Raw genomic sequence first — 72089 nt, forward strand, 5'->3', positions numbered from 1 at the left:
CTGAGCTTACGCCTAGTTGTAGGCACTACTAGGAGCAGCTTGGCAGCTGACCTGAGAGAGCGAGAAGGTGTATAGACCTGCAACAGCTCAGAGAGGTAGGGTGGGGCAAGGTCATGAAGAGCTTTAAAAGCAAATAAAATCATTTAAAAATGAATCCTAAAGTGCACGGGGAGCCAGTGGAGTGAGGATAAAATCGGTGAGATGTGGTCATATTTACGAGTGCCAGTTAAAAGACGTGCAGCGGCGTTCTGCACCATTTGAAGGCGATGTCATCTCCTGCACCTACTGCGCGCGTGAAAAAATTGCACATGCACGTCACTTGCACGTGACCACGCCTACTCCTGTGCATGCCTACAAGACACAGGAAGTGGTCACGTCCACGCCCTTCCTTGTTTTTTTCCATCCGTGGATTTGTTCATATGCACTTCAACCAGGTGGAACGTTATTATGAAGCAAAGAGAGAAATTAAGCAATGTTGGACTTTCGCCAGAGGTTCGCCAGCCCCCGGACCCTCCTCGGCGCGTCCGGACGGAACGTCGGTCCTATTCTGGTCTGTCCTCGTCTCTTGGCAGTGGACCGATGGACTACGCGCAGCGTTTGGCAGTCGAGCCACGTCGCGCTCAGGTAAGACCGACAACGACAGGCGTTGGTACTAGTATGTTCAATACTACTCATTGTCTCGTGAGACGACCGGGCGATGTGTTGGCGCGGGGGGCTGGGTATTTGGATGAATGTGGTCAACATGACTCGTTGTTGAATGTTTTTCCAATTATCCTGGCGCGCGCAGCTACTGCTAATGCTCCGTTTCCATGTGTCCCGCCGGGACTGTCTCCAGTTTTCCCTCCGCTTAACCATTTCATTACTGACGGTCAATCTGTGTCTAATGTTGGGGGTTTGGCTGAGGCTTATTTACCCTTTACACGGGTGGATGGTCTGACGACAGGGCTCAGGACAGGTGTGCCGTGCTTAGAGAAGCAGGTGGCATTGGTCCTTTGCCCTGACATGGTAGAACGTATCCCGCCCAGAAGTCGACGCCATGGGGCGAGTCGGCCCGGCAGGTGGCTGAGTGGGCTGATGAAGCTTATACCGCCGCAGTACAGAATTTAGCAGCAACTAATAACATTGCTCAATTGGCTGCTTTTCTGTCAAAAATGGTGTCGGGTGGTGGGGCCTTAGGGCCAGCCGACGTCAAAACCATCGCGCAAGGTTTTGAGGTTATTCAGCTTTTGACCCAGCCGCAAGCTATAACTGCAGGGAGGGCTAGGATGCTATCGACGCTTGTTCACAGGCATCTTTGGTTGGAGCAATCTCCCCTGGAGGAGGAGAGGAGAGTTCTCCTCCTCAGGGCTCCCCTCTCCACGGATGGACTTTTTGGTCTGTCCACGGAGGCGCGGGCGGTATTTGACCAGGGCCCCACGCCGCCCCACACCGCGCAGCCAGAGGTGAGAGCACGGTCTCGCCAGCGGCTGCAGCGAGACCCCCGACCGGCGGCCATGTGTCCCCCGCCTGGGATAACCTGGACACAAAGAGAACAGGTTGTCACGGTGCCGACAGCCTCGGCGGCCGAGGGATCGGCTATATTAGATGGGCGCGCCCTAAAAAACCGTTGCCATCTAGCTGTGTCTAGCACGCTCTCCGGTCACTCCCCCCCCGCTACACTACGGGACTCAAGGCTCTGATTTGTCCCCTCTGGCTGCGGGCCGCGTTCTTCCAGTGACGCGCAAGCAGACCCACATGCCGCTTCTAATCCTAGCAGCGGTAGTGAGTCAGCCACGCGTAATTTGGGTGGTAGTAATATCACTACAGGGCTACGGTGTGTAGGGACTCACCCTATCGGGCAGCATGGGGACCACACACCATGCATGTCCAGCTGCAGAGCAGGCTGTCCCCAGCAAGCTAAGCCGAGAAGATGCTCAGCGGGGGAGCCTCTTTCACCGGGGGTGATGGTCGCTTTCCCCGTATCAGACCGCCCCTTTCTGTCGGGGTCCCCCCTTGGGTGTGATTGCCTCGTTGGTAGAGTCAGGGTGCGATATCCCGGCTCCGCGAGACACCCTGCTTGCACGGTTGGCGAGACCAGGGTTGGCAATGCACAGCGGGAGGGACCGGGCCACCTATCTACGATTCCTAGCGGACCAGCGCCAGTTGGCTGCGGGGGCGCTTTGGGATTATCACCAAGTATGGTTACAGAAGTGCCATATGTCGGCATGGATGAAGAGAACGCTGAGGGCGGGGCTTGTGTTGCAGTTTGCACACCCCCACCCTCCGTTTTTGGGTTTGGTACAGACTCTATTGTCAGGGTCCGCGGCAGTGACAGCCCGCGTGTATACTTTCCGCAACGGAATTCGGTTTCCGGGTTCCTCTGATTGGCCGCGACCCCCACGTGACCCGCCCCCCTATCCACCGCTGCTGCTGCCGCTGCCCGCTGCGTTGACGCTCGCCTGTGTGTTGACGCGCGCGCGGCTTATGCAGTTATCAGCTGTTCCAGAAACGCAGTCATCTTAATATGCTGCTTATGCACCACATCAAAACATGTAAAATATTTAAACAACCATTAAGCAGTGTTGGGCGCGTCACTCAGGAAGTATAGGAGTTGTGGAAAGCAGGATGAGAGAGCGTAGATTTCAGTGTGTATCATTTAATCATTTATCATTTAACATTTGTTGTCATACAGAAGTACAGAATACTGGAACAGCTGATAACTGCATAAGCAGCACATTAAGATGACTGCGTTTCTGGAACAGCTGATAACTGCATAAGCAGCACATTAAGATTTGACGCGACAATATTATTAAACAAGAGAGCTGTCATTGAAGTGGGAAAAGTGATTCTTGACTCAAGATGACTGCACAAGAGCACGCGATGTGAAAAGCGACAATATTCGCGATGTGAAAAGCGACAATATTATTAAACAGCAGCGAGCAAAGCGTGTCTCATCAGGAAGCGAGCATCAAATTGAAAGCGGCAGTCAAGTCCATGCGCGCATCAACACACAGGCAGCAGCGGTGGATAGGGCGGCGTGTCACGTGGGGGTCGCGGCCAATCAGAGGAACCCGGAAACCGAATTCCGTTGCGGAAAGTATACACGCTGACAGCCCTGGCCAAAGAGCTTTGTTCTCTGGTGGCGAAGCAGGGCATCGTCGTGGTCCCAAGGGAGGACGCGATGAGTGGCGTTTACTCCCGGTATTTTCTGGTGCCCAAGAAATCGGGAGGTGTCAGACCCATACTGGATCAGTGGCGGCCGGTGGGTTTTCGCCACTAGGGGCGCTATACCAAATATTTTGTACAGTACAGTACAGTACCACGCAACACTCGTGATTCGACTCACGCTCACGGCAATGAATCGGCTCTTATGAACGAGTCGCTCAGCTGTTACTACAACAACACACAACCAGTCAAATAAAGTATAGTCTAGACTCTAATTCACAACTTGAAACACAATATATAAATAGAAAAGTTAGAAACAAAACTCGCCCGTCTACAAACACAGGCAGATCTCTCCCTCTCTCCTTCTCTCTCTCACACACAGCGCGACGTGGAATCGATTCGTTACACAATCAGACCTATTATATACCAAGAATAACTTCAGTATGAGTACAGGGCTGTACACATATTTTGCATATTGTTAAACGAGCCAAGGCTAGCTATTAAACTATCGATATGAATCGAAAATCTGGGACCCTGATGTAAACAAGACAAACGTCTTTCTCTGGTCTGCATCCCCTTAACAATTGTGTGTATTGAGCCGTACTGTATTGTACCCATTCTGCAATCTGTTAATAAAGTTCTCATTCATTCATTCAAACATAGACGATCTCTCTGTCTCTCGGATCAATCAAATCAAATAATTAACACATGTATGTTGTCATTTTAAACAACTCACCATTCATTCATTATGCATCAGCAGCATCAGAGAGCATTTTAGTAGTTACATTTTCAACAAGATTGCTGCTATTTAAACACTTCATGGAAACGGGGTAACGTTAACCTTATGTCGACTGTAGTATTGTATGACCTCGACATAACGTTTAAACGTTAACGTTACTCCGTTCCAAGTGGCCAGCTAAGCTAACGGAGCTAACAGCTAGCAGTAGCTGTAACGTTATGCGGCATCAGTAGACAACGTATCATGTATTAAACTAGAGTTAAGATCGCTAATCTACCTTGTTGTTGGCTTGTTGATAAAGTATATCCACTCCATGGCATTGTCCATCCAGCCTGTGTTGATGTCCATCCATTGTCCATCCACACTGCCTCCATAATATAGCTTGTTGTTAGTTAGCCAAGAGCTGTGTCTTTGTCCATTTTCGCCTCGAACAGCCTGCAAACTACCTGGCGTTCTATCGCCATGCTCTAAGACAAACTCTAACCTTAACCAACTTTGAAAGAGTGCCTAAGCTCAGTGTAGTAACAGTTGCTGTTGTTGTTGACGAGTCGAGTACTGAGTTGCATTCTAACCAACCCGAGAAATGCGGCAATGGAAAAAAACTGGCATTGCGTCGGCCAATCAGAGAGCGTCTCCGCGAAATGCGGCTATGGAAAATTCTTCACGGAAGTTCACGCTTGCTGCCTAGACCGCTTCAAATCGCGCTCGGATTCCAACATAATAGTCATATTTCAACGCACAACGCCGTATGCACTGATTGGCTGTGACGGAGACAGCGATCAAACTGTGACGCGCAGTCAGAGCGTTATCGCTTCTTGCCCGGGCGAGAAATACGAAAAAATAAAAAAAAACGTCACTTCCTGCCCATGAAAACGGTGTTTTTTTTATTTAGATAATAACGTTATATTGTGCATTGGAAATACAAACATACTTAAAATGAGTAAATATTATTCATTTTAAACATGTTTATATTATTTATAGGGCTATAAAACAAAAAACAATTTTTTTTTTCTTCTTCTCTCATTTAACAGGTGGGTCGGCGCCCTAGCGCCACCAGTGGCGAGCCGCCACTGTACTGGATCTGTCTGCGTTCAATCGGTTGATTGTGGTAAGAAGGTTCAGAATGTTGACCGTCAAACACCTGTTAAGCGCAGTCAGAGTGGGAGACTGGTTCACCTCCATAGACATGAAGGATGCGTATTTTCACATCCCGATCTTCCCTCCTCACAGGAAATACCTAGGCTTCCTGTTTCAGGGCATAGCGTACGAGTACCAGAGGCTGCCGTTCGGCTACTCTCTGGCTCCTCGCACCTTCACCAAGTGCGTGGAGACCGCGCTGGGACCTCTGCGTCGTCAGGAGATACGAATTTTATTCTACCTCTACGACGTTATTTGTCTGATATTGAGTCTGACTGCCTGGGGGTAGAAAACTGTCCCGGAGTCTGCTGGTCCGGGCCTTGAAGAAGAAGTCTTTATTTGTCATGCAGTTTAACACACACATGCAAGATGGGCGACACACAGGAACACACATACACACACACATGCATTGGGTTGCAGATGAAATGTCTCTCTGCACATGACCCATCCTGTTGTCCTTCACCCCAAGGGCAGCCGGGAGCTGGAGCAGATAGGGGCTGCGGCGTGGGGCTGTGCCCCGGGGACAGATCCAAGTGCTCCTGTCCGTCTTCGTCAGGGAACGCGACAGCGTTAGCGATCTGTTGTGCATGTTTTTCCATTGGGTCTATCTTATCGGGAGGGGAAACCCTTGCGAGCACAGGGAGAACATGCAAACTCCACACAGAAAGGCCCGGGAGATACCCCACCTGGGTACCTGGCAACACGGAAACCTGGTCCCCAAGCGGGAATTGAACCCTGGACCTTCTAGCTGTGAGGCTGCGGTACTGTTTGCCCAGGGGTCAGCAACCTTTACTATCAAAAGAGCAATTTTTCCCCCTCCCACAAAATAAAATTCCTCTGGAGCCATAAAAAAAATGTACCCTTAAAATGAAGATAACACAGTGTATAACATTTTATATATAGTTATCCCCAAGCATACCCCACATTTAGCATAAAACGCCTGACAATTGCATACCCAAAGTAATTTGCGATTTATTATACTTTATACTTATAGCACACAGTTTGTTGCATTAACACATTCCCTGCCACGCACTTTCAGCATCTTATACCATTCTCTGCCAGTACTGTAAGTCTATGGAGATGTTCACCTTCTTTGCAGGGCTATAACTTTTTAAATTGTATTGCTAAATTGACATTACTATGGCCCATTCAACATCGATTATCTATCGTTCAGGATGTAGGAACGTTTTACTTTTTCATTCACACATTCATACGAAAATACCGTCTAGAATATAAATATGTTTTTATCGTTTTCTGCAGTAATTCCTAGAACGTGAGATATAGGCATAAATGCATATATAGATTATCAAATGCCGTTTGTTGCCGATCCACGCTATATTAAAAATGTCAACTGTACATGGTCCTAAACGTTATTACTGATCATGCGCGGATGAACGGAGGGGGGGGGGGGTCGTTTATAATTCCGTGATCGTCGTTAAATGCTTTATGTAGTATGGGTGATATATAGATCAGAGCAGTTTGTATGGATAATAATAAACAAATAGGCTGAAAGTAACGTCAGCCTCCTCTTACCGTTGGGCGATGAGACTGGAGCAAAAAGATCCCAATTATTTGATGGCGATCAAGTCGATCAATTTCCGGTTTGTATAATACTAATACACGCCCAAATCATGTCGATTATTGAGTTATGGCAGCGATCCATATCCACGGTGTGTGGCTAGAGTCCCACGACGATATGCGAGTGGCCGGACGCATTTAGGAGACGCACCGAGATCCAACCGGCCATTTCCGGTTTGGCAACTCGCCGATCATCCACCAGGGGGCAGTATTGAAGCGTTGCAGAGTTGTGCCGGCTCACACAGCATCAGACCAGGCTCCGTGAGGGAAATATGAATACCATGGCGAAAAAATGAAATATGATCTCAATAACGTTGTACGCCGTGGATTGGCAGAATTAGCATGAACTTGAAACACGTTGTACGGCGTTTTTGGCGCAGGATGTGTTAATGGAATTCTAAAGCAACAAAAAGAAAACTTTTGACTTTTTATTGCTGTTTTTACCTGTTATAACAAAGGAAAACGTAAGGTTATCCTATAACCCTAGTTATATGATACTGGCTGAGCGTCTCGCTCTGCCTACTGAGATAACCCCTTATCTCCACGCACCTAGTGTGCTCCGGGAAACAAAACAAATGCACCCACTTGCACGTGACCACGCCACTCCCATGTGTCCCCTATATTACGCCGGAAATGGTCACGCCTCACCCTTCCCAGTTCGATTTCCATAAGCGGAAAACATGCAAGGGACCTCAGGGCGCTAAGAGCGAGACGCTCAGCCAGTATCATCAACATCAACTGGCTATCGCGTCTCGCTCTGCCTACTGAGATAAGGGCAGAGCAGACGCGTGGCCCCGACAAATGCACCCCCTGAGGGCCCGTAAGCCCCAGCCAGGGAGGAGGGGAGTCCCGTCCACCCGCCCATCCTAACTAAGGGGGGGAGGCAGTCAACTCCACCAAAGTGCGAAAAAAGGGGGGGAACCAGGTACCCCTGAACGCACAGCGCAAGCGGGACCACGTGTGACACAGCACCCCGCGGTCCACACCCACACACACCTGCTAGCCCACCTGATGGCGGGATGCAGGAGAGGTCCCAGACCTCAGGACCGCCTGGGAGACAGAACCCCCAGTCATGTCCACAGGGGAGGAAATTAGGCCATTTGACTCGCCAAATGCGAGTATTTTTTATGTTTGTCGAGTGATTCATGAAGACCACTCGTCACCACACTGGCGAGTAAACAAAACTATAAAAACATTCTGCAATCACGGTCACTGGCAAATGGTACACGTCTTCTGAGTGCTCGCTTTAGTTGACAGTGCCACGAGAGTTTTTGGCGCAGGATGTGTTAATGGAATTATAAAGCAACAAAAAGAAAACTTTTGACTTTTTATTGCTGTTTTTACCTGTTATAACAAAGGAAAACGTAAGGTTATCCTATAACCCTAGTTATATGATACTGGCTGAGCGTCTCGCTCTGCCTACTGAGATAACCCCTTATCTCCACGCACCTAGTGTGCTCCGGGAAACAAAACAAATGCACCCACTTGCACGTGACCACGCCACTCCCATGTGTCCCCTATATTACGCCGGAAATGGTCACTGCCCAGTTCAGCCCAACCCAGTCCAGAATAGATCCCTCTTTCATGTTAATATGTTTTATGCTAATATTATGAAGAGTAGAGACACTTATTAATGTTTTATGCTAATAAATATTTTAAAGAGTAGAGACACGGTGTGATTGAAAATCAATTTAGACAAAGACATACAAAGAAGTAATTATCACAATTAGCGATTTATTTTTGGCTGGTAAAAAATCTGTTTGGCTGGTAAAAAAAAATCAGCTACTTGCCAGTTGGCTGGTAAGCCAAAAAGTTTGTTTCCTTCCCGGCATGTCCATGAGGTAAAACCTAACGAAAGGACTCAGGGAGGACCAGGAGGCAGCAGCACAAATGTCCTCCACCGAGGCCCCCCCCTAACAGGGCAGCAGAGGCCGCCACACCATGAGTGGAGTGCGCCGTGACGCCCCCGGGGGGAACCTGTCCAGCCAACTTGTAGCAAAGGGCAATCCCCTCGCACAACCAATGTGACAGGTGCCTGGATAGCGCCTCACCCGCGCGAGGGTGATCAACAAACAAAGAGTTGATCGGAAGCCCTGAGACCCCACGTGCGACTAAGGTAAACCTTCAGTGCACGGACAGGACACACGACAGGTGAAGGCTCACCTCCAACCCACTAGCGTGAGGAGGAGGGCGAAACGCCTGAAGCACCATATCCCAGGAGCGACAAGAGCTCCGGATATTCTTTGGCACGAAGGCCGGATCAGGCCACAGAGTCGCCTGCTATCGGCCCGAATAGACAGGTACTCCGACCGCACCGAGAGAGCACATGGCTCACCCACGCATTTAGCGGAGGTGATGGCCCAAAAAAGAAACGTGGTCATAAGACAGACGATCCAACGGCGCCTGCTCAAGAGGCTCAAACTAAACTAAAGTTTAGCCATGTGATCATACAAGTCAGCCATGATTTTTTTATCCGAATGAACACGTGAACAAAAATAATATTGTCATCTCCACTTTGGCTGGAAAAGCTGAATAGTGTTTTATAATATTATTATAATAATAATAATAATAATAATAATACATTTATTTTATATAATGCCTTACATTATATGCCTTGCAATGGGCCTGGTCTACAAGATACACTACACCACTAAGGTACCCATGTACATGTAAAAATACTTCCCAAAGGTCAGTGAATACCACAACCACAACACCAGAGGGAGCTCCACAAATCATGTTAAACCCAGATTTGGCTCAAACAAGGGACTAAACACGTTTCGCAATTATGCCACATCAATGTGGAATGCCCTACCCACAGCTGTAAAGGAATGTGAATCACTACCCACCTTCAAAACCGCTCTCAAAGAGCACCTACGGGAGGCTGCAATTCGAAACTGGCCCCTGTAAATGTCCAAACCCAACCCCCTCCAATGTACAGCCCCCCCCCCCCCCCCCCCCTACTCAACCCCCCCCCCCCCACCCCACCTACCCAACCTCCTCCAATGTACAGTTTCTTCCCCCTCAAATGTATATACTCTCATGTATATAATCATGTATATACTCTATTCTTCGAAACTCTGTCTATTAATCAGAGTTTCCAATGCCAGGGTCTATATGACAGGCGTTGTACTCTTAAACAGTACTGTATATTTGTAGATCTGGTATGTCATAAATGTCTGGATGTAACAGTACTGTCTATCTGTATGTCATGTATGTAATATATGTTATGATGAATTGAAAATGGGGGACCCTGCATGTACTCTCCCGCTCATGCTCCCCGGACATGGAACATCTCTCAATTCTATGCCGTCCTTTCCACTTTCCCCGTGAGTTTACTGCGGTCATCATGATCCCTCCACAAGCGAACACCGCCAGGGCTCTGGCAGAGCTACAAGATCATCTCAACAAACATCAGATTAAACATCCGGACGCAGCGATGATCGTAGCTGGTGATTTCAATCAGGCCAATTTGAAAAAGGTGATGCCGTCCTTTTTCCAACACATCGCCTGCTCCACAAGAGGGTGGAACACACTCGACCACTGCTACACCCCGTTCAGAGCCGGCTACAAGGCGGTAGCGGCTCCACCATTGACGGGGGCTACAAGCTCATCCGACCACGACTCCATCTTGTTATTCCCCGCTTACAAACAAAGATCACGTGACGCCATCGTGTCACGTGAGACAAAAAAATTTACCGACCAATCAGAGGCCACGCTTCAGGACGCGCTCGAGGATGTGGACTGGAATATGTTTCAAGGAAGCGCCAGTGACGTCAGCGAGTTCGCGGATAGCGTTGTGTGCTTCATAACAACACTCGCTGATAGTATTGTCCCCGCGAAAAAGGTGCGGGTCTTCCCAAACCAGAAACCGTGGGTGGACAGTACTATCAGAGCAGCTCTGAACTCTCGCACCACTGCTTACAACCTGGGCAGAGAGTCAGGAAACATGGAGGAGTACAAGGCTACAGTCTATACTCTGCGCAAGGCTGTAAAACTTGCAAAACGGACATATGCTGATAAACTGGAGACACAAATGGCACAAAACAACACAAGAGGCTTATGGCGGGGACTGAGGACAATAACTGACTACAAAGTCAGCGCCCCCTCAATGGGGAGCGACGACGCCTCTCTCGCGGACAAACTCAACTCTTTCTACGCTCGGTTTGGTGTAGACAGTGGCGCCGCTAGCTCAACGGCTAATGACGTCACTGGCGCGCCGGCTGTTGTGGCAACCGCGGGGGGGGCGGGGACGCTCTCTCGTTGTCGGGACACAGTGTGAGAAGAGCATTTATGCAGGTGAACACCAGAAAAGCTGCTGGCCCAGATGGTATAACAGGACGCATACTTAAGTCCTGTGCCAACCAGCTGGCCCCAGTGTTCACCGCCATATTTAATCAATCCCTGGCGGAGTCAGTGGTCCCTGCCTGCTTCAAGATGTCTACCATCATCCCTGTACCAAAGAAACCCTCCCCAGCATGTCTCAATGACTACAGACCGGTGGCACTCACCTCTGTGGCCATGAAATGTTTCGAGAGGCTGGTCAAGGATCACATTTGTGCCTCCCTCCCCAGTGATATGGACCCCATGCAATTTGCATACAGGCCAAACAGGTCCACTGACGATGCGGTCTCCCAAGTACTGCACAGCACCCTCTCTCACCTTGACCGCCAGAAGGGGGGCTATGTGAGACTGTTGTTCATTGACTATAGCTCAGCGTTCAACACCATAGTCCCCACCAGAATGGTGGACAAGCTGATCGAGCTGGGTCTGAGCTCCGCTCTGAGCGCCTGGATACTGGACTTTCTGAGCGAGAGGCCCCAGGCGGTCAAGGTGGGGGGTCAGACCTCCAACACCATCACCCTGAGCATTGGGTCCCCCCAGGGCTGTGTTCTGAGCCCCCTGCTGTACTCACTATACACACACGACTGTGTGGCCAAGTTCAGCTCCAACTCCATAGTGAAGTTTGCGGACGACACAGTGGTGGTGGGGCTGATCTCGGACAACGGCCTACAGCCACACATCACTACAGAGCGTAGTGGAGACGGCACAGCACAGAGCTGGCAACAGACTCCCAGACAGTCAGGATATCTTTCATCTGCGAAAGGCACACAACATCATCAAGGACCATAGCCACCCAGCATGCAGACTGTTTTCCCTGTTACCGTCTGGGGCTTTTGAGGTGATGCGTGAAATCACTGTGCCCAGGCAGCAGTGGTTCAGCATAAAGAATTCTGAGCATCTGCTTAGAAAACGAAAATGTCTAATTCTTTTTTTCCCTTTTGTTTTTTACGTGGTAAATACACAGGTCACAACATGTTTACAGGGACGTTTTGGAGTTGTATTTGGAGTGTATTTTGTGACTGTTGGGAACTAGGCTACACTGGCGGCAGTTCCCTAAGCCTAATGCATGCACAGAGAAGAAAAGGGTACGTATCTGCTTGTCTAACTCCAGGTAGATGGCAAATAAGCTAATTCCCCAAAAAGTTGGCATGTTCCTTTAACTATGAGTGAACACAACACTAACTTACAATCTTTAGATAATAAAGTACTCAGCCTCTACTGTCTCTAACTATGAGTGATCACAACACTCTAATATACCATCTTTAGATAATAAAGTAATCAGCCTCTACTGTCTTTAACTATGAGTGAACACAACACTCTAATATACCATCTTTAGATAATAAAGTAATCAGCCTCTACTGTCTTTAACTATGAGTGAACACAACACTCTAACTTACCATCTTTAGATAATAAAGTAATCAGCCTCTACTGTCTTTAACTATGAGTGAACACAACACTCTAATATACCATCTTTAGATAATAAAGTAATCAGCCTCTACTGTCTTTAACTATGAGTGAACACAACACTCTAAATTACCATCTTTAGATAATAAAGTAATCAGCCTCTACTGTCTTTAACTATGAGTGAACACAACACTCTAATATACCATCTTTAGATAATAAAGTAATCAGCCTCTACTGTCTTTAACTATGAGTGAACACAACACTCTAATATACCATCTTTAGATAATAAAGTAATCAGCCTCTACTGTCTTTAACTATGAGTGAACACAACACACTAATATACCATCTTTAGATAATAAAGTAATCAGCCTCTACTGTCTTTAACTATGAGTGAACACAACACTCTAATATACCATCTTTAGATAATAAAGTAATCAGCCTCTACTGTCTTTAACTATGAGTGAACACAACACTCTAATATACCATCTTTAGATAATAAAGTAATCAGCCTCTACTGTCTTTAACTATGAGTGAACACAACACTCTAATATACCATCTTTATGTAACGGATATGTGCCGCGATAGTGTGACTACGGCACATAGAAGTGTGTAAAACTCACTCCCCAGAGGCATACAAACTGAGCGCTTAGGGGGGAATTCCCTTCTTGGCGCAGCGGTTTGCTATGCTGGCCCCGGTGCAGACGCCCGGGGTTCGACTCCCACTCGAGGCACGGTCGAATTTCGTGGCAGGTGCTAGGTGGCACCTGCTACAGTGGTGCCGTGACCCGGATGCCTTGGGTGGTGTGAGTTTAGGGGGGGTGAATGTAACGGATATGTGCCGCGATAGTGTGACTACGGCACATAGAAGTGTGTAATAAAACTGTCTAATAAATATGCATGATCAAGTTCAACAACGTGTGCTTTTATTTTGATATTCCTTAATTCCACGTTGAAATTACGCAATATATTTAGTGTGGGGTCGCCAAAAGAAATCCTAAATAAAATGGGGTCATGGTATAAAAAGGTTTTAGAACCCCTGGTCTAAGGTACTCATATGACTCAGTAGGGACTGCTGCTTAACAGTAATGTGTAATACTGTTGCATACGCTTGTCCCTTTTAATTTTACACACAAATCCTCATTGTCATTTATGTACAGTATATAGTGTCACATTCTATTTATCTGATTCCATTTTCCCATATCTCATTCCACCTGTGAAATACACTCATCACTCTTACACTCAAATCCTAATTTTCATACATGTAGCGTTATACCTTTTACTTATGTTATTCCATGTCTCCTTTTTTCCCCCTTGTCAAGTTAGACCGCGCTCTCAAAATCCAACACTGGGTGCTGAAATCCCGTAAAGTGATATATAAAAAAGAAGCAGGGAAGCTGGACCAGCACTCTCAGGTTCAAGTATTTAATAGCAGCCTGAAGTGGAAACAAACATGTTTCGGAATTCTTATTCCTTCGAAGGAAGCGGGTGACTGAAACTATTGCTGTGGGTGGTTCAAAACCTCAGTTCGTCGAGAGCCCTACACTTTACCGGGTCTCCTCGAGAAAGGGCATGATGTCCAGAGGAGGCCTGTCGGAGGCAGAATAGTGTCTTCCCCTCTGGAACAGGTGCAGGAGAGCTGGAGGTGGTTGCTTTCGCCCTCAGAGGAAAACATGCTATACTCGCTTTGGTCCTCGCTGATACCCAGTGAAGACCCTCCACTGGAAGTAGATGCTGTAGCCCAGAGCCGATGGCAATGGATTCTGCTGTACGCCTTCTCTCCTCCCCTTCTGCGCCCCATTTATCAACAAGGTCAAAGAGGAGAAACTGTCAGCACTCTTGGTGGCCTTGGACGGCCATTATGCAGCTTGGTATGGGGTCCTGAGACAACTGCTGACTGGTCCCTGCTTGGCCGATTCCCCAGCTCAAGAGAGTGATATCATATAGGAAAGAGAAATCCTGTAGAAGCCCAGGCATTCTCAAGGAACCGCAGTCTTCCCCTGAGAAACAGAGACTAGGTTGCTATGGGCTATGCGTCATTTGTACCATCCAACATGGTGGGGCCGATTCCATTTCAAAAGATTTGTTGGAAAAGTGCTGCGACAGAGAAAAAGTGGCCCACCTGTCTGTCATTGCAGGTGAACCATATCCTCACGACGCCTGCTCACATTCGACCATCAAGGTGTATGCATGTGCCATATCCTCCTGCCATGAGGGGCTTGGTGAGACACCGGTCTTTAATCAACCGTTTGGTTAGGACATTTCTACAAGGACGATGAAGACGGTTGTTAGACATACCTCCACAAAATGGGATCTGTCCGTGGTGTTGAAAGCATGTTGACTATTGGGAGGTGCCATTGAGGATACTATCTATTAGGACAGTGCTTCTCCTGGCGATCACTTCAGCTAAGAGAGAGAGTGACTTAGGCGCCTGTCACATATGTTGTTACCTGAATGTGTGTGACATCTCAGGTTTTATCCACCCACCCCTTAATGAGTAATTGCCCTCACCTGTAGTCATCACTGGGCATTCAGGAGACTCTACAGGAAGGGGATGGCGGGGCCTAAGGGGAAACAGAAAGGATTACTAAAAAGAACACACAGCACCATACTATATATAAATACAAAATGACTTACCTATACTAACCTGACCTGATGTTTAACATGTTATTATAACTACAATAATAATGACCAACCTACAGTACCTACGTAACAGCGCCCTGTCGTTATCCGCATCCCTTACAGTAATGGATGACCTGAGTGGTGCAGTGTTGAAACCTCCCCCAGCCTTCCACCAAAGAACATCAATAGCTCTTACAGGTCGGGGATTATCACCTTGGATGTCTTCCTACCCCCTCCTCATAAGGACGAGGAGGATTAGGAGGATGTATTCACCTGGTCATGCTACATGCAGCACACTTGCGGCATACGCAAAATAACTGCTTGTCTGCTATAGAGGAGCCAACCAAAGGAAGGCTCTTTGCTTTGCAAACAAACTCATGTGATATCAGACACGATTAGCCTGGTCTTTTCCAATGTGGGTCACTCTGACACCACCTCGATCAGTCAGACCACATTCGACTCAAGATGCATCTGTGTTAGCTGCATCAAACACAGAGATTGGTGTGGAAGAATATTTAGGCATGACTACATCATGGTCTTCTCCCTGTCCCTTTTACCTGAGGGACATGTCATCTCCTTCCTTCTTGCAGTTGGGTCCTCATCGTTGTTCTTCTCTTCTTCTTTATGGTACAGAATGAGGAGGCTTGCCCAGCCAACCACCTAATCTGCTTGAACTGTTACTTGTGTGTTTACATGAGTGGGTTCAGCAAGTATAGCCTACTCTTTCCGGCTTTGCTTTATTGCACTATTTAGCCATAGCGCTAACTTTGAAGTGAAGCGCTAACAATATATAACAGGGAATTCATCTGATGAGTTAGCGCACAGCTTCAAAGTTTAAATAATATATCTGTGTTTTCTGAATGAAGTGAGATAGTGTGGGGATATGTGGCTAAATGTATACCCTTGGGTCTGTGTGGGGATAATCTTTTCTGTGCCACTCATTGGCTGGCAGATAGGTAGACTAGTGTTCAGGAGCCTATGGCTGTTCGGGATTAGTGCTAGCTTTGATGTTGTGCACTAACTCATATAACTAGTAATACAATTAATATCAATTGTTACAATTGTAGTTTCTGGTCAGTTGCTTATTATAAGACGTCTGTATAATCCACAGTTTCAAGGGCCCCATTCAGAATCTAGACGGTCCCAATCTGGACGCCTCTTTACTTCTTTATGGCTCCCCACTGTGTGATAAGGCATATGGCGAACTTTGCTCCCAAGACTGTGTACAATTGTACGGTGTGCTGGTGTTGTGCTCTCAAAACAAATGGACTGGATAAACAAATGCCCACACCTTCATGGCCATGATAACAGAACGGCGTGTACAACTGGCCAAGGTCAGTCATGCCACCACAGCAAGTTTCTATGGAGGAATGAAATTGCGTGTTTGTCTCACAAGACCTGTGACTCGAATGTGGGAAGTACAGAGGCATCCTTTTAAGTCGATCATTATAATCTTGATTGTAAACCCTCTTTGATTCACGGCCCGCCGCGCCCCCCCCTTGACACACTGCATTTTGGAGGGCGTCCTGTTGCATCCTGGATGCTTTACCCCACAGTCAAGAGAGGTCATCTCAGAGCTTTGAAGTAGACAGACTCTATGTCCTTGTGTTGTCCAGAGTCACAGGGGAGTCGGGCATGGGATATCCTCTCACCGTGACTCTGTTGTGTGTCCTGATCTGAGAAGAATGTTCTCCCTCAGCCAGAGGAGGGAGGCTGTGCTGTAGCTTGGACATGAACACACACTCACACACACGCACGCACGCACGCACACGCACACGCACCGCGGGCGACATCGCAGACCACTGTAGCAAGAGGTGAATTCACTTCTAAGTAATGCCGGGTCTGGATGAGTTTACTTGCAGTACCGCTACGTGCCACAGTCACTTCACAACACATGAAGTCCACCGTGACTGTGGATATACTCACGGACCTCCGTTACACTCACCCCCCTAAACTCACACCACTCAAGGCATCCGGGTCACGGCACCACTGAAACCGGTCTCATTTGACATGCCCTGAGTGGGAGTCGAACCCCGGTCTCCCGCACCGCGGGCGACATCGCAGACCACTGTACCAAGAGGTGAATCACACACAAACACACACACACACACACACACACACACACACACACACACACACACACACACACACACACACACACACACACACACACACACACACACACACACACACACACACACACACAATGTCCACCCTGAGCCGCAGGACAGTTCAGTAATTATTTGTGAACACACACCGCTCTCTCCTAAAGGCAGAAATCAGAGAGTGAACCCTTCAATTGGTGATGTTTGTCAAATCCGGGGCTGCTCCATAGACAATGAATCAAAAATATTATTCTGATTTAGACCTTCTAGAAATGCTAGAATATAAACCTAATTTGGGTGTAAGAGCTCACACAAACATTTGACAACTTCATAAAGTCACAGCCCTGTTCATTGTCTATGGAGCAGCCCCAGATTTGACATCCCAGTGGTGGGATGGTGTAGTCGCTTCACAGCAAGAACATCCCGGGTTCGATTCCTGCTTGGGGACCAGGTTGCCGGGTTACCAAGTACGCAGGTGGGGTATCTCCCAGACATTTTTGTGCTTGCAAGGGTTTCCCCCCCAGAGATGGAAAAAGCACTTGGATTGGTCCCCACGCCGCAACCCATGTCTGCTCCCAGCTGCCCTCGGGGGGAAGGACGACGGGATGGGTCAAGCGCAGAGAGGCATTTCATCGGCAACCGGCATGTGTGTGTGTGTGTTCCTGTGTGTCACCCATATTACATGTGTGTGTTGCTGCATGACAAATAAAGACTTCTTAGCAGATGGTTAATTCTCTGATTTCTAGCTTTAGGGGAAAGTGGTGGGTCTTCAGAAATACTGACTTAACTGTCCTGGGGCACAGGAAGAAAATATGTGAATTCCTAAAATGGACAACATTCCCCTTTAATTATCCCCTCCACTCAAAAATGTTTCTCTTTTTGAATGGTTAACTCCTCTTGGAGGCATGACTTTGACTATACAGATTGTTATTTGTGCAGAACTTGTCACCAGAGCAACTTTTTCCACATTCTTCCCCTGAAGAGGGAAAGCTTCTCTGTAGAACTTCCCTGAATCTGAGTTCCATGTGTGATGTCACTAATAGGTCAAGCCTATCATGATCTATGTGGTAACTTTACACCGTTGGCTTCAGCCTACATATAAAGCTAAATGGGTACTGACATGTCTTTAAATAATACAAGCTGCCGACTTGGTAGTAAATATCACTGGGTGCTTGTTTGCATGTTCATAGATCCTTGCATTATTAAAGGTGTAGAGATGCTGCTAAACCATTCTCAGTAATGTATTGAACAATCTGGTAAAGAAAATCATATTTATACAAATTGTTATTCAATATAGAACATTCTACGGGTTTAAAATACCTCTGTAAAGGATCTTTAAAGGGCAACTATGGCCAATAATAATAATAATAATAATAATAATAATAATAATAATAATAATAATAATAATAATAATAATAATAATAATAATAATAATAATAATAATAATAATAATATATTTTATATAGTGCCTTACATAAGGTATCTCAAAGCACTTTACAGACATTGCATTATAGTACATGAACAAACAGTCAAACACAGTACATGGACAGACACAGTACATGGACTTTAACGTGTAGACACAGACTTTAACGTGTAGACACAGACTTTAACGTGTAGACACAGACTTTAACGTGTAGACACAAACTAAACAAACTAAACAAAACAAAACAAACTCCGATGAGAAGCAGCAGCCAAACGTGCACAACGCTCTCTCAGTCGGAAGTGACGTGACGTGAACAAAGACACTATGGTAGTAAGTCATACTCGCAAGCAGCATGACTAGTAAGAGTCAATCTTCAGCAGAGCAGCAGAGTAGGGCAGGGCAGGTGGAAACAGACCTCAGCTACAGCAGCAGAGTAGGGCAGGGCAGGTGGAAACAGACCTCAGCTACAGCAGCAGAGTAGGGCAGGGCAGGTGGAAACAGACCTCAGCTACAGCAGCAGGACAGAGCAGGTGGAAGCAGACCTCAGCTACAGCAGCACAGCAGGGCAGGTGGAAACAGACCTCAGCTACAGCAGCACAGCAGAGCAGGTGGAAGCAGGCCTCAGCTACAGCAGCACAGCAGAGCAGGTGGAAACAGGCCTCAGCTACAGCAGTACAGTAGAGCAGGTGGAAGCAGACCTCAGCTACAGCAGCACAGCAGGACAGGGCAGGTGGAAACAGACCTCAGCTACAGCAGCACAGCAGAGCAGGTGGAAACAGACCTCAGCTACAGCAGCAGAGCAGGACAGGTGGAAACAGGCCTCAGCTACAGCAGTACAGTAGAGCAGGTGGAAACAGGCCTCAGCTACAGCAGCACAGCAGGACAGAGCAGGTGGAAGCAGGCCTCAGCTACTGCAGCACAGCAGGACAGGGCAGGTGGAAACAGACCTCAGCTACAGCAGCACAGCAGGGCAGAGCAGGTGGAAGCAGGCCTCAGCTACAGCAGCACAGCAGAGCAGGTGGAAACAGACCTCAGCTACAGCAGCACAGCAGGGCAGGTGGAAGCAGACCTCAGCTACAGCAGCACAGCAGGGCAGGTGGAAGCAGACCTCAGCTACAGCAGCACAGCAGGGCAGAGCAGGTGGAAGCAGGCCTCAGCTACTGCAGCACAGCAGAGCAGGTGGAAACAGACCTCAGCTACAGCAGCAGAGCAGGGCAGGTGGAAACAGACCTCAGCTACAGCAGCACAGCAGGGCAGGTGGAAACAGACCTCAGCTACAGCAGCACAGCAGGGCAGGTGGAAGCAGACCTCAGCTACAGCAGCACAGCAGGGCAGGTGGAAACAGACCTCAGCTACAGCAGCACAGCAGAGCAGGTGGAAACAGACCTCAGCTACAGCAGCACAGCAGAGCAGGTGGAAACAGACCTCAGCTACAGCAGCACAGCAGGGCAGGTGGAAACAGACCTCAGCTACAGCAGCACAGCAGAGCAGGTGGAAACAGACCTCAGCTACAGCAGCACAGCAGGACAGCTCCCCAACGAGCAGGGGAAGAAATCCAGGCCACAGTCCACAGAGCAAGTAGAAACTCCAAAAAGTCCACAAATCGGTGAATTAAAAGATTATAGGATCAAATGAAGACTACTACTTACTAAAAATGGATGTGTTTATCTGTGTTTAGATGTGTTTAATCTCATTTGAATGAAACTTTACACATTTAATTTCAATCTTTTGTATTATGACTTTTCTATATGTTGTTACAGTATTAACATATCCAAATGAGCCAATTGTGTCCTAAGAAATGTGCAAATCTTCCCAAATGTTGTTTCTATCATGTTATTATAATACTATGTAGTCAAATGTGGATCATCTTTACACATACACACACCATAAAATGTAAATGACAGATGATTATATATATATATATATATATATATATATATATATATATATATATATATTGTAGTGCCGAGAGATGAGAGTGGGAGACGGTGGTTCGAGGCAGAGCGAATAGCATTTATTAAGCACAGAAATACAAGATGCTACTGCTACGTTGCTTGCAGTCGACTGACTGACTCTTCTTCTTCTTCTTCTTATTTGAATTTCCGGCAGTGTAGACGCATCGTGGCGTATTACTGCCCTCCGCAATTCTTTTTATGGGCTCTTCTTCTTCTTCTTCTTCTTTTTCTTCTTCTTCTACTGGACCCCGTCATCCCCTACATTGTCCATTGGAGTGCAGCTAATGCTGCTACTTCCTGTCTGAGCCCCCCTCCGCGGGACCCTCCTTGCCCCCTGCAATCTTATTCTGGGCTGCTTTGTCCCTCTCAGCCCCCTCAGCCAATTCCCTAACCACCTCCTCCCAGTCCAGACCTTCCATTCCCAGATGTTGAACCGCTATCCTAACAATCATCTTCACCATCGCTGTTTTACCCTTAGCCTCTGCCATACCAGTAACTACCCCTGCCACGAAGGCCACAATACCTAATTTCTCCTCCCTTCCCCTCGCTCTATCCTCCTGCTCTACCCTCTCTGCCGAATGCCCTCCTTCAACCCCCTGCACCCTTTCTTGGCTGCCCTGTCCTACCCTGCTAACCGCCTCAGCATACGACAACTTACCCTCCCTTCTCTCTCTCCAAACCGCGACCTCCTTCTTCTTCACCTCGACCTCCTCCTTCATCACCTCACACCCCCTAAACCAGACCTGGGCATTGTCCGGCCCGCGGGATGATTCTGACCGGCCCGCGAAAGATTACATGATAATAAAAAAAAATAAAAAAAAAAATAAAAAAAAATATTTTTTTTAATATTTTTTTTTTTTTTACTTTATTTTTTTTATGTCAACGTTCACACGCACAGTATACGCTTAGGAGACATGCTCAGAAGATGTTGGTTCTCTTTGGATCCACCTACATATGTGAACAGACATTCTCAGTCATGACGTTTACCAAGTCCAGGTACAGACCCTCTCTCACTGATGAACATCTGGCAGCTGTGCTTCGCATCTCCACCTCAGACATGCAACCTGACTTTGATGGACTTGTTAAAGCTCAACAGAGACTGGATTTCTCACACTGAATGAAAAAAAAAGAACTGAAGAACACTAAAATGTGGAAATATAACAAGTGAAATGGGACACTTGATCTTTTTTTCTTCTTTTTTTTGCACAGTTCTGAAAACATTAAATGTTTAATATAGGCATGTAAAGTAAAAAAGGCTACAAAACTGGGACACTTTTCTTTACACAGTTCAGTGACATGTCTTGTTTATTTTTGCTATAAGATGATGTGATGTCTTTAGAAAGCTAAGAAAATCCTTGTTTCAATAGTATATGAAACTCAAAATGCCCTTTGTTATTAATGTTTCACATTTTGTTTATCATTTTGGAAATAAATTCTATTTGAATAAATGATATTTTTGAAAGCTAACCTCACCTTTTAATTGCCAAATAATAACTCTTACCAGGGGTCAAAACAATGCCATTTACTGCTTTTTAAATAGAAATAAAATGTATATTATGCATAATTGAGTTTGGAATTTTGGCCCGGCCCCCCAACATATTTTCAGTTGCTCATTCGGCCCCCCGGGAAAAATAATTGCCCACCCCTGCCCTAAACGCTACACTATGCTCCCCACCACAACTACAGCACATCGGCTTCACTCCCTCTCCACACTTCCCATAGTCATGTTCCCCGCCACACCTAGCACACCTCTGTCCCTTCCTACACGTAATAGCTATATGGCCAAACTCCTGGCACCTATAGCACCTAAGAGGATTCTGAACAAATTCCCTAACCCTATACATCCTACGCCCTACAAACACCTCACTAGGAACAACCCCACCCTCAAACTTAATCACTACCGTCTCCGTCACTGCCCTCTCTGCTCCCCTCTTCATCCTTTCTGCACTCTTAACTATGCCATTACGCCCGTTCTCCTTTAACTCTTCCACCAGCTGCTCTACGCTAACCTCGACCGGTACCCCAGCTATCACCCCCTTACATCCCCCCTCCCCTACTCTCGCCACCCTACTTATACCCACCCCACCAATGCTCCCCATCTTCCTAGCCCTCTCCACCTGCCCCTCACTACCAGTACCACACCCTACGGCCAGATTCCCATCCCACAAGAGAATTGCCGAATACATACACAAATGTTCTAGAACATTGGTCATGACATCATACGGTGACATCACCCATGTTCTAGAACGTTCGGCTATGACATCACCACAAATGTTCCAGAATGTTCGATGTTCTAGAATGTTCGGCTATGACATCATCACAAATGTTCCAGAATGTTCGATGTTCTAGAATGTTCGGCTATGACATCACCAAAAATGTTCCAGAATGTTCGATGTTCTAGAATGTTCGGCTATGACATCATCACAAATGTTCCAGAATGTTCGATGTTCTAGAATGTTCGGCTATGACATCACCACAAATGTTCCAGAATGTTCGATGTTCTAGAATGTTCGGCTATGACATCATCACAAATGTTCCAGAATGTTCGATGTTCTAGAATGTTCGGCTATGACATCACCAAAAATGTTCCAGAATGTTCGATGTTCTAGAATGTTCGGCTATGACATCATCACAAATGTTCCAGAATGTTCGGGCGGAACCCGTGGGTGAATTATGTACCATTACAATCACTACTATATATATATATATGTACATATTATATACTGTCTCTGTAAACTTCCAGCTATTTGTGCACCATATCAAATTTGGCAACAGTACCACATGTTAATGATTTTTGCATAAAGCATTTAGAGAAAATTACCCTTAAAATGTGTTCAGTAGCTTGGTTTACATTGTGCAGCATGTACAAAAATGCAAAACGTTATATTTATAGTTGCTGTTGTTGATTGTTTTATGAAAATATAGTAGTTGTAGAGGAATAATATATCTAAAGAAATGTCCAATCCAGCAAATGAACATTGCCTCACCTTAAGAATTCATAAATGTTATGTTCTAAGACAGTCCAAGGTATAATGTCTGTATAAAGTATATACGTCTGTGTAAGTCCAAAGTATACAGCTGCTCCACAGAAACTGAATTGGGAAATATGGCAAATATGACACTGATAGCACCCAGGAGAATGGGTAAATTTTCTGTATCAGAACTGAGAACACTAATAGAATAAGGCTAGTTTGGGTATAATAAACAAGAAAATAAACAATCTATGGGTCTACAAAATGAGTGTCCCATTCATTGTCTATGGATCAGCTCCAGACTCTATTATCCGATGACACTACACTACATGTGATTGGTTTCTGGCTTTGGGAGAGAGTATCTATTGTTCACGAATAACTGAACTATAACCATGGAAATAATAATAACATTGGAATTCTTATGTGTGCGGTGTTCCCATTAGCACTCTTTAGCAACATAACCTATGTACTATTTTCATGGCATACACAACACAGCAATATCTAATTCCATATACCAATGTCTAACTACTGGTTGCAATGAAAGCAAGTCTGACCATTCTAATATCTCTGCAAAAGGCATGACTTGACATTCTGTGGATGACATGATGACATTGGAAAACGGTATCTTTTTTGTTTTTGTTTAGGCCTTTTTATGATATAGGGGGGCTGCTGGTTGATTGATTGATTGATTGATTGATTGAAAACGTTATTAACAGATTGCAGAATGGGTACAATACAGTACGGCTCAATACACACAATTGTTAAGGGGATGCAGACCAGAGAAAGACTTTCATCTTGTTTACATCAGGGTCCCCCATTTTCAATTCATCAGGAGATTGATTGATTGAAAACTTTATTAACAGATTGCAGAATGGGTACAGTACAGTACAGCTCAATACATACAATTGTTAAGGGGATGCAGACCAGAGAAAGACTTTCGTCTTGTTTACATCAGGGTCCCCCATTTTCAATTCATCGTAATATATATGACATACATGACATACAGATAGACAGTAACATTTATAACATACCAGATTTGCAAATACAGTACTGTTTGTGACACAAAAAGAGTCCAGAAAAGAGAGTATATACATTTGGCGTAAAAACTGTACATTGGAGGAGGTTGGGTAGGTGTGTGGGTGGGGTTGGGTGGGTGAGAGGGGGGGGGCTGCTGTACATTGGAGGTGGTTGGGTTCCTAGACCAGACACTAGAGTTCCCTTCCTGCACGCTCTCTTGGCCCTCAGTACAGTATGTCCTAATTCTAGGAGGAGTATGTCCCCCCGTCTCTCTACCGAACGCAACTTTGCATTTCAGGTTCTATTGAGGCGGGCAGTGAACTCGCGCTCTGCGCATCGCTGTCCAATGGACAAGCAGCTGCGGTGACGACACTCCCTCGTGTGTCGAGCCCGCCACGCCCACAGCCCCCAGCCACGCCTACCGCCACGCCCCCCGCATGGGATCAGCTCCGGCCGACAGACCTGTCACAATACACGCAAGACAGATGAGGCGCAGGCTGTGATGGTGGGGCGCGTCAATGTGGAGAAGAAGAAAAAGTTTATTTAGCAGAGCATCACACAGCCGACCCCGTTCAGCGTTCAGCGAATCCCGGGAGGAAGACGCGATAGACGCGTCTAGCGTGTTGACTTTGACGAAATCATCACCGTCAGAATGGCAGTTATTATACGGAGAAGCCGGTAAAACATTAATGGGAGTTTCCAATTGAATACGAAGAGCACCGCACCGGGGGGTCGACGGAGATAACCTTGTTGCCAAGTTGTTAGTATTATTGCTGAATGTCACCCAGACGCATTTGAAAAGGATATGGATCATTTCGCAGCTGAGTGCCTTGTGTCAATGTCGAGCCGGGCGATCGTTCACCCTAATAAAGAAAGCAGAGAGCTCATCAAGACTGAACCACCTGCACATTGCTCTCCGAGACCCGGGGAAGACGGAGACTCGCCAGTGGTGATGATGAAGGACAACTCGTCTCTCTTCGTGGTGGCCAGGATTCTTGCAGATTTTAACCAGCAGCCGCCGACCAATAATAATAATAATAATGCCGAGCCGGCAACAATAAAGGAGGAGTGCGGCGCCTCGCCGACACTAGTCCCGGGAGATCATGGAACCACTGCCGCCACACCTTCTATCATCATCACGAACCCCGAGCACCGCCGCCGCGCACAGAGAGGGACGCGGGTCAGGGGGGGGCTCGTCGAGCCAGAGTCCCACCAGAAGAAGCACAAATGCCATTATTCAGGTTGTGAAAAAGTTTATGGGAAATCGTCCCATCTCAAAGCACACCTAAGGACGCACACAGGTCAGTTCCACTTAAATCGGGGGGGGGGGGGAAATATGATTATTATTTAATAATATTAATATATATGATATTAATAATAATTGTGAAAGTTGGGCATAAGATAAATGTTGAAAGTGGATTTCATTATGCTTTTATAACGTCACCTAAACGTAGCTCTCATCCCGTCACCCAGCCTACTCCAATTGAAAGGGTGTGGAATTGATTTGTCACTCCGTGTGGCCTGCTGGGTGACTCGTGTGGCCTGCTGGGTGACTCGTGTGGCCTGCTGGGTGACTTGTGTGGCCTGCTGGGTGACTCGTGTGGCCCGCTGGGTGACTCGTGTGGGTGACTCGTGTGGCCTGCTGGGTGACTCGTGTGGCCTGCTGGGTGACTCGTGTGGCCTGCTGGGTGACTCGTGTGGCCTGCTGGGTGACTCGTGTGGCCTGCTGGGTGACTCGTGTGGCCTGCTGGGTGTGACAATAACCCAGCTTTATCTTTTTTTGTAACATAATCATATCTGTATAACGTAGCCTACTTAGTAAAACCTTAAATCAAAACCAAAGGAGAAAATGTAAGGATGCTTCCGCGATCCCTCCCATCGGCCAATCTGCTCTAATTCCCAAACCTGCAGAGGTGTGATAAACCAGGTTACATGGTGACAACGTGTAACATTGTTAGTGCATTGACTGTGTGCCTCAACAAGTAGCCTAATTAGCATTAATGGTAATGTGGGCAACAACCTGATGGCAGAGTTGAAACAACTGGAGCAGGCGAGGGTGTTTCAAGAACACGCTGCCAGATGATCGAGAGCCTCGTGAAAGACGAGCTCCGGTTTCTCACGTTGCGGCTGGGTGGCACAGCGGTCTAAGCGCTCGTCACCAACGCGTGAGACACCGGTATCGAATCCGGCATCGAATCCGGCTGTCAGCGTTGCCTCCGGCTTGGGCCGGCCGTCATACTGACTCAATTGGCAGAGTCAACGGGAGGGGAGTCGATGGGTGGTAATCTGGTCGTTGTAAACAGCAACTCCTACAGGTCGGTCAGGGCGCCTGCACAGCAAGGACGGGAGATGTCGAGGGTAGTGTGTGAGCCTCCCACACGTTACACCTCATCAATGAGAGTCCGCGCTGGCAGGTGAAAAGAAGTGGCCGGCTGACTCCGCATGGTATCGGAGGGGACATGCGATAGATTCTTCAACCCTCCCTATGACCGACCAGTGGGGGGCACATGCGAGCAACGATCAAGACAGGGGAGGGGGGAATTGGCACGACTAAATTGGGATGGGAGAAAAACAGAAAAAGAAGGAGAAAAAGTGGATACAAAAAAGGGGTTGTATTATCCTGTAGGAAGGATGGAGAGGGATAGATAGAGAGAGAGAGGGGGGGGGGGGGGGTGGTGGTAAGTTCTGCAGTTCTCCAACTGACTCTCTAAGCTCTTTGTTGTGATGTACCACACCCCCGCCAGACAGCCTGCCAGCTGATCTGGCCAGCAACAGACTCAGCTAGCTGAGCTCAGAGAGAGAGGGGTGGGAGAGAGAGAGAGAGAGAGAGAGGTGGTAGAGAGACAGATTATAAAGAGAAGGAAAGAGGGTGTGCTTGTGCGTGTTTTCTATGTGGAGAGGATGCTTCATAAGCACCTCTCCATAATGTCCCGGTGGCGAGGAGGACCGTGTCATTCTCTCCCCCTGTTCCAGTGAGCACCACAGCTGTGTGGGTCATATACTGCTGCTGCCCCGCCCCTTGACCTCCGAGCCTATACCATGCATTATCTGCACACAATACAGAGAGAGACACTGACAATGCACAGTTACAGTGACCACGGTAACGGCTAAAGCGGGGGTTCTATAGGTTTTTACGCTCTCTGCCTTTCCTTCGCTGTTTCACAGCTGGGAAAATGTTGACATGCCTTTCATGATGAAAAGCTCCGGTGAAGAGTCACTGACTGACCTTGATTCAGTCTCCTGTGATCACGTAGATCAGAGAGGTGTATACCCGCCGATTCTCCAGGGTGCTATCGCCAGGAGACACGTTTGCCTCTCTCCTTCTTTGATGGTGGCGTACTGTTTCCGGAATTCCACCACATCGGAGACCGGATGTTTTAAGAGTTGATGTGTTTGAAATGTTACAGAATAGGAGGGAAACAAAGGAAATAGACTTCCTTGTGCGCTTAGATTTGGCAGCCGTCTGTAAACCATTTAAAAATTTGGGGCTGTAGCGATTTCTTTTTTTTATATATACTAGTCTAACTCACAAGCTAGTGGAAATGAGTAGCCATGGGCTATCGGGCTAGTAGTAATTCCATCCATGGTGTCAATCCACCCTAATGATACAGTGAAGTCATACCGTAGAAGACATTTTGTCCAGTGTAGTCAGGAATAAAAGAGGATACATTTTGGTTACCAAGTGTCTCAGAGTCTCTCTCTCTCTCTCTCTCTCTCTCTCTCTCTCTCTCTCTCTCTCTCTCTCTCTCTCTCTCTCTCTCTCTGTGTGTCTCTCTCTCTGTCTCTCTAGCTCTCTTTCTCTCTGTCTCTCCTCTCTCTGTCTCTGTCTCTCTCTCTCTCTCTCAATCTTTGCATCATCAAATGTGTAACACGTGCTGCACATTGAAGTATTATCTTAACTGGGGTGGGGCCTCCTGTCTGGCCTCAGCCTGACATGGTTCATCTGCCAGGAAAACACAACCCAATGCATCTTGAGTGATTTGTTGCTAAATCCACTGCAGACGTGTGGCTGGGTGTGGTAGCTTGTGTGTGCACTGTACTGTACGTGTGTGTGATTGTGTGCGTACGTACACGCTCTGAGGTTAAATGAGGATACGCGTGCGTTCATGAGGTTAGTGTTGTGTTTTCCTGACTGCACATACTGTACGGTAACAGGAGCGCACGGGACCGTGTCTGTGTGAGGTATTTCCTGCTGTTGTTGAACCGTCTACCGTGTGTCATCGCCTCTTCCAAGAAAACATTCCCTGTTACCAGAGTATGACTACAGTACATTGAGCCTTTTTGTGTAAATACTCCTCCTGATGTTGTGATAAACTCAAACGTATCAAGACGTAGAGTATACAATTTGTTCACGTTTTAGTCAACACGCCCCTGTATTTCCCAGCTTGCCGTGATTCTGTTTTCATTGCCGTTACAGGCTTTCAACAGGTCTTATTGTTGGCTAGTTGGTATTACAGCTGTTGAATTAATGGCACTAAGAAACCGTGCCACATGGAAGTGAAAGCAGTTGTCATGACCAGACCCCCCCCCCCCCCCCCCCCTCCTCTCTCTCTCTCTCACTCTCACTCTCACTCTCTCACTCTCTCTCTCACTATCTCTCTCTTTCTCAACCTCCACCCTGCCTTCCTCTCTCGGCTTTTACACGAGTAGCACTCCAATCCCCGGTCAGATAATATGTTTTCCATCTCACTCTCGTTGGGTAATAAGAGAATGTGGGTCATTTGAGTTCAGCTCTGGCTCAGCCAACTTGGACTGTCCTGGAGATCTTTTTTTTTTTGCACTCAGCAGTTTTCCCCTGCCAGCCCCCAACCAGTAGAGCAAAGAGAACAGGGAGTTCCCTCTCAACTTAAACCTGTTTAAGAACGGAAACTCTTTCGTTGCTTAATCCGTTTCTTAAAAACATTTTCTTTCTCGATGAGTCTCTCTAGATTTAGCTTTTGATTAGAGATTCGCAGAGATTATCAGCGCCGGTGTGGAGCTTAAATTCCCCCTGTGTTGTGGGAAATATCACATTCACCAGACTGTCTCTTGATAATTGCTTCAGGATAATGATTAGTGTCTGAGTATCAGTTGTGTCTGTCTGGCGATAGTCAAAACAGCCTTGGCGGTGTGCTCAGGGGTGTCAGTCAAGAATTAATGACAGCACCTCCCTCTCGAGCATCAAAAAGAAGTTCAAACTCCTCTCTGGATACATGAAATGACTGGAATATGCTGTTTCCTTTTAAAGACCACAATGAAAGTAAGCACTGAGATTGTCTCCGGCTCTGAAATTGCTTTCATATGGTGCCAAAGGGAACCAACGTAGGACTCCCGAGGGTCCTGAGGGAGGGTACGGGCACAATTTGTGAAATTAGTTTTTTCTTTTTTTAACTCTTGTTTAATTCTACAGCACATGATTATGCTCTAATAAATAAAAGCCACACCAGGTCAATATTGTGATTTAAATAAGTCTTAAATAATGTTTTATCAAAGGATTACACAATAGGGAGTAATCGGATCACAGACAATGAATGACCTTCACAATTGCTCAAAAAAAGAATAGCCTGTCCAGTGGTTTGAACATAATATTTCCCATCAATAATTTATGAATTGTTGATGGTCGAATTCCTGTACTGCATATTATTCTTTATCTGCGTATAGCGTTCTTCTGGCATCCGCCAACCTGCTAAGGGCTGCCATTTATCAAATGTCTTCAGTGGATGTGCTGATCTAGAATCGGTATAGTATGTCTGTCTGTCCATCATGAATGCGACTGTAAAAGGGGATTATTGATCCTAGGTCAGGCCTGAAGGCTCAGGCTGTGCTGGGGCTGAATCTCGGCGGCGTTATCTCGGGTCTTGGTCTCGTCTGATGGAGGAAGGGGAGGAGACCTCTAGTCTATTGTTTCAGATCGTCCAGAGTGGAGGAGGGGGGCGAACGTACTGTAACTCAGTGAACAGCTTTTGATTGGTGTTTTATTTTTAAATTGTTTACAGGAAGCCTCCTGAGATTTGGATACATGGTCAACTCAAGAGTGATTAATCACCACCACTACACACAACACACACACAAAATAAAGTTGGATATTAATATGTGAGCATCCAGTCCATGTAGTTGCCACTACTTAATCTTCCTAGGAAGCGATAGTAGTTCCAGCGGGAGCTCTGAGGATCCATCGAACAGGTTCCACCTCTCGGAGTTATATGTGCGTAAGGCCTAACAAAATTAATAGTTGGTTTCAGGTTGGTTGTCAGTTTGGCCATGGGTAGGTAGGGAATTTATTTAATTTAATTTTTTTATTTTATTCTTTCCCACGGCGACTATGGATAGGGAATTTCTTTATTTAATTAAAATGTTCACAACAACATGGATGCATGTACTCTGCCAGCATGTTTAATATCCATAATACTAAATGTTTGACTAAGATTTCTATGAAACTTTATTCTTATAAAAAAAAAAAAAAAAAAAAAATGATTTTTTTTTTTTATAATTTTTTTTAAAAACTCATAAAATATATTGGGTCGCACCTAAATCGGCAGGGTCGGTCGGCAACCTGAAACCAACTATTAATTTTGTTAGGCCTAATGGCGGCCAGACGGCGAACTCCAACGGCCTCGTGGCATGATCTAACTTTAGTCTCCAAGAGCACCATTAACCCCCGTGCGTTCTGCCACTAGCAGACAAAGGACGAGCATTACTTATCGACCTCGCGGCTCCCCCTAATCACCGCTGTACAGAATCAGCTACTGTATGTGGCTCTCATGGACAAAGGGTGTAATAACATATTTCACAGTCTGTTTGCTTTTTTGTCTGGACTTGAGGGCCTTTGTCCTTGTGTCCCTTTTGTCATGGTAGGATCGAACCCCCGCCCCTGCCGACCCCCACACGGACCTAAGACACAGTCCCGTGACCCGCCCCTCTGGGGGGAACCCATGTGCCACATACATTTAAGCCCCAGGAGCTTTAATAAAGAGCCTTAGTGATGGAAAAGTACCCGGCTCAATCAACGAAGAGGACCGCCCAGCATCCTCCTCTCGGTGACAACATGGCAGACGTAACGGTACGAGGAGCCAAGCTATCTGCCAAATCCATGCTTCCTCCCTCTCGCTTGGAATATTGCACGTGATCCATCTTCCCCCATCTGTCTCTCTCTCTCTTTCTTTTCGCTGAGTGCAAGGCAGGGACGAGTCTCTTGATAACCAAGACTTTTCTCTTCCGTCGTCCCTCCAGCTCTGACCTTAAAGGGGCAGACGGTGGCGGTTTTCACATCTGCAGCGCCGGGTCATCCAGGAGGCCTGCCTGTCCATTCCCTGACCCCTCCCTTGGCAGGACACACGGTGCTCGCTAGGGCTGCTTTACTCAGTACCTCGAGTGGCCAGAGTCAACGCAACCAGGGAGCCGTCTCCCTTCCTCTCTAGCAATCTCAATCTCAATCAATCTCTTTCTTTATCCTATCCTCCCCTCTATTTATCTCTCTATCTCCCTCTCTCTTTCTCTCTCCTCCTCTCCCTATTGCACCACCATGGCCAGATTGAAACTCACTGTGTGTCCTGGCTAGGGGATGAGGTGGGCTGTGTAGGGGTGGGCTTTGTCAATTTCCTTCCCTTACGGCAGATTTACACCTTTTATTTTGTATATACTGTATAATATAGTGGTGAACTAATTGTGAGAACTGAACTTTCTAATGCTGACGTAACAATGGATAGTGGCCATTGGAACCTACAGAGTTCTAGCGTTCCATTCCGTTCTGAGAAACCGTTTTCAAAAAGATGGAACACCTGAAAGGGTTAAACAGTAAATCTGATGACTCTCCAACTGTAGCGCTCTGAAAAGATCTAGAGCACTACGTGTTAATCTGTCATTGTGTGTGTGTGTGTGTGTGTGTGTGTGCGCGTGCGTGTGGGGGGAAATTAGCACAATCCTTTGCACCATTACGGTGTTGCTTTGTATTTGCCATTATGGTTGATTTATTTTTTTGAAAATATGTCTTCTCCACATCTGGCTTCAAATAAGAGCCTCAGTCAAAGGGAAACATCCATGTAGTGTGTTGACATGCAGAGCCCGGCTGCCAATAATACACCACACAGAAGTCACAGTGTGCATTTGACACCATGAGTACATTTGAAACCTTAAATGTACTCTTTAAATAGTATATGTGCTCTTGTACTAAAGATGTACTCTTTTTCTTTTTTGTGGTAAAATCTGTTTTTATTTTCCTCTTTTTTCCACATGAAACAAGACACAATACAGTAACAATAATAATATGATGGCCTCCCCCCCCCCCGATACTCCTCCCCATCAAGCCGCACCCGCCCAGACGATGGATATTATTACATACTATAAAGTGAAACATCCCGAGCCCCCATCTGCCCCAGTCCCGACAGCCACGGTCCCCACCCCATGAGGACCCCGAATCCGGCGTCCCAGCGAATCAGAGCATCCTGCCTCTTTAACACTCCGACCCCCCGAACCAGAGGCCCCCACCAGCCCGAGAGCACGACCACCAAACACACAACATCAAGGGCCCAAAACACCCAACCCCATATAAAAAATGTAATAGAAATAATAAAAAGTTAAATTATAAAAAAAAAATTATATTGCTAAAGACATTCTAAAAGACATTTCTTCCCCCACTCCCACCCCCCCCCCACCCCCCCACCCCAGGACCCCTCAGGACCAACCATCCCGACCTTGCTCTGCTGCTAGATCATTGACCTCACTCTCTCAGCTGCCAATGCCCACAAATTGATGTTAGATTCTTTAACTCCAATTAGCCGAGCTGTGGAGATCTCCAAATAAATTACATCTAAGAATGTTAAAGCCCAATTATTTATTGTAAGTTTGTCGTGTTGTTTCCATCTCTTTTTTTGATCAAGTTTTTATTTTTATTTTGAACTTTTAACAACAACAGCAAACAACGCAGTATAAACACCAACAGTAACGACAATACTACAAATATACCAAATAAAAATGAAAACAAATCACACCACAAACACAAATTAGACAGACATCCCCCCCCAAGACTGCCGGATTCCCCGGGACCAACACCCTACCCCCACTCCGCCGCTACATGGAGCTTTTGACCAACTCGGCCGCCGCAGTCCACATTTCAATATTTTTATATGTAACTGTTGTGAAATCGTCACCTTAAATTTCGATACCCATCCGTTACATTACATATATATAAAAATAAAACATTCCTTGTCGCTGTTGTTAATCCTAGTCAACGGATTCTAAGTTAAATCAAAATGACCGGGGTAAAACCGCCATAGGGGATCCTGCGATCTGAGATCTCTACATATACACCATAAGACATAATCGAACTACTCATTCAAATTCTGTATTAATATAGTAATTCGTTATGTGTTGCATATCGTCAGCGGAACGCTGTCGAAACTCTGCCTGGCAAAGCAATAATTGTTATCTACCTGAGGGTTGTCTAAAATTAATCAACTTAGAACCTGTTAGCCTAGTGATTATGATATGCAAGCTACAATGGCTAGCGAGCTCAATAGCTCAGCCCACTATAACCCGCTAGCTTAAAAGACGAACCTGGAACGAACATAGCATAACTAGCTTAGTGCAGTACAGTTTGCTAGCCTCACGCATGTGGTACATTTAGAAGGGACCCAATTGACCTAGCTTAGCTTCAGTATAGTGTCTGTTATCCATCAATTATGAACCATCGTAATTTGTTAACTTAATGAATGAATATAGTTGTCTTGGGCCAACTTAACATAAACTTGTTAGCCAATGTAGCCAGTCTGTTATAACTTGTTAGCTTAACTCATTCACGGCCAACCATGACTATAGTCGGGTTATCTTGCCATGCGTTGAGCGCCAAAACCCGAGTATAGTCGGGTTTTCGATCGTTTTCATAATTTTTTCTTTTATTTGATTTTTTTATTCTATACAGTCTCACGGACCTCGGTGTATCATTGAGACTCATTCTGAGACGCCGAGATTACAATTCCGGACGAATCCTGTGGCAGTATCGCCTACCCTTTGAAACCTGTGTGTTACATTATATATGGTCCGGGTGGAGAAATGGTACCCGGGCAAGTGAAAGGCTTCATTCGAGCCCCTTGGAATGCGTCCAGCACACTTCATACATAGTTTGTCCCATTTCATGTCAGGGACCCGATGGACATCAATACTGGAAATCGCAATCAGACAATTGGAATATTCTTTTTGCAATACCTCCTATCAAAGGTAAGGACTACATGAATCAATCATACTTTTATCCTACAATGATTTCACATTGATCGCAACGATCAACGTATGTAGTATTCAAAACGTATGCCGTTGCTGATGATCAGAGCATCACAAAACGACCCCCCCCCTTTGATGCCTTCATGATGAAACATAATATCGTGTCCAGGCGAGAAACGCAAACGACTTTCGCAAAATGCACATAGCGCTCCATAACTCAGCTTCCAGGAATTAGCCCGGATCACTCTGAAATTCACCACGGGATAACACGCAAACGTATACATGAACAAATTGACTATTTTTTTTACATGTTGGACGAGAGATAGTGACTGTCAAATGAGCCATAGTATTGTCTCCATAGCTATAATATAGATATAGCTCTGCAAACATCGTGACGCACAGTAAAAATGCCTATCTTTTAAAGCGTGGCCCATTGACTACAAGGATGGGGATAATGGCTGGCGCTGAATGAGTTAATAAAGGAACATATCTGACTTAGCTTAATTGACTGGCTTAGCTTAACCTAGCATAGTTTAATTGGCTGACTTAGCTTAGTACCACAAAAATGAGTCTCATGAGCGTGGCCAACTTAGCTGGGCCTAACTGTATATGTCTGACAACCACGTTGTTGGCAAGCATCTTCGGTAGATTCTGGGTTCCCCCGTGCCTCCCTCAGGAAGCCCTCTGAGGCTCTGTTTCGGCGACCGACCTGAGTTTCCTTCTGGTCCCCTGTTTGGTTACGATAGTTAGCTTGGCTGGGAAGAGTAGAGTCGGCCTGTAGCCCAGTTGCCATAGCTCAGACATGGCCTCCTTGTATTCTCTGCGTTGAGCCACGATCTCCGGTGGGTAGTCTTCATAAAAAGCGATGTGATGGCCTTTGTACAACAGCTTGCCCTTTCTAGCCCGGGCCTCACAGATGATCAGCTCCTTTAGCTGAAATGTATGGATCCGGATAATTATAGTTCTCGGCCTCTGTCCTTTTGCTGGTTTAGACATGAGAGTGAGGTGTGCCCTATCACATTTAGGGGGGTTAGTCAGCAACTCTTTACCCAGGACTTCTTGCAGCATCTCAGGAAAAAAGCGTGATGGTTGTGGTCCTTCAATGTCCTCCGGTAGACCGGTAATTCTTATGTTATTCCATCTTTCGCGAGACTTTACTTAGGAGAGCCTAGCTTGGATCTTAGCTAGCTCGGCTAGTCTGATAGCTTGGTCCAACTCAAGATGCCGCAAGTGTTGTTCTTGCCGGCTAGCCTCCCCGTGAGTGAGATAATCTCATTGGTATTGTCTATGGTTTTTGTGTGGAGCATTTCTACCTTTTGTCCAAGGTCTCTATGGCTGCTCTTATCTCGGCTGATACTGCTTTGCGGTAGGTTTCAAAGTGCGTCTCGAGAAGCTCAGCGAGGACCATTTTGATAGCCGCTAGGCTAGAGCCACTTAGAGTAGCTTCCGGTGTAGTCAGCGTTTGAAGGTGTATCTTGTCGGCTATTGTGGACGAATAGCTTAGTTGTTTGTTTGCCATGTCTTGTCATAAAAAGTATTAAAATGTGGAAACATTAGTTAAAAGAAGACCAGTGAGGGCATTCAAAATAAAAAAATTTAAAAGCTAGGGGAGCAGGTGTGAATGTGCGTCTTCACTCCATGCCACCGGAAGCCCCTTGAAAGTCGATAGATTTTATGTGATTGCATCCGTATTGGCCGGATTCTCAGAACCACCACATCAGGACTCGCACAGTATTGTTAAAGATGTACTCTTGTACTAAAGATGTACTCTTGGGTGTCTTGGCCTCTGTAGCTGCTCTTGCCGCCCTGAGACAGCCAAGGCGACGTGGGCCAATTGATTTGTTCACTCGGTGGTCATACAGTAGCCTATATAGGTCACGTCCAGCCCCCAACACAGAATTAACGTTGGTTAATGATCACATCAATGCAGTCTATTTTCATCTCCTATAGTCTTATAGTCTTCCTTTGATATGTATATTACATTATTACATTATATAGACATAATAAATGTGTAAGTGACAGGAGTTCAAAGAAGGGATTCGGCCTCAACCATGCCTCTGCGGCCGTCGGATTCATTCATCATGTAGAGCGTTATTAATAATGAGGACCTGGCATGGCAGCATTAGTACAGTATCGGCAGTAGCAGAAGGTCTCATAGTGGAGCGTGAGTAGATGAGATGGGGCCAAACTGAGGAGATGCCATTGGATCAGTCTGAATGATGGTGGTTACTGGGCAGGAAGGAGTACTGTGTGTTTCTCTCTCTCTCTCTCGTGCTCTCTCCCCCCCCCCTCTCTCTGTGTCTATCTCTCTATTTTAACTTATTTTTCTGTATGTGTGTGTGGGGGGGGGGGGGGGTTTCTGTAATTCCCTTTCACTGCATGGTCTCCGGTGTATTTCCGTAACACACAGAGATGGCGCAAAGAACTGCCTGATAATATAATGCGAGATTAATTAACGTTTGGGGCCAAGCATGTTGAGAGCTCATGTGCAAAAAGACAAGAGGTGCACTGTAGAGACTTATGCACATACATACACACTGTGCACTTGCATGCCGAGCAGACACACACACACACACACACACACACACACACACACACACACACACACACACACACACACACACACACACACACACACACACACACACACACACGCACAGCTACCCAAAATAACCCGACAACGACAACAAAGCAGGCCCATTACAGTGAGCAATAGAAGTCATTCATTCGTTTCTCTCGTGGCCACTTGGTACTAACTGCATCTGTACCCTGTCAGAATAGAGTTAACCCAATTGGACTCCACATCAGGAAAGCAAACAGGCGTTTGAACTGTCAGACCAAGGCTAACGCAGCCGCTCGCCTGGGGAATTTCAATATATTCCGGCTAATAAAGTGAGTAACATATATCCTATGTGATACAGGCCGGCTGAAACAGAGGAGTCTTTCTCCCTGGCTACTCCGTGGTATTTACTTTATACCATGGTACAAGTTACACACACGCGCGCGCACGCACACACACACACACACACACACACACGCACACGCACACACACAGCTCACCACCACCACCACCAGCAGCAGCAATGAATCAGACAGTATGGGTTCCGTGTCAGTGCTGAAGAAAAAGAACATTGAGCAGATGGAGAAGGAGAAGGAGGGCTGCTCCTTGGGAGGAGGGTGGGCGGGCAAGGGGGGCGAAGGGAATCTAGTTTTTCCCATTCTGATGTGAACCCATTCCACTCTCACCTAAGCCTCCTCTTTGCCGTAACGCCACGCCAGCCTCTGCCGTCGCTCACCGCCGCGGCGTCGTCGTGTGTCTGCTCCCAGAGGTTCGGCAGACCGCGTTCGCGGTAGCACTTTATTTTTTTATTACTCTTGCGGCGCGACTGCATTATCGCTTGTAAGCCTCATGGCTCACAGCCGGTGGGGTGCTTTCAACACCCAAGTTGTGTTTTAGTGCTTCCTTACGGACTTTGGTAGAAGCTCCAACACTCCAAACGGACTAAGTCATGGAGGTCCCTTTTTTAAGGAGCGACGTGCTCGACAGTTCAAGTTTGCTTTCATTTGTCACGTATAAAGTACATCCATTACAGTGAAATGCTTGGTTCTGTATGAGCCCCTGAGAATGTGCTTCATACAGTAAAAAAAAAGTAAGTAAAAGAGGAATAACACTATACAATATACAAACTAAAGTACAACCGAAGTACAATGCAGAGCATGAGGTACAAAATGCAGACAATGAGGTACAAAAACCTTTTTTTCCAGTGTCGTGGAGCGCACGCGTGTGTATTACGATTTATTTTGTCCAATATCCATCACTACTAGTTCATTACCCGTCAGTTAACAGTCGTGTGTCTGGTTCCTGTTCACATTTAAAGGCTTTCTTGCCCCAGAGCCAACTAAGCTACGATGTCTCCTTAATCCCATTTGTTCTCGGTCTGCTTCTTGTTCACATTGATTTTACTCCAAAATGGTCTTCAATTCAGTGGTTGTAAACAAAATGTGGATTTGTTTAAGCAGTGAATCTTTCTCCCCTCACGTGACGCCGTTGAACAATACGTGACTAAGACTTCTGTGACTTCTCACCCGCTGTAGGGGCGCAACTGCAGAAGAGCAATAGGCCTGTTTGCTTTCTTTCAGTATTGATGTAAAAAGTGCCTTTTGTAAAGAGGTGATATTATGTCATTGTTTACTATATACTAGGGGTGGGAATCACCGGAGGCCTCACGATACGATACTATCACCATACTTGAGTCACGATACGATACTATTGCGATACTACCGTAAATATATTGCGATATGCTGAGTATTGCGATATATTTCGATTTATTACCTTTTTTCAACTGCAAAGTAAAACTGTCAACATGTGGGTGGTGCTGCAGTGAGTTGTTTGTTTAAAGTGAGTGTGTGCGTGTGGATGTGTGTGCTGTGAGTGCATTTGATGGTTGTTACATAGTGTTATTGTCATTTGTATGTGTGTAATGTGTAACTAGTACAGTGGAGGGGTGTCCAGTCCAGGGCCCAGAGAGTAGAGAGCTGTGTGAGTCGTCCCCGGACAGCTTATGTGAGAGGATGACCATCCTTGTTCAAAAGTTGAGCTCTTGCAGATTAGCCTGGCCCCACTTCTATCCAGAACAATATATATATATAAGGGGACTGCACATTGTTTATTCACTGTGCTGTTTACCATGGCCTCTCATTCAATCATGATATTCATTGTTTTGGGAAATACAGGTCCTGCAGTTGCCACTCTGATAATGGTTCTTGATATAGAGCAGGGCCAGTCACCTCAAGAGCTCAATCTTTGAGCTTGCATGATTACTATATAACCCTCAGGCTAGGGTTAGATTAGGCCTAGAATATATCTGTTGTGTGGTCCAGGGTTGAGCATCTGGGGAAACAGAAAAACAATCAATACATTTTGGAACATTGTTACTACAATAGATAACGTTATTCATCATATTAACAGATTGCAGAATGGGTACAGTACAGCTCAATACACACAATGTTTAAGGGGATGCAGACCAGAGAAAGACTTTCATCTTGTTTACATCAGGGTCCCCCATTTTCAATTCATCATAACATATTACATACATGACATACAGATAGACAGTAAACAACAGCACAGGGACCATCCAATATCAAACTATTGTTAAGGGGATGCAGACCAGAGAAAGACGTTTGTCTTGTTTACATCAGGGCCCCCCATTTGTAATTCATAGTGACAACAGCATCTAAAACAATATATTTATATGTATATTTATATATTGGAAGAGTATATTTATGAGACAGTATATTTTGTACATATGTAACGGTTGTGACAACGTCACAGGCAACAACACAGACCGCTATACCATAGTGTAACACACAGCAAGAATGTGAAACAAGTTACTATTATTAGTATTGGGTTAGAGTTGTTTGATTTACACTAACGTAAATGTTAGATTGCTATCTGAGAAAGTTAAAATGCTAACGTAACGTTAGTCTATGTGAGGCTTGAGCTGGCTACAACATTTTCCAATGTGTAATCGGAAGTCAAAACGGACTGCATATAAACTGCTGATGACTCATAACTTCCTATCACGTTTGAATAACTTCCTATCACGTTTGAATAATGCTGTAAAGTTAAGTAAAAATGCATTTCAATAGTAATGTATATGAATTGAGAGCTTACCGATGCAGAGCTAAATCCAGTGTTGTCAACAGACGAGTCGCAATTTTACTTCCTAGTTTCCGGAGCTTGAGGAATGTCATTGGGAGAAATCAAGTCACCTGGCGTTGTAACGCGTTTTGATTGGTTCCGCAGCAACGCCCCTTTTCACAAACGTAGGTCGTTTTTATCTTATCAACACATTAATTTTCATAAAGATATGACTCAAAAACCGTTGCCAACAAACGGAAATGTGTTATTATAGTATATTATGTAGTTCATATTACAATAACATAAACTCTCTAAAACCAGATCAATCATTTCATTAACGGAAGCCTCTAGCAACCTTCGGCCCACCGTCTATATTTTATACCCCTGGTGTCTAAACCATGCGTTTCATCCTCCAGGCCGCTCGTCTCAGTGGCCAGCGCTCCGGACGCATGTTGTTGTTGTTGTTGTTGTTGTTGTTGTTGTTGTTGTTGTTGTTGTTGTTGTTGCTGCTGCTGTCCACTGGATGCCATGAATCCTTTTAATCTGTCCAAATGTGACCCATTGTGTTATGTTCCCACTGTGGTGTAGTCGTTATTGGCAGCATGCGTGTTTACCTCGCCGTGCGGTCTGAGTGATCAAAGGCAGCGTTTACAACATTTCTCTCCTTGTCCTCTTCTATTGTATTTATTCACAGAGTTTCTTGTTGTCCTGAGAAGAGATGACTGAAGTCGCCCGAGTAAATGAGACGTCCGCACGACAGGGTTGAGATTGACTTGAGATTTCAACAACAGCAACCAACGCCTATTCGTTGAGGATAGGAGCACCCTTTTATCTTTTTCACTATTTGAATTTGAAAGTCCAGTTCCTGAATTGATTTGAATTGGAAAGTGAATTGATCCCAGCCTCTCTGCATGCATTAGGAACGTGATATGCCTGGTATTGCTACACAAGCTCAATAGAAGAGATAGAAACTCCGTTTGTGTGTTTTGGTGTTTCCATTAATGTGTGCCACGACCTCCAAATGATCCGCGAGCTTAAACTGTGAACGAGGGCGTTTACATAAGTCAGCTACTTGTGACATAATGGATAGGGCTTGGGGGGGAAATACTGGTGTGTGCATGCATGCGTGAGTGTGTGTGTGTGGTGTGTGTGTGTGTGCGTGTGTGTGTGTGTGTGTGTGTAGGGCTGTTGTGATTACTGCTCACACACATCCCCAACCTCACACTTATGTATGACCCCCCCCCCCCCCGCGCTCTGTAAGTGGGTCACTCCAAGACTGTCCCCATGTAGTTCTTCACTGATTACCACTTCCTTTCTAAGAAAGATGGCTTATTGTGTGTGTGTGCGTGTGTGTGGCACTTATCCAGGGAAAGGTCACTTATCAGGTTGTTATGCTGCCTGCCAGGCAGAAACCTTCCCCCTCACACATACATGCAGGCACACACAAAACACACACACCACACACACACACACACACACACACACACACACACACACACACACACACACACACACACACACACACACACACACACAAAACACACACACCACACACACACACACACACACACACACACACACACACAGGGTAAAGTAAGGAAGTTGCTTGACTTTTATTAGGATATTTTGTTTTCATCTGTACACAAAATGAGTGCAGCATTCTTCCCGCTCGTTAGTTCGTTTGTTCTGGAACAATTAAACGTCTCGACTCCGGCTTCTCTTTGTTCCCCACAAAGAAACACAAATAGCACAATAAACACTGTTTCCCAGGGTTCTCCGTGGTTCTATTTGTACCAGACTCACCACCAAAACAACCTGTGTGTGTTTGTGTGTAATGTTACAAAACAACGAAAGAGCCAACCCAGGCCACTTATTTCCTTATGTAAGGGCACTTGGATTCTGTAATTATAACAGGAAGACATAAACACACAAGTTGTTTGATTCAGGCATTTCCCGCTTGTTAGCTTTTATTGGGAGGGGGGGGGGGGGGAGAATTATAGTTTGAGGGAGTTGGAGACGGCATGATGGATAGGTGGAGCCTGAGAGACTGCTCTCGGTGTGTAGGACTGGACTCAGTTTCTTTCCACCTTTTGAATGAAGAGCTCACTTTGTTTGAGAAGCCTGTCTGACTGTCTGGGAGTTATTTCTTTCAGTCCATGCCTAAAGCACCGGCACACCAGTGTTTTGGGGTTTTGAGATATTGGAACTTGTTAGCATTTCTTAGCAATGCTAGTGGAAGTCAATGGGGGCGATTTGACAACAACATACTTATAACTATTAACTATATAAAACGACTGCTTAGACATGCCAAGGGTCCCCATTGACTCACTAGCATGGCTAACATTGACTTTCACTAGCATGGCTAACATTGACTTTCACTAGCATCGCTAACATTGACTTTCACTAGCATCGCTAACAATGACTTTCACTAGCATTGCTAACATTGGCTTTCACCAGAATTGCTAACAATGACTTTCACTAGCATTGCTAACAATGACTCACTTGCATTGCTCACATTGACTTTCACTAGCATTGCTCACATTGACTTTCACTAGCATCGCTAACATTGACTTTCACTAGCATTGCTAACATTGACTTTCACTAGCATTGCTAACATTGACTTTCACTAGCATTGCTAACAATGGCTTTCACCAGAATTGCTAACATTGACTTTCACTAGCATCGCTAACATTGACTTTCACTAGCATCGCTAACAATGACTTTCACTAGCATTGCTAACATTGGCTTTCACCAGAATTGCTAACAATGACTTTCACTAGCATTGCTACATTGGGACATTGATACTTTATTACTATATTACTACTATTATTGACATTATTATTTTGCACATGTTATATCTTATGTTGTATGCCAGTGGTGATGTTCCTAACAAATTTCGTTGTACCAACAATGACAAATAAAGATCTATCTATCTATCTATCTAATGACTTTCACTTGCATTGCTCACATTGACTTTCACTAGCATTGCTCACATTGACTTTCACTAGCATCGCTAACATTGACTTTCACTAGCATTGCTAACATTGACTTTCACTAGCATTGCTAACATTGACTTTCACTAGCATTGCTAACAATGGCTTTCACCAGAATTGCTAACATTGACTTTCACTAGCATTGCTAACATTGACTTTCACTAGCATTGCTAACAATGGCTTTCACTAGAATTGCTAACATTGACTTTCACTAGCATTGCTAACAATGACTTTCACTAGCATCGCTAACAATGACTTTCACTAGCATTGCTAACATTGACTTTCACTAGCATTGCTAACATTGACTTGCACTAGAATTGCTAACATTGACTTGCACTAGAATTGCTAACAATGACTTTCACTAGCATTGCTAACATTGACTTGCACTAGCATCGCTAACAATGACTTTCACTAGCATTGCTCACATTGACTTTCACTAGCATCGCTAACAATGACTTTCACTAGCATTGCTCACATTGACTTTCACTAACATCGCTAACAATGACTTTCACTAGCATTGCTCACATTGACTTTCACTAACATCGCTAACAATGACTTTCACTAGAATCGCTAACAATGACTTCCACTAGCATTGCTCACATTGACTTCCACTAACATCGCTAACAATGACTTTCACTAGCATTGCTCACATTGACTTTCACTAACATCGCTAACAATGACTTTCACTAGCATCGCTAACAATGACTTCCACTAGCTTAGCATCGCTAACAATGACTTCCACTAGCTTAGCATTGCTAACAATGACTTTCACTAGCATTGCTCACATTGACTTTCACTAACATCGCTAACAATGACTTCCACTAGCATCGCTAACATTGACTTTCACTAACATCGCTAACAATGACTTCCACTAGCATCGCTAACAATGACTTCCACTAACATCGCTAACAATGACTTCCACTAGCATCGCTAACAATGACTTCCACTAGCATTGCTAACAATGACTTTCACCCTCCATTTCTTGGCACACATGCTGTTGCTCAGTACTCATGTGTGAAATGTAAGGAGGTAGAACAAAGCCAGTGCTATGTCTTCGGTACCAGTGTGTGTTATTGTCTGCTGGTTCTATCCTCAATCGCTGGCACAGCCCTAAAAGGGACCATGTGATTGTCAATCATATGGTTTTACCATAGTCCTCGAGGTGTGGTGAGTAATGTTTCGTGTCTGTAATTTATTTTTTTAAATAATAATAATAAATAATAATTTTAAAATAATAATAAAAACTATGACTTCCACTAGCATCGCTAACAATGACTTCCACTAGCATCGCTAACGATGACTTCCACTAGCATCGCTAACAATGACTTCCACTAGCTTAGCATCGCTAACAATGACTTCCACTAGCATCGCTAACAATGACTTCCACTAGCATCGCTAACAATGACTTCCACTAGCATCGCTAACAATGACTTCCACTAGCTTAGCATCGCTAACAATGACTTCCACTAGCATCGCTAACAATTACTTCCACTAGCATCGCTAACAATGACTTCCACTAGCATCGCTAACAATGACTTCCACTAACATCGCTAACAATGACTTCCACTAACATCGCTAACGATGACTTCCACTAGCATCGCTAACAATGACTTCCACTAGCATCGCTAACGATGACTTCCACTAACATCGCTAACGATGACTTCCACTAGCTTAGCATCGCTAACAATGACTTCCACTAGCATCGCTAACAATGACTTCCACTAACATCGCTAACAATGACTTCCACTAACATCGCTAACAATGACTTCCACTAGCATCGCTAACAATGACTTCCACTAGCATCGCTAACAATGACTTCCACTAGCATCGCTAACAATGACTTCCACTAGCATCGCTAACAATGACTTCCACTAGCTTAGCATCGCTAACAATGACTTCCACTAACATCGCTAACAATGACTTCCACTAGCATCGCTAACAATGACTTCCACTAGCATCGCTAACAATGACTTCCACTAGCATAGCTAACAATGACTTCCACTAGCTTAGCATCGCTAACAATGACTTCCACTAACATCGCTAACAATGACTTCCACTAACATCGCTAACGATGACTTCCACTAGCATCGCTAACAATGACTTCCACTAGCTTAGCATCGCTAACAATGACTTCCACTAGCATCGCTAACAATGACTTCCACTAACATCGCTAACAATGACTTCCACTAACATCGCTAACAATGACTTCCACTAACATCGCTAACAATGACTTCCACTAGCTTAGCATCGCTAACAATGACTTCCACTAACATCGCTAACAATGACTTCCACTAACATCGCTAACGATGACTTCCACTAGCATCACTAACAATGACTTCCACTAGCTTAGCATCGCTAACAATGACTTCCACTAGCATCGCTAACAATGACTTCCACTAGCATCGCTAACAATGACTTCCACTAACATCGCTAACAATGACTTCCACTAGCATCGCTAACAATGACTTCCACTAGCTTAGCATCGCTAACAATGACTTCCACTAACATCGCTAACGATGACTTCCACTAACATCGCTAACGATGACTTCCACTAACATCGCTAACGATGACTTCCACTAACATCGCTAACGATGACTTCCACTAACATCGCTAACAATGACTTCTAGCATCGAAAACCAAATCACTTTTTTTTTTACAAATCAGACAAACCTTTTCAAACAAAGCGACCTGTTCCTTTAAACTTCCACCTGAAGTCATTAATGTGTGCGAGTCAGTTCAGAGACGGCACACCGCTGTATCTTCAACCGCATGCCGTCACAGCTCTTCTGTCGCTCGCCACAGAACGACCACTGACACTCACCCACCCACCCACTCACTCACCCACCCACTCACCCACCCACCCACCCACCCACTCACCCACTCACCCACCCACTCACCCACCCGCCCACTCACTCACCGCTCATCCAGCCTCTTGCAGCTCCTCTCAGCGATACCATAACACCGCACCTCCCACTCATGTTCCTCTCATTTACACCCCCCCCCCCCCGTGTGACTCCACTCGATACAGGAGCCCGTGTCCTGATACCCGGCGGGCCTGGCAGCTGCCCACCACACACACCGCTGGCAGATCCAGTCTCAACTTATGGCCTGTTAAATATTGAAGTGGTAGGATCTGTTACCCCCCCCCCCCCCACACAAACCCACTACCCTCACCCCCGTCTGCCCTTATGCAACCTGTGAGCCACGTATGACAGGATGGTTTTTTGACTCACCGGTTCTTCTCCTTGTGTGTCTTTGTTGTCGGGTTGCACACAAGTCACAGTCGTTCACTTCTGTCTGAACCTTTTATGTAATGTTTTTCGCTTGTTCTTAAATTGAACTGTATATCGCGGTCATCAATAATTAATCACCTCTAGTACTCTTTCAATCAGTGCTACGCCTGTGTGTGTGTGTGTGTGTGTGTGTGTGTGTGTGTGTGTGTGTGTGTGTGTGTGTGTGTGTGTGTGTGTGTGTGTGTGTGTGTGTGTGTGTGTGTGTGTGTGTGTGTGTGTGTGTGTGTGTGTGTGTGTGTGTGTGTGTGTGTGTGTGTGTGTGTGTGTGTGTGTGTGTGTGTGTGAGTGTAACGGAGGTCCGTGAGTATATCCACAGTCACAATGGACTTCATGTGTTGTGAAGTGACTGTGTGTGTGTGTACCCAGCTAATGTATCAAGAGGGGAAGGTGCCATGAGCCTAGAGAATTGAGAAGTCTAAGGTGTTCGTCAAAGGGTTACCTTGCTTGCTGTTAGCTTGATCTCTGTAACCCATGGTATGAGGGTTGGGCCCCAGCCTCTCTCGTTTTCACCGCTCCGTCTTCCAGGAACTGCACATACAGGCTAGGAGCCCCGTAGAATGGAGCTCTTTGTTCCTGGCTGTTTGCTAAGGCCGGCACTCTCAGACAATAATGTCTGGGACCGAGCCAGTGTTTTCTTTTTGATATACCAAGTCACCATTATCACCTGATGAGGAGATTATTCGCTGATGTAAGTGCAGTGGAAAAAAAAGAAAAGTAGTGTTTCTTTGTTGTCTGCCATCTGGTCCCCAGTGGTCATGTGTTGAAACACTGGGTTTTATTACCGGCGGTGGTTGGGGAGGGGGGGGGGGGGGGGGTGGGCAGTATTAGGCCTAGTTACAGACTGGAAGGGGTACCGGGAGTGCTATTATAAAGATCCTTATCGGGCTTGACCCGTGTCTGTATCGCAGAGGGATAAGGCTTGACACACGGAAAACCCATGTGAAAAGCACAGCGTTGTTGTCTGCTAGCTATTGTTGATCAGTCTCCCTTTGGGCCTAATGCATAGTGCAATTCTTATGCTACCACACTAGATCGGCGTTTTGGCCCTTATATTGAAATATTCCCCACATAAACAATAATGAGAGTAATATGAACGTCGCTTGAAGTCATTCAGGTGACGTATGTTATTGTGTTTGAGGCAAAAGCTTGTGGAATGTCTTCTATTAAAGTCACAGTACTGCGGGACAAATACAATTTCCTCACAAAAGATGGCTTCCCAGATAGAGAATATTAAAGCCTTATTTACTAAGATGGATGTATGTTAAGTAGAGCACTAGAGCCAGTGACTGTAAGCGTCTTAGCCATAGTTATTTTGTCTAATTGTTCTGAATGTGTTTGTATTGTGTACATTGGTTGGTTTCCCTGTACAAGACAATTGAGATGTTTACATCTGCAGGGGTCAGCTGTCATCAAAGGGACTTATAGACCCCCAACAATATTGCTTTTCACTCCACGTGTGGCGACAGTGGCTCGGGAGATCGTCTGGTAATCCAGTGGTTCCGGGTTTGATTCCCTCTCCTCCCGGGCAGCATGTCGAAGTGTCCTTGAGCAAGACACTTAACCCCTAATTGCCCCCGATGAGCAGGTTGGCACCTTGCATTGGTTGCCTCCACCGTCTGTGTGTGAATGTGTGAGTGAGTGTGTAAAATGTGAGGAACAAATTGTAAAGCGCTTTAGATAAAAGCTGCTATATAAATGCAGCCATTTGGGAGGCCGGGTAGCACAGCAGACTAAGCGTCTGTCTACCACCGCAGAGACGGTGGGATCGAATCCAGCTGCTGTACCTCCGGCTTGGTCGGCCGTCCATACTAACACAATTGGCAGTGTCAGTGGGTGGGAAGCCGGTGGGGTGGGTCCTGGTCGTTGTAAACGGCGACTCCTACAGTTCGGTCGGGACGCCTGCACAGCGAGGGAAGGATCTGGGGGAGGTAGTGTGACCTTCCACACGTTAGAGTGAGAGTCCGCACTGCCAGGTGAAAAGAAGTGGTGGGCTGGGTACACATGTGTCGGAGGAAGCATGTGATAGTCTCCGCCCTCCCAGACCGACGGTAGGGGGTAGAGTGCGCAACGACCAGGAAGGGGATTGGGAATATGCATAACGACTAACATTAGGATGGGGGAAAAAGATGATAATTTTTTTTTTTACATCCAGCCATTTACCAATTATCATACGCATGTCTCCATTACCAAAAGTAAAGTGTCTCGTGTCTCTCAAAGTAAAGTGTCTCGTGTCTCTCAAAGTAAAGTGTCTCGTGTCTCTCCCCGTCTCTTCCAGGAGAGCGTCCGTTCCCCTGCACCTGGCCCGACTGCAACAAGAAGTTCGCCCGGTCCGACGAGCTGGCGCGCCACTACCGGACCCACACCGGGGAGAAGAAGTTCGGCTGCCCGCTGTGCGAAAAGCGCTTCATGAGGAGCGACCACCTGATGAAGCACGCCCGGCGCCACTCCGACTTCCAGCCGTCCATGCTGAAGAGGCCGTACGGCGGAGCCGTGACCGGCAACCGCTCCGGCTCCCTCAGTGACTACAGCCGCTCCGATGGTTCCAGCCCCACCCTCAGCCCCACCCTCACCCCCGCCAACTCGCCTTAAACCCCCCCACCCCCCCCCCCCCCCCCCCCCACCCTCAGCGGCACTTTCAGTGTTCGGGGAGAAGTCGACCTTAGATGCCGATCCGAGGTTTCCGATTTTGCAATTCCCCACTAATGTTTCAGATTAGGAAAATAGGCGGGAAAGCTGATTCAGAGTCGGCGCTCGTACAACTTTACCCCACGACGACAAGTACTTTCAACATTAGGCCGCTGGACCAACAACCTCCATATTCAACGCACCATAATAACGCCTCAGTCTGTATCTTGGTCCTTACTGAGTCTTTCCACCATGACGACACATGACGGTTCAGAGATCTATCATCAACTTTTAACACTATCGGATCCTCAAGGGGACCGGGCCGCAGCCGTTTCTGACCGGTCCGGTCAGTCAGAGTCCTTGGATTGGATGTTTTCAAAATAAGGACCTCCCCATGACACTCGTATTGCACAGTTACTTATGAAGCTTTGGCAATTCTCTGCTTGCTGTACTGTGATGTACATACTTGCTTATCGTTGTGCAATCTCTTCTCAACTCTTCAAAGACAAAAGATATTACCTTTTTATCAATGACGATATTTCCGTAAAAAAGATAAATACAAAGTTATTCTAGTTTTTTTTTTCTAAAGCATCCTTCTATTGCTCTTATTACTACCTTTTACTCCTGAGTTATGAAAAGAGAAACTACGATCAAGATTTAAAAAAAGATACTAATAGTACATTTCAGATGGGTAGGGGGATCACATTTATGCCTCAGGATTATATAAGATCATCATTCTATCCACTTAACTTGACTGCACAATTAGACCCATTTCAAACCCCCGCCCTCTTTTCTCGATCCTCCAATCGCAACTGTTGCTCCCCTTGGAGGGTTGCAGTTATGATTGGATGATCGAGGAAAGAGGGCAGGGTTTGAGAGGTCAATAACTAGACGTTCACTTTACTATGAACTTCACCCAGTGTTGAAGTTTCTGCCCTGCTCAGGGAAGGCCTTGGTAGCTTGAAAAGAATGAACACAATGATGTCTCATCACAAACTTGTGTGTACACACACACCGATACACACACACAGAGACGCACACAAACACACACAAAAATTGCACTTCTTTCACATAGCAGTAGTTGTTTTCTTTTTTTTGGTTCCGCTCTCCCTGCGCCCGGAGGCCGTCACAGAAAGCAGCGTTTCTCACATCGCCAGATACGCTTTGAGAAATAGTCATATTTAATTCATAATGCTTTGGATATTTCTGTCAAATTTTAACTCTGATGTAGCTTTTTAAGGAGGAATCTAATAGTCATGCATTGCATACTGATGATCTCGAAGTGTGGACAAAGAAATATGTAATTTCATCATTTTCTCTCTTTTTTTTTTAAAGTTATCCGGCAGTGCTGTCTGCTTCTTGAACCCCCCCCATGCTTTTACAGTCTGCTATGACCTGAATGGGGATTGATGTCTTCAAAAGGCCACCCAACAATAACAACAACAACAACAACAACAACTACTACATGATAACTGGAGACAGATCAACCATCTCTATTTGACCCACCATTATTTGGAGACTGTAGCTAGACGTTTGAACAGATTCATGTACACCATCAAGTTATAGCCATTCCAAAGTGACTAGGACAGTATGCACTTTTTTTTTTATTTACCTCAAGTATGTCAATTCAGAGATTTCAATTTCAATGACTACGCCTGTCAACGTGGGGGAACAACTACCGGTGTTCAAATCGACTCTTCTCAGCCGGTCCTTCTCGTACGACGAGGTGTGTGACACACGCACATACAAATAGGAAACACACCCTCATGCGCACACACTGTACCTGGGTGTGATTGCGTTGAGGGAGAGAGTATTGTTATTACAGTGTCTGGAGATGTGCAGACGCGACGGAGAGGAAGAAACAAAATGACAGGGTGTCAGAGAGTGTCATAAAAGCACGTGAAGACCTGGTCGTTCCTGTGGAAATATCCCCTCCGGTAGCCAGCGGTATGTAGTGGAACGTGTGTCTCCGTTTCAATTTGAGGTGGAAAAACGTTGCTTCAACCACAACCTTTTTTCCCTTTTAGTTTTATTTCTCTTTTATTTAACACACACACAAAAAACTACAACAATCTAACCATGTGAATGCAGTTATTGAAAGCATGTTAAAGTACTGCCCTAAGCCTGCTCTTAAATCCATATTTCCCCTCGGTGGAATTATACAAACGGTTAAACTCGATGAAGGGTTATTGGAATCAGCTGCATGGAACACCCAGCGAGACTAACCCTAACCCCCGAGAGGCCAATTCATCTGTCCTCCAAGCATGGACACGCCTGCCAGTCCTCACGGGCCCAGCCGGCCCAGTTCGGCGGATAAGGCAGGCAAGACAGACATGGCATTGCTTACCGTTTTTTTTGGTTGAGCTTAATCTTGACACTGATACCTGACACACAGGCCTAGTCCGTACGGCACACAGAGCAATGACGAGAGCAGAGCCCTTATTAGAGATGTCGCTAGAGAGCTTTTTACGATGTGTAGGTTCCCCCTCGCTCCATGGAACATTCTGTCTTCTGTGGTCTGTTGCGTCCAATATCTTGATGACTTGATCTGTCTCCACGCAATATTCCAGCTTTGGTACTTAGCAATGTGTTGGGTTTTTTTGGGGGTGGGGGGGGGTCCACAGTCCAGACTTTTCCACCAATGCTGCCTTCCCCCACACTCTGCTAATTATTCTGTTTGACTTCTACACGCTGCTGAATGAATTAGCTCGGCAAGTCCTCACAGAGCTCCTTTGAAGCTCTTTTACTGGCTAGTAAACTAAGAACACTCTTGAATACATAACACATTTATGCTCGGGAGTTATTTAACAAAGCCTTTTCCCTTGGAGCCACGCAGCACCAGAGAACTATGTTGGCACACGTCGTCCTGCCCGCTCCAACCAAACTTTCAGGGAAAGCCAACTAGGAAACGTAAGACTGAGCGAGCTTTCATGCGAGCAGCGCTCGTGTCAAGTCAGCTCAGTGTATTAAAGACATATTGTAAATTATGGCATCGCTTCCGTCCCGAGGGGGGGGGGGGTGGGGGGGGGATAGCCCACGGAGAAGCCCTCCTTCCCTCCTGCAGACTAGAGGGCTTTCTGAGCCAGGGACTTGGCTGGGCTGTTCTTGTGCTTCAGTATTGGCTCGCAGGCACACGGCACGCACACTCACGAAACCCATCCACACATGCAATCACCCACACACGCACAAACACACACACACACATGCAGGAAGAGGAGAGGAGCTGTCCAGCTGGAGAGAGGCTAGGAATGTTTCAGAGGGGGGGAAGGAAGCAGGTGTCGGAGCAGTGAATGGCCCGCCTTGTCCCCAAAGCCTCTCCCCTGGGCCCCGTTTTACCAGTCACCTAAAAAAGAGCCATAATCAGCTTTTTCCCCCGCCCCCCCCCCCCCCCCCCCCAATCTTCCATAAAGAAAACACCCTTTTAGAAAAACACAGTGCATCACCACCAGCTTACAGTATTCCCAGCCCCCCCCCCCCAAAATAAAAACACAGAACACTTCATCCTAGATAACCCTCACACTGAGGCTGCAGACAAGGATGTGAGTCATGGGACTCCGCTGTGACAATGAAAGCTGTAAAGAAAGGAAAAAGAGAACCTCGCTGTGGTCCCTTTTTAAAAAAAAATTTAATAAAAAACCCAGATAAAGATAATTCGAAACACACGACGGCCATTTTGTCCAAAATGTACTGGTGTGTTTGTTGCTGAATCCCTTTTATCAGCCTCTGTTCTTTGCCCACTGTTGGTATACAGTCAATGGGAAAGTCATTGACTGCATTGGAGTGAGGGAATTTTTGTAAGAAAAAGAAAAAGAAAAAAAATAGAATTTTAGTTTAATGTCATAATTGGCTTCATCATACAGAACCAGAAACTGTCCTTTTACCTCATTGTTTTATAACAGATGTTCATCCGTTCAGCCAGAATGTTATACCTCTTTTTCTGTTAAACATCTTCACATACAGTAATATGTCACTTTAGGTTATAGTTTATTCATCTCTTGCCGAGTGAGCAACCTATCAAGAAGCTGCACATCTCTCTTCTCACCACGACAACCATATTTCAGTTTTGTGTTGGTCCAATGTATAAATTGTGCTCATTATATTCACTGTGCTCATTCAAACTGTCATCAAGATGGCAGTTGAACTTATTTCCCACCTTGAGTTTATCTTAATAGTTATTAGAAGTCTAGATAAACTAGAAAAGAAATACAGTCACTTAATGTATAATAAGGACTGTGTTCATGCATTTCTGTCTTGTAAGGGTCATGACAATGTAGGGTATGTCTTATTATTATTACTTTTTTTTAATGGCATCCACATTGAATTTAGGCTGATAAAACAATTCATTCAAATTAACCAAATCTTTTAAACTTCCATATTTATACTCAACCTCAGTAAGGTTGCAGAAGATTAATTAAGAAAGGCCAGGTTTTGCTTGAGTTGTGTAAAATAGGTTGATAATGATTAGTCGTAGTGTAGGAGATTTTAAATGCATTTACAGCCTCTTTTCTCCCAATCCCTTAGTATTTCTCTCATAATTTGTAACTGATGCGTTTTGTTTTGTAAAATTTTGTATCACCCGTTTGTTATGTTCATATCATGTTTGTAATTGGTGATATTATTATTATTTAATGAATTCTCATGTAGTGGATGCATTATGAACGGGACAACGTTGTTCTTTCTCAGATTACTATGTAATTGTCTGCACAAAGATGAACTGGTAACACAGCAGGGAAATTATAATCAGGAAGTTATGAATACCAGAGGAAAATAGAAACTGACTTTGCCACGTTGACATCTGGCCGCATGACGGATATCAAAACAAAGACGGTTTTTATTTTTATTTTTATTGCACCCTCTATTTATTCATCATCTCATGTAAGGCGACCGAATGCTTTTTTGGGGGGAGGAAACATTGTCATAATGTAAGACTGGATTTTGATTATCAGGTTATAGATATGATGTCATGGAGTAGTGAAAATGCGTGCCAAAGGCAAACAGATATCATTCCTTAAAGATTCAGTACAATGGAAATCGTGTTTTTCAATCTTGTTGCATTTTTGTACTGAAGTTATGTTGATGTAGAATTACCCAATATGTCAGAACTGTTGTTATTGTGAAAATTATGACTAAAGCCCTTTGATCTCTAACCCCCTGGGTATAAACAAAATCAAACCATTTCAGATATCCAATCTGTTTCCCTGAAGAGATTGCGTAATCTATTCGGGTTACCCCGATTGGCCCATCAGTCAGTCCGTCAGTAGTCGTAAAGAACATCAGCAAACAAGTAATGAAACTAATTTTGTTACAATTTAGTGAGGTTAATGTTTCGAAAACATACACAGCAAGTGTCACAATTTATTTATCACCTGCACAGCCACACAGGTTAGCCAATGTTAATCTCCCATAGCAACCAATCACACTGGTCCCATGAATCACGTATTATGATTACTAACTTCAATGAACAGAAGGCCACGCCCCCTCAACATAGCGAGAGTTGGCTGTGCTCAGAGAGGGTGCACTAAAATAGCGATAGCAAATCAAACGATACATCTGAAGCTTGAAAAATGACACTCCTAAAATGAACATTCCACAATAAGAATTTTCTGACTGAACTAACATCATTGTACTGGTTCTTTAACATACATTCAGCAGTAACTGTGTGGTAAAGCAGGAGCGACATGTTCTCACTGTTCCTGATCAGCGTGTACAACGACGAGAGGTGAAACTCAAATATATATATATACATGTTTGATTATCTCGCTTATTTGAAATGAATTTACTTACTGATTTATCTTATACAGTACATCTAAGAAAAGGGATAGCTTTAGTGTCTTGTCCTGTTTTAGAATATTGTCCCCATGCAGGGTATTTGACATTGTCTGTGTTGCATAGCACAGTTTGAAAAGCCGCCATTTGTAGCAAAACGTGATGCAAAAGCAGGGTCTTACATGCCCTACAGGTGAAGGTCTTTTTCAATGGTTTGAGAGACACTTCGCCGACGCCATGTACACTGCTTCGCATCAAGGTCGTACCTGACCTTCATTCAGTAATGTAATGTATTTATTTAATTTTCTTTTTGGAACTTTGTATTATATTTTTTGACTGTGATTAATTTGCTGTACTGAGTAATAGATTGATCAACTTTCCTTATTTTATTTCTTTTGTATACTTCTTAGTACTTTGAATCATAATGTTCAGCTTAAATGGGTTAACCCTCCAAGATGACACTGGCGTCCCATTCGATACTTCTATCTCCTGTTGGAGGACTGCGAGTACATGAAATGTACATGAAATTCACTCTGTAACGGTATGAGCGTGTTCCAAAATAACACACATTCTCTTGTATTCATGACGGAGAGAAAAAAAAACGTATTTACCACAACTTAACTAGAGCTCGTGTTTGGGACTTGAAAAGGGTTATTGTTGCTCTCTTTCTCACGTTATCACCATCGGATAGATAAGGAAGCATCCTACAAAATGTAATCATTACAAAAGTCTTCAGGTACGGATGAATGTTGATACAATAATTGATCCCTGAGGTCCCTTAGACGGTAGACGGATACACTGCTATGCTATTAGACCTAGCCTTGGACAATGGGGGAATAAAAACAAACACTTTCCCATTGCTATTCTCAGAAGGAATCCAGTGGGGGCGAGTACAGTGAAGAGCAGCACTATTATGACTTTGCTCGTGAAGCACTCTAAACTCTGTCTGCGCCAGCTCTGCCTAAATTGATCTGGGAAGGCAGAATACTTATATATTTGAATAACAGCCCAGTGTCTCTCGGTGTTATCCTCGGAGTGTCTTTTTTGTGTTCATATCCTGTCTGGCACTAGCAAGACTTGCACTCCTGGCTGGAGTCCTGGGGACGTACAGTATGACCGGACTCCCGTTTGGAGTTGTCAATGAAGGCCGCTGTAGTCCATATGTGGAGTTACATGGCTCCTTTAAGCCCCTCGGTAAAGGAAACTATGGAGGAATTTGTGGTTTTATACCTTGTTAGTTTGGTTGTCTTGAACCCAGTCGGATCACACAGATGTACAAACACTCTCGGGTGCCAGCAGAAACACAGTATGTTGCTTTCAGTAGATTCAGCAGAAACGGAACGTGTCTCATACTGTAACTATAGTTGAAAATTCAGCCTGGCGGACCGTTAAAAAGCTCACCCAAACAGAACAGGCAATGTCTTGATTTTAGTCCAAATAACTTGCCAACACTGTGTACCTCTTGTTCAGAGAGAGTGTGTCGCCCCAGTATAATGTTCTCATTTGCATTAAGTAGGATAATATAATAGGGAATTCATTAACTCCTGGTTCTTCAGTGCTAAAGACTTCCCCTTTGAGATAAAAGTCTTGCCTTCAAAATAAAAGTCTATTTGTAAAACACCATTGGATGCCTGCAACTCTGTACAGTGGTACTTGCCTCTTGTCACGGCACCACATGTTGCTTGCTTTGTACTGTAGATTGCATCAATTCACAAAAAGAAAAGAAATCCAGCCATTTTGTGTTTTCATGATCATCAAAGCTGCCATCAACTGTCAGTCATATGGTATGTGGTTGGGAGTGTCACAGTTGTACAGTTCCATAAATTATATACAGAAATATAAATATATGAATTCATGTGCTGGTCTATTGTTGCTCTGCTGTACCTTTTTATGATATTATTTTTTACTCTGTAGACAATATTTTGTGAGGATGTGTGAGGATGTCCTATGCAATACAAAACTTAACCGGACTGTACATTACTGTAATGGTGTTTTAACTTGTATGCATGAATTAGTGAAGTTTACATTTGGAAATAAATTTGTAAGTAAATATGTTATGCAGTTGTCTTTTTTTCCCCCTCGCTGTTAGTTATTGGTATGCCTATTTCACCATTTAGATGGACTGTAGATCATCTTAACACTAGCACAGCCGACAAGGGGTCAAATGACCCCTAGGCATTTTCAATAAATGTATCCTCGTCACTCGGTCGAGCTCCAGCTCTGTCACTCAATGACTTTTCCTAAAAGTACCCGTTTTATCTGGCACGGTTTCTGAAATTTCAAAATGACTTCAGGAAAATGTAATTAGAACTTTATTCCACATAATGGGCCGTTGGAACAGATGAAAGTCACAGCACTTTGCGAGCATCTAGCGCAGAGGTGGCCAACCCGTGGCTCGCGAGCTGTATGTGGCTCTTTGCCCGTCAATGTGTGGCTCTTCCATCCAAAAAAAATATAATAAAAAATAATAACATTTAAATTAATTAATTAATTAATTATTTTTATTTTATTTTTGTCACTCAAACCTACATTTCATTGTGGTAAACCTCATATTTTTATATTCAGAGGTAATTATATAGTTTACACTGTTTATTTTTCTCATAAGCTGTCGGGTCATCTGACCCGTTCCCGGCAGGAATCAGTGACATTTTCTCCATGGCTGTGCTAGTGTTAAGCTAAACATCATGGTCAACGGGAAACAATTTTAACGTTCTTGCTATGCTTGGTTTATATCCAGCTGTGCCTAGGTGTAAATTAGACCTAGAATGATGTGATGTGTTGTCATAAAACTCTTAAAATGGCTTCTCCATTACTATCGGGAGACAAATGACACCGTAATGGGTTGTCTCCCAGCTCTGAGAACAACCCACCCTCGAATCAGGGAGAGACTTCAGAGCTTTAGTCCAAAGTAGAACACTGGAGCACACAAATTAAAGGCAATACACCTTATTCACAACTAACATTTCGATGCAGGGTGCGTCTGTCAGGTTTTGACTCTGCATCGAAATGTTAGCTGTAAATTAGAGCTGTCCCCGAAGCCTGTTTTTGGGATTCGAACATTCGCAAGGGTTTTTCGAACGGACGTTCGAACCATAGTTTTTAATCATGCAAAAAAATAAATGTGCTCCTGAATAATTTTTCGGGTTCAGTACTGTCGAGTCTTGCGCACATTTATGCATATAACGTAGCGCATATGCGCATATTTCTGCGCATATTTAAGATTAGTTGTACCTACTTACTGGTCACGGGAGGCTTCAATAACGTTTAGAGATGTTAATCCATTTTGTGAATACATTTGTTGAAACAACATCTTTGTTGGCCGACAGCTCGTGCTATCTTAACGTTAGCCAGCTAAACGTGCATAGCTTAATTAATGTGCATAACTATGTAGCAGGGTGGATTATCCCTGCTTTATGGGAGTGGTTGTACACGGCCACCTGGTAGCGAGAATGCAGCAGAGCTGAGTCCAGCTGGATCCCCGACTGTAGGCCAGGAATGTTGAAGTGGAGGTCGAGCAGCAGGAGTGGATGGGGCCTAGGATTCACTGACCTAGGGATGGTACTCTGGTCCTTCTTGCTTCCAGGGCGGTCAGCAGTAGCTCCCCACACACCCACACTTCCCCCAATACTTCCTGAGCCCTCCCACACCTGATGGCAGTACGATGGATGATATATTCGCTCCCCAAAGCAGTACTCTTCCTTAATGATGAGTGGAGACCTTTCACAATAAACTATAGGCAGGGGGTGGGGAAAGGGTTAAACAATAATGAGCATTACCCGGAGAGAAAAGGGTTAGACGAAATGCACATTAAAGACACGCACACAGTGATCCCATTTACGTCTCCTTTACTGGAAGTCTAGTTCAATATACAAATGATTTACTCAAATAGGAAAGTTATTCCCACACTGGGCACCTAGTGCTCTCGCTCTACAATACACATGGAGGGAAGCTATTCCCACACTGGGCACCTAGTGCTCTCACTCTATATTACAGACACAGTAAGAACCTCTTCCCTTTAAGTGTTATCTACTGTTCCGCTTCGCGGTAGGTGAGCACAAGGTAAAGAGGAAAGGAGTTCAATGGGAATTTTATAAAGAACCACACATTATTATTACACTCAAACGAAATTAACAGTGGGCCCACATTAGCAAATAAAAGTCCTATCTAAAGCTGGCTTTTTCCCCAAAACAATAAATCGTTGGGGCGCCCCTAGACACTGCTGCCAGCGTTCGTTCAAAGCACCGTTTATCTTTGGCCTTAGAGAGCCTGCGCCACACAGTGAATTGTCTACCGATAACGTTTCAGCACTCGGAGCGCCGCTGTACTTATCCAAGATGGCAGGCCTACTCTCACCACCACTCGTCCGGGTGTTAAAAATGGCCGTCGGGAGATCCCGCGATAACAGGCAGCGGGGCGGGGTAGACACTGGGGCAGGTGAGCTGCTGGGGCAACGGCTTGGAGGGGCTGGAGGAGCGTGCAGTGTAGTGGCGTCCTCTGCTGGGCTGAAGAGGTGCTGCTATGACGCCTATACACGTTACCGCAAGGTGGACAATATCTACCACCTGGTCTTCGGCGGTCGCTCGCCTGTTGGTTCATTCACAATGTCTCTGGCGCATTCAACCAAACGCTAAGCTACCGCATACTTCTAGGATAACCCGTGTTGTAACTGAGTTTATCCGGCGCATTAACCAAACGCTAAGCTACCGCATACTTCTAGGATAACCCATTTTGTAACTGAGTTTATCTCTCGCTTGCTGAATCTCCGGAGCTCCCGTTCCGTGTCCTTCTCCCTCTGTGGAAAACGCTGAAAAGGAAGCCCCTCCTGCCGCACCGTGCTCTGAACCAATTCTTCTTCACCTGTGCCTCTCTGCCCAACGTGACCACCAGCGCCCCTGGCGGCACCCGTATCCTGTCCCACTATGAAGCGTCAATGTTAGAATAGGGAGAATCAAAGAGAGCAGCAAGTTAAGAGTCAATGTCAGGGTAGGGAGAATCAAAGTGAGCAGCACGTTAAGTGTCCATGTCAGGGTAGGGATGATCAAGAGCGGTCAGCCGGTTACACAACGTCCTTGTGAACACAGGGGATGCAAAAGATTAGCGTTAGACACCTTGAATAATAGTCATACATTTTCGGGTGTCTACACATACCTGTGTAACGTTAAATAACTTGTGTCCCGCTGGGAAAGTTCAGCATCACTGCATACGCTTTGTTTAATTTATGATGAATTGAAAATGGGGGACCCTGATGTAAACAAGACAAAAGTCTTTCTCTGGTCTGCATCCCCTTAACAATTGTATATATTGAGCTGTGCTGTACTGTACCCATTCTGCAATCTGTTAATAACGTTTTCAATCAATCAATCAATCAAATCCAAACGTCCATTTGGAAACGGTGTATTATGAAATAAGACGGGTGAGTGTGAGTAACTCAACTCGCTCTTTTTTGCATGATTGATTCATTATAATATAATAATAATAATGCAAGACCTCTTTAGAGACGTCTTTATTCGGCATGCAACGACATGGGACATGCAATGGGCGGCACACACAGGAATACACACACACAGAAAGACACATTGTCTTTCTCAGGGTCGCAGATGCGATTGAGCTCTGCGCTTAACCCATCCCATCGTCCTTCCCCCCAAGGGCAGCCGGGAGCAGACAGGGTGTCGGTGAGGGACCGCGCCCGGGGACCAATCCAAGTGCTCCTGCCCGTCTTCGCCAGGGACGCGACAGCGTCAGCGATCTGTTGTGCATGTTTTTCCATTGGTTTCTCTTATCGGGGGGGGGAACCCATGCGAACATGGGGAGAACATGCAAACTCCACACAGAAAGGCCAGGGAGATACCCCACCTGAGTACCTGGCATCGCGGAAACCTGGTACAATAAAAAATTCGAATGCATATGATCGGGGGCGGCTGGGTGGCGCAGCGGTCTAAGCGCTCGTTACCAACGCGTGAGACACCGGTATTGAATCCGGCTGTCAGCGTTGCCTCCGGCTTGGGTCGGCCGTCATACTGACTCAATTGGCAGAGTCAGCGGGAGGGAGGTCGATGGGTGGTAATCTGGTCGTTGTAAACAGCGACTCCTACAGGTCGGTCAGGGCGCCTGCACAGCAAGGACAGGAGATGTCGAGGGTAGTGTGAGCCTCCCACAAGTTACACCTCGCCAATGAGAGTCCGCGCTGGCAGGTGAAAAGAAGTGGCTGGCTGACTCCGCATGTATCGGAGGGGACATGCAATAGATTCTTCAACCCTCCCTATGACCGACCAGTGGGGGGCACATGCGAGCAACGATCAATACAGGGGAGGGGGGAATTGGCACGACTAAATTGGGATGGGAGAAAAACAGAAAACGAAGGAGAGAAAGTGGATAAAAAAAAATGCATATGATCGGTATATTATGTTCCATCATGAATGCATGAAAGGGGGGGGTGCTCATTTCTGATTAATTGATTGTCAATAACGGCATTCGTTAGTACAACAGCATACGCTGATCAGGGCGATGGCTATGAAAACAAGGCACAATCAAGCTGAAATTTACATTAAATTGCTCTTACCTGTGGCCGGTGAGATTCCAAAAAGAATATTTCAATTATTTTATTGCCATCTGGTAGATCGTATGTCCATTTGGGCCACGACATAACCCACCACAGCATAATGAATCAGGGGTCCCGAAAACTATTCAATGCGATCGGGTGTAGCCCTCGGTCCAGGCTACTAGAAAAGTCTGCCTGGAGGAATTTCATCGACACACAGCCCCATACACAGAGTCTCGAAGGGAGTGCAACATCGGCTGCATACCAGCAGGTGGCAGTATTGGACTTTTCGGATTTCAGACTCATTCCCTATGGTTACACAGGCTCCCTGGATGGATAACGATTGGAAATAGCGAATAAAATAAATAACGATCAAATAACATATACGTGGTTGGCGTTCAACGATTGGCGGACAAACACGTATAAAATCGTTGTTGGGAGGCAAAGAGTTAAGATTCGAATGCCAACGTAACGAACGAAGGTCCGAACGTTCGAACGTTTGGGCTCAGCCCTACTGTAAATAAAGTGTATTGCCTTTAATCCATGTGCTCCAGGGCTCTACTTTGGACTAAAGCTCTGAAGTCTCTCCCTGATCGCCCTCCTCCTCCGGGAGCAGCGGACAGGCGAGTTCCTTCTGACGTGGTTGGAGCGCGTGTAACTTCTCCTTTCAACGTCCAACCCTTGTCATATCACTGCAGGACAGACGCATACAGCTGTGCTGAGCCTGTCCTCTGTTGCTATGACGTTGGACCTCTACGGCAAACTGGCAAATCCCTGCCACACTGAAATACTGGCATAGAAGTGGAATATATTATCTCAATGGGTACTGGCCTGGGCAAGGCCACCTGCCAATGCCACTGAAAGAACCCTCTGTGCCGGTCAAACGGAAATCTTTCTGCCGTCACGGCAAATAGGTCATATTTTTACTCACAGTGTGTTCTGACTGCTAAACCGAGGACGAGGGTGTAGGAGGAGAGCGCTGGAATGATCACAGGTACAAAGATAATTGCGAGAACGAGGCAATTCAATCGCTTTCCTCCCCCCGTGCCCTGGTCTTTATTTTGGCTCAACATGTATCATAGTCATTTCACGGTGTTCATGCTGTTGGGATCGAGGTCTAGGCTTCACTTAAAGGGGAATGCCACCCGTTTTAAGAAGTCACATAATGTTCTTCCTGTGGCACAGTTCAGTCGGTATTTGCGAACACGCGCTGCTCTCACCTAAAGCAAGGAATCCCAGAGAGAACCCTCCATTCAGCGATGTAACCGGGATGTGAAATCTAGGGCTGCTCCGTAGACAGTCAGTGGTTGTTTCTGTGACCTCTTACACCCAAACAATTCTGGTCCAGACCTTCCAGCAATGTTAGAATATAAACTTAATTCGGGTGAAAAGATCTCACACAAACATTTTATGGCCTCATAAAGTCAGAGCCCCGTGCATTGCGTATGGAGCAGCCTGAGATTTTACATCCCAGTGACATCACCAACTGGAGGGTTCTCTCTCTCTCTCTCTCTCTCTCTCTCTCTCTCTCTCTCTCTCTCTCTCTCTCTCTCTCTCTCTCTCTCTCTCTCTCTCTCTCTTATTTCTAGCTTTAGTAGAGTGTTGCGTGTTCACACAAGCTGACTAGAAGAACTTGTTAAAATGAGTGGTAATGTATCTTCTCAATGATTCTATGTTATAGCTATATGATCTTTCTCTAATGTATAGTGGAATAGCTTACTCTGCTCGTTGTGTTTCCCGTTAAAGTAACAGTTCATTCAAATGTGGTCCTTTGGAAATCACGTGGAGGCGGAGACAGCGCTGCGGGTGAAAACGGTTCTGACCGTTGTTTTATTGGAATATCCAACAGCTTAAATTATCTGGTTCACAGCATCAATTATTTTCTATCTCTAATCAGCTTTTCCCGGAGGGCTTCTTAGTGGCGTCTCTTATTCTCGAACTGGTGGGGTGGATTCTCCGTCTCTGCTTCTCCGTTCTCTGTGCGTGTCTCTCTGCGTCTCTGTGTCTCCGTGTCTCTGTCTGACCTCCATCATTCAACCTGTAGGTTTTATAGAGAAGAGAGAACCCCCCCCCACCCTTGCCCCATCCAGTGCCGTCACCCCAAAGAGCCTGCTTTCCTATTGGCTAGAAGGTCTCCCCTCTCAGTGATTTGGGTCTTGCGAAACAGCGTTACAAGGTGACCTTACAGAGGGGATATGAACTAGTTTCCTTTTAGAATGATTTACCCAAGTGTCCTTGAATGCGACCCTCATACAGATGGAAATATAGTACCCACTCAACTTAACAGTGGGTATCACAGAATGGCCTGTTTGGTCTGCTTAGCTAAAGTAAACAGAACTCGGATGTTGGCCTTCAGGCCGTCACTTCTTGACTTAAAAGTTTAGTTATTTGGCGCACCATCCCTGTTCGTTGTGGAGGAAGATGTGTCATATGTTTGCCATTTGATCTGTTCTTATTTTTATGGCACTCTGGGCCTTTCCTATAACTGCTAAGTGAAGGCTGAAGGGGTGCACTGTTAGCTTTTTGACTGAGTTCTCCTGTGGCTTTTTCCATCAACCGCTAGATGATTTTAATCCTTCCCGTAATGCTTATATGGGTCATTTTGATCCATTTCGACTGAGGCCAGTTAACAGCCTTCTTGTTGACTCAAATGTATGGTTAACCTAACAGGTGATTTGGCATGGCTGTGAGTCTCTATTTTTCTAAGAGAAAATAACCTAGTTCTTTGCTATTTCATATATGTGCATAATTTCTATTGTTTAATTTACAGGTTTTATTTAGATAAATATACGACAGTGGCATTCCCCTTTAAACAACCCAAGCGTCAGCAGCACTGGGATGCTTCGTCAGTGGATGTTTACATCGGTGATAAACTCAAATATTGTTATGGTGCGCATAAGTAGGCAAGGTGGTTGTTTAAAAATAAGATTGGCAAGGTTACACTGCATGCATACGGTTGTTAAAGAAGCCTTTCCTTCTACTGTGATAGCGTGAGAGCGCGTGTGTGTGTGTGTGTGCGTGCCTGCGTGTGTGTGATATTTAACCTCAAGGGTCATAATTGTGCACAGCATGATGCCAGTTGTCCTCGTCAGTCAGACAGACTGTCCTGTCCACACCACCCACTCTCCTGCCTCTCAGTCTCACGCTCCCACCGAGGCCCAGTGCCGGGGACCAGTCACTGCCGGGGAGGCGAAGCCTGGCACATGAAAGCTGGCATGCAGTACAAAGTATAATTTCAACAAAGAGTACATTACTTTAGATGGTAAATGGACTGCATTCATGTAGAGCTTTTATCCAAACATGCTTTACAACATATGCCTCACATCCACCCGTCCACCCACAGACGTATTTCATAATCGAAACTCAGACACAGACACCATGCAAGGCATCAACCTGTGCGTCGAGAGCTGTTAGGGGGGCTGTTAGTGTTAGATTGTTAGATTGATAGACAGACAGACAGAAAGATTACTCTAAATGGTAAACGGTGCATTACAATTTTTTCCCTCATATTTGACCCATTCACTCACACATTCACACACCGACGGCGTAGGCGACCATGCAAGGTGCCAACCTGCTCATCAGGAGCAATTAGGGGTTAAGTGTCTTGCTCGAGGACACTTCGACACGCTACCCGGGCGGAGTGGGAACCGAACCGGGAACCTTCCGATTACCAGACGACCGCTCTAACCTCCTGAGCCACGATACCATGCAGTATGCTGATTAATAACCCATATTCCTCTTTCAATTCATTGGGGACTGAAAAGGTGGTAGATGTTATATGACTGAAGTTCTGGGACGCCATGCCACCGGGTTGGAGCAGCGAGACTGGAGTGACATCACATTCTCTCCAGGACAAATGACTCAAAGCGAGTTAATCTCTTAACACAACTCCCACGTCATTTCTTCACATCCCTGAAGACTTCTTTGTCCTTTAATTTCCTGCATTTGAACCCTCCATCCCCCCCCCCGCCTCACCCCCACCCCCTTACACACGCACGACACACTACATTATACGCACACTTCTCAAACACACACACACACACACACACACACACACACACACACACACACACACACACACACACACACACACACACAGACACACACACACACACACACACACACACACACACAGACACACACTCTTTTCATTCTTACAGTAACTCGTATTGTACGGAGCGGGGATTGTGTGAAAAGTGTGTGGGAGTGACCGGGAGGAATGGAAAAGAGAAGGGTGCCTCATTAGAAAACTGAGGCAACAGGCAGCAGCATCAGCGAGAGCAGCGAGAGCAGCGAGAAGGACACGGTGGTGGTGGTGGTGGTGTTTGTATGAACTGAAGAATGAGATCCATTGTGGAGGGTTCCTGTTACAATCCAGTATTATTCTACTGTGCTGAGGTCAGAGACACAGGGGTCAATTAAGTCAATAAGACGTCAGGCTGCGCCCGGGGTCTGGGCCTGAGAGACTCTCTGTATCAGATAAAAATTATATGCTAATAAATAACACTGTGGGAAGAGGAGTCTGGACTTCCTGCCCCAAGGGCCCACGGTACGCTTTTCCAATGTGTGGCATTGGTTTGTTATATTTTCATTGGTGCTACTGTATGTCGGGTTCTATTTGGTTTTCCTGTAGCCTAATCTGTGTCTCATGGGGCGATATAAGAACTACTACACGCGTGCCGTCTGTGAGCGACGGGTTTATCAATGAACGGCCCGAATTCTCAATTCTCACCTTTTGACCAATGCGTCTAATCTGAGCCTTTGAGTAGTTAACATTTTTTGTTTGATGAGAATAGTGCCACCATGATACCTCCATGCTGTTGTAAGGCAAACACACATTCATCAAGTTTGGTGGAAATCGGACAGTGCATTCATCACAAGTAACAAAACGATTTCCTGTTTACCAATGCGTTTATCTGGAATTTGATTGGATCCCATGGTCTTGTGGTTTGGCCTATCGATTATCTAAATTTCACATTTGAAGATGTTAGTCCCCAGATTTCACACAGCAAGTTTGGTAAAAAATCAAGTGAACAGGCTAGGGGGAGTAGGGAAAAAAGTGTCAAGATGGCAGAAATTCCAATATGGTGGACTTCATAGGTCCTTATGGCAAAGTTGTTGTGCATGAGTCCACATCTCTGGATACCAGTTACATGACTGTATGACTAAGGGATCAGGCGATCATCCTTGTAGGAGTGTACATTCCACCGCAAGCCAGCGATAGTGTCGCGCTCTCCAGACTTCACGATGAGGTAAACAAACTCCAAGCGGCCATTGTAGTAGTGGGTGATTTCAATAGCGCCAATCTGAGAAAGGTTTTGCCTGACTTCTATCAGCATGTGACTTGTAACACCAGAGGCGGTAACATTTTAGATCACTGTTACTCGCAATTCAAGGGTGGCTACAAGGCTCATTCTGCTAGTGGCTTTGGGAAGTCTGATCATGCGGCCATATTTCTTTCTCCAAAGTACAAACAAAGAATCAAGAGCACACCTGTAGTCTCGCGAGAGGTGCAGAAATGGGATGTGGAGTCGGAGGGGACGCTCCAGGCTGCGTTTGAGTGCACAGACTGGAGCGTGTTCCGCGACACAGATAACATTAATGTCTACACGGAGACAGTGCTGGACTATGTTCGTACTTTGGTGGAAGAAACAATCCCCACTACCACAATTAGAGTTTACCCAAATCAAAAACCCTGGGTAGACAAATCCGTCCGTGAAGCTCTGAAAGCGCGCACCAAAGCATACAACGACGGCCTGGTGGCAGGCAACATGAATGACCACAAGGTGGCGCGATACAACGTAAGGAGGACAGTGACAGAGGCCAAACGGCGCTACAGAGATAAAATTGAACTCCAGTTTGAACAGGCTGACTCCAGAGCTGCTATGTGGCAGGGGCTCAAAACGATGACAGACTACAAAGGCACCTCCCTCAAACTGAACAGTGACATCTCCTTAGCAAATTACCTCAATACCTTCTATGCGAGGTTTGATGCTGGTAATAACAACACCAGCCCACAAGCCACGACAATGGGGGGGGGGGGGTCTGCTGCTGATGGAGACTCAGTGTTCAGGGTAACAGAGCATGAGGTGAGGCGGACCTTTAAAAAAGTGAATATCAGGAAGGCAGCAGGACCGGAAAGCATCCCCGGCCGCGTCCTAAAAGTCTGTGCCGACCAACTGGCCCCGGTATTCACTGACATATTTAACCTGTCCTTAGAACAGGCTGTCATCCCCACCTGCCTGAAGAAGTCCACTATTATCCCTGTACCCAAAAAATCCAAGCCTGCTTGCCTCAACGACTACCGCCCTGTAGCTCTCACCTCCATAGCCATGAAGTGCTTTGAGAAGCTAGTAAAGGGCTACATCTGCTCCTCCCTCCCCATCAACATGGACCCCCTGCAATTTGCATACCGCCCCAACAGGTCCACGGAGGACGCCATAGCCCATGTGCTGCACACAGCAGCATCACACCTGGACAAGAGGAAGGGGAACTATGTGAGAATGCTATTCATCGACTACAGCTCGGCATTCAATACCATAGTCCCCTCCAAACTCATAGCCAAGCTCAGGGACCTGGGCTTGAACTATGACCTCTGCCAGTGGGTCTTGGACTTCCTGACGGGCAGACCCCAGGTGGTGAGAGCAGGCAACTGCACCTCCTCATCCATCACCCTCAACATAGGGGCCCCCCAGGGCTGTGTTCTGAGTCCCCTCCTCTACTTCCTGTACACACACGACTGTGTGGCTCAGCGGAGCAGCAACACAATCATCAAATTTGCCGACGACACAGTGGTGGTGGGCCTGATCTCTGCCAACGACGAGAGGGCCTACCTGGAAGAGGTCAAGGTCCTGGCGGGATGGTGCCAGGAAAACAGCCTCTCCCTGAACGTCAGCAAAACAAAGGAGATGATTGTGGACTTCAGGAGGTCGGGGGTCAAGGACTACAGCCCCCTCAGCATCGACGGGGCACCGGTTGAGAGAGTCAACAGCTTTAAGTACCTCGGAGCCTACATATCCGAGGACTTGACATGGACCACACACATTGACAGTGTTGTGAAGAAGGCACGACAACGCCTCTACTTCCTCAGGCGCCTAAGGAAGTTCCAAGTCAGTCAGAAGATCCTTAAGAACTTCTACTCATGTACAATAGAGAGCATCCTGACTGGCAACATCACCTCCTGGTTTGGGAATAGCACTGCACAAGACCGAAGCAGACTACAAAGAGTGACACGTTCAGCCGAACGCACAATCGGAGGGGGGCTCCCCACCCTCCAGAACATTTACAACAAGCGGTGCAGGGGGAAGGCTAAGAGAATTATTAAGGACTCGAGCCACCCGAACAACTGCCTCTTTGAACTGCTGCGGTCAGGCAAGCGATACCGGAGTCTCAAGGCGAGCACAGAAAGACTCAGAAGAAGCTTCTATCCCCAGGCCATCAGGCTGCTTAACGAACAATGAACACTACACAACAACAACCATCAAACGCACATAGCACACACATCCACACGCACACACTCACTTTAAACAAACACACTGTAGCACCCACTCCCCACACTTTATAGCACACACTCACTTTAAACAAACACACTGTAGCACCCACTCCCCACACTTTATATTTATTGATGAAGGATTGCACTACAACTCGTACACCTTACTGTAAATTGTACCTAAATTGTACCTCATCCCATTTCTGCATTTCTGCTTTGCACTATATAATATTGTACATTAGTACACTGCATAGTATTGTATAGTATATGGTAACTCAGTTACGTCTATTCTGCATCGAACATTGTACATATGTCTATACTGAACACTGTGACCTCATTTTCTACTTCTAATTTACATGCTATACTATGTTATTTGATACTATCTTGTCTAGCACAGTCTCTGGAGCGTAACAGTAAGAAGCATTTTGTATGAAAGTATTCTGTACTTCTGTATGACAACTATTAAAGAAACTTGAACTTGAAACTTGATAAACTCATTTGAAAATTAAAAGTCTAAAAATTAAAAATCTAATATTTTCAAATTCTGTGAATATATGGAAAATAAGCAAACGGACACAATTTCATGACATAATCATCAACACAGCCAACGTTGTACACACACACACACACACACACACACACACACACACACACACACACACACACACACACACACACACACACACACACACACACACACACAAAGAAAAAAGGCTAAATACAGGAAATAGTTGCTAAGGAGGCACAATACAAGGGCTAGGGGTCATAAGAAGAAGCGAGATAAACAGCTTTTAGCTATTATGGTCCTAGCCTTTAGAACAGCCTGCCAGAGGATCTACAGATCTTTTTAAAGAAATCTTAAGACACACCTTTTTAGCATTGCTTTTATTTTATTATTATTATTATTATTATTTGTTTGTTTGTTGCCTTTTTAATTATTGAATTGTTTGCAATCATTTTCTGTGAAGCACATTGAGTTGCACTTACTGTATGAAATGTGCTATACAAATAAAGTTTGATTGATTAATTGATTGATAAATGTGCACCACAAACTTGAAAGGATTCAAATGAAAGCCATTGGAGTTGATCACGTTCACGGGGAAAAGTCAGAGGTGGCCGCGGCAGAGACTGCAGCGACGGTCGGGGGTAAATCCATAATATCCCTGACACTGTCGTTCAGGGGTTATAATTACATTCGAGCCTGTGATGTAAACCCAGGCCTATTCCTTCTGAGTGACCTATTATAGGAGCGGACCTTAGAATAGAGAAGGAAATACTTGCAGCATGATAGATCATGTTTGTTATAGATCCTCCAACTGTGTACCGAGTCTCAGTGGGTTCAACTGAGACCAACCATTTACAATTATAACAAACCACAGAGTTGGCTACGGATTACAGCGTTATTCAAAGTGTAAGCAGATACTCATCGTGATAGGTGCTAGGCTAGAGGATATACACAAGACGCTTCTCTTGGGTATCACTGTGAACATGGGAGGCAGTGTTTTTCTTTCATCTCTCACATTGTAGTTCCTCAGCCCTGCAATGCAGTCTTGTTTAGTACACACACACACACACACACACACACACACACACACACACACACACACACACACACACACACACACACACACACACACACACACACACACACACACACACACACACACACACACACACACACACACACACACACACACACACACACACACACACACACACACACACACACACACACACACACACACACACACACACACACACACACACACACACACACACACACACACACACACACAGAGAGAGAGAGAGAGAGAGAGAGAGAGAGAGAGAGTAGAGTTCCCATCTACTAGCCAAGCCATGAAATCCCTGCTTAGCATGGTTTGTTTTTGCTGCCTTGGGGCATTCCGAGGAGGATGAAGATTTGCTCTTCCGCCTCTTTGAAAGGGAAACGCAAGCTCCTGGATATGTGCAGAGTGTGAGTGCGAGCAGGGCTGGTGTCAGCAAGGCCTAAGGATAGCCGCCGGTTGGCATTGGGGGCAGTGGAGTTCCCAAACATCTGATGACCAGGAAACCTGAGGTTAAAACTGGATGATTTGTCGGGAATTAAGAAAAACAAGAGCAGTTTTCGTTCAACACCCGTGATTTTGAAAAGTTAAGAGTGGCACCGTGGTGTAGTGGTTAACACTGTCGCCTCGCAGCAAGAAGGTCCTGGGTTCGATTCCCGCTTGTGGACCAGGTTGCCGGGTTGCCAGGTACTCAGGTGGGGTATCTCCCCACCTGCCTTTCTGTGAGGAGTTTGCATGTTCTCCCCGTGCTTGCAAGGGTTTCCCCTCTAGAAAAATAGATAAACTCAATGGAAAAACAAGCAGTACAGATCGCTAACACTGTCACGTCCACATCGATGTACAGTATGCTGTACTGTAGATACCAAGACAGCACATCAACGTACAGTATGCTGTTCTGTAGATACCAAGACAGCACATCAACGTACAGTATGCTGTTCTGTAGATATCAAGACAGCACATCAACATGCAGTATGCTGTGCTTCAAGGATATCAACAACAAGCAGAACAGATCGCTAACACTGTCACGTCCCTGACGAAGACGGACAGGAGCACTTGGATTGGTCCCTTGGCGCGGCCCACACCGCAGCCCATGTCTGCTCCCGGCTGACCTTGGGGGAGGGCGATGGGATGGGTCAAGAGCAGAGGCATTTAATCGGCGACCCAATGCATGTGTGTGTGTGTTCCTGTGTGTCATCCATCTTCCATGTGTGTTGCTACATGACAAATAAAGACTTCTTCTTCTTTTTATAGGCTACAATGGTCTTGGATGTGTCATATTGTCCTTAGGGTCATGAAACAACAAAGAGAACCATGTCAACTTCTAATTCAGGTAAAATAATGAAAATCCCCCAAATTGGAGATGCAAGGTTTTCACTCGACCACATTATGTATTATGGAATTATGGAAAGAGAAAACAAACAAAAAGGAAAGAGATGTCACACTGATATAAATTATAATTTTTTTAATTTTAATTTTCAGATATGAACACATACAATCCCATTTCACATGGGCTATATGAACCACACACTATCTCTCACAAGGTAAGACAAATAA

General features: G+C 45.5%; 1 protein-coding gene across 1 annotated transcript; it reads left to right on the forward strand.

Moving 5' to 3' along the window:
• Nucleotides 1–24924: 24924 nt before the first annotated feature.
• LOC311247403 (Krueppel-like factor 13) lies at nucleotides 24925–56987 on the forward strand. Its single transcript, XM_084337800.1, has 2 exons — nucleotides 24925–25735; nucleotides 48828–56987. The coding sequence occupies exons 1-2, from the start codon at nucleotides 25240–25242 to the stop codon at nucleotides 49139–49141; spliced, it is 810 nt and encodes a 269-aa protein (XP_084193926.1). The 5' UTR covers nucleotides 24925–25239; the 3' UTR covers nucleotides 49142–56987.
• The last annotated feature ends 15102 nt before the right edge of the window (nucleotides 56988–72089 follow it).

The sequence above is a fragment of the Notolepis coatsorum genome, assembly GCF_963971535.1.
Source record: "Notolepis coatsorum genome assembly, chromosome: 20".
In the NCBI taxonomy this organism is placed as follows: domain Eukaryota; kingdom Metazoa; phylum Chordata; class Actinopteri; order Aulopiformes; family Paralepididae; genus Notolepis; species Notolepis coatsorum.

Bases quoted from the DNA above. Each gene is read 5' to 3' on its own strand.
- LOC311247403 (XM_084337800.1), top strand. From the start codon at position 25,240: ATGGATCATTTCGCAGCTGAGTGCCTTGTGTCAATGTCGAGCCGGGCG. The intron at 25,736-48,827 runs GTCAGTTCCACT...CGTCTCTTCCAG, and splicing joins ACACCTAAGGACGCACACAG to GAGAGCGTCCGTTCCCCTGC.